Below are 72,089 nucleotides of genomic sequence, written 5' to 3'. Positions count from 1 at the left end.
ATGACATTTATTAACAAATAAAAAGAATAATGATATCAAACATTACAAGCACTCAAAGTGGTAAGGTATAGCCGTCCTAGAATATATGGCAATTCTTTTCATCTCTTCAACTTTACAACTTTCCTAGGGTTTGTGAGCAAAGTAGAAAAAACACCATATACAATCATGAAGATATTAGTGGACTCAAAGGGCAGTTCACATAAAATGAGAATAAGGTTTTGGTTCATAAGGTAAATATTAAAAATACCAGTAACAAACATAAGATAAAAGTGAAACAATCCAAGTAATTAGTAAGATAGCAAGACATTAATAGAACCTCAACGAACGGTATTATTTTAAAATAATGTTACGCCTGACATGTCATATTCAGATACGGTGAATGTTGTCGTTGGTAGAAACATGTCACACCCCAACCTAAGGCGGAATGCCGGGGCGCGAACTGATTGTCACAGCTCACAAGGTTACTATCATGCAATTGTAAAGCGACAATATCTAATTAATTTATTAATTGTCAACGAACATTTAAGTACAACAAAAATAGAGAAAATTACAATACAAAACCAAATATTCTTGTTTATGTTTAACATCCTAAGGTCATCTCTACGTGAGCTTCAGTTCGATAAGCAATCCAGTCTATAACCTGCAAATGCGTACAAAATATATATATTAGTCAACAACACATGTTGAGTGAGTAGAATCACCAGTTTTGACACAAACAAAATGATAATATATAATGAAAATAATAGAGTAAAAATAAGCAAAACTGTTATCTGTGAGTATAAACAATGAAAGTGTTAAGCAAGTAATGAGTGTCGGGGAAACCATTGCCAATGCGATCGGGCTCCGGCCACTACGACGGTCGTATGATCATACTATAATGAGATTATGTTGGACCTCTCCGAATGCGGTTCAAGTAAATAAGTAAGCAAATAGCAAGTAACAAACAGTCATTCAATTGATACACAACACAAATATCACAGTTTGCGTTTGAGAAATAATAAAGTAAATAGCTTGATATATGATACCCAAGTGTCCCCAAAACATTTGAAAACAAGTAAAATAGGGGAGTGATTACTCACCTGATCGGATGAACGAAAAATGAATGAGGATGATGAGAAAAGTAACCCTTCAGGATATACCGTCAAGGATTCTTAGTTAAAATAATATTAATATGAATTAATTAATAACGAGACAACGCGTAAAATGATTTAAAGTGTCGAAGTGATTTGAGTTATGTTTAGTGATTAGGACGTTAATAGTTGAACGACTGGTTCCTTACGGTTATATTGCGAATTCAATCTTTATTGTTATCATTTGCTTAAAGTAATTATCACAAAATACCATTAATGTTATATTTGATAAAATAAATAATTAAACAACTTAAATAAATAAATAAATTAGTTAATTCAATAAATATGGTTTAAGATATAATACATATAAGTAAGTAAATCAATTATAATAATAATGTTTAAATAAAAATATATTTTGAATCGTTAACGAAACTTTAATGATAAAGTTTTATTTAACAAGTTTAACATGCTTATTATATCATCGTTAAAAATATATATATACATATGACGAGTTTGTATAGACGTTCAACGTCAAGAAAACGTGAGCTAACAGTGTCGGGTTTTAAACAAGGTAATGATGATTTATCATAATATATATATGAATATATACATATATACATACGTAAACGAAACTTTTAAACGATTTGACAACAAAAATAACTTCAAGATGTCGGTTTTACTAAAATAATATTTATTTAATAATTAATATTAATTATAATTAATTAATTTAATAACCTAACCTTAAAACAAATAACAAAAGTAATAAATAAAAAAAAAACAAAACTGGGCTGGCCAGGGCTCGAACCTGTGTCCCTGGGCGGCTCAGTTCAAGAACACAACACCAAACCACTACCTGCGCTGGGAAGTTATTGGTGCTTAAACGCAAACAAAAATTAATATATATAGCATCCCTGGTTAACCCCCAATTTCATATAAACCCTAGAAATCAAATTGATTAACCTGCTTGATTTTGGTTCAATTAATCTTAGGGTTAGTGTCATATAGGTTAAGGCGACCATGTTGAATATATTGATTACCTGAAAAGTTTGCGAATTGATGGAGAACCAAGGTTGCAGAAGACGGCTCAATAGGACTCAAGGACGGCTCCTGAAGAAACACTAGGTGACCCCGAGTAGATTATGGATAATCTGGGAGTTAAGTAATGTTTCCCACGAGGGTTAGGTCCGGCAAAGAAGGATGTTCTTCAGATGACCTGCAAAACAGACACCGTGAGCTCGTCACTGAGAAGGGGGGGGGGGTTCCTCCTTGTGACCACCCTCCGGCGTGAGAATCAGACTAGATTGCTCTGAATATAAGTGTATATTGAGAGAAATAGCTAGTGAAGGTAAAATACCAGATGATCCTACCGTTCCAAGGTGTTGGAGTATTTATAGCCGAAGGTAGGTTTCCAAGCAGGTACAGCCGGCTGTATAATATTCCTGTTCTACCAACTACGGGCTACGCACGTGCCATGCTGGTTGGTGGGTAGGCAGCGGCTGATAGTAACCAGGCCGGCTGTGTACTATTCCTTTTCCACCAACTGCAGGCTATGTGCGTGCCACGACAAGGGTTGGTGAGTAGGCAGCGGCTAATAGTGACAAACAGTACTAGAGCATGCTCCTCGTACTGTTTGTCGGTGAGCTGTCACCCTGTGATTGGTTCATGGGTTGCTTTGGTCAGATCTTGTCTATATTGTCCATACCTTGGCAGGTATAGTACAAAAGATCTTCCAGAAGCATACGGACTTGCTCATTTGGGCGGGAGTATTCCCGCCTTGCTCATTCCTTCAGGTGACACTGAATTATTGAGTGCCTTGTGCGTGTAGCCTTGCTATTAGTGCGGGTAGCCTTCCCTGATGGCTTGTATCAGCAGCTGCGGGGACAGGCGGGGTACTTCACCATTGGGAGGCTTTCCCTGCGTGAACAGCTGGCGTACTGCGCGTAAGGTCTTCATCTCTGAGCATGGTGGGTCCTGCGGAACCAGTTGGTCCTTGCGCAAACGTCCCTCTTCAAGGTGAGTCTTGCGGGTCCAACTGGGCTCTGCTGGGACCTACCTCTTCAAGTCCCCCCAGTCCAATGTTCTTCTCATGAATTGTTAATAAGTGAGGTGAACTTTGGACTTAAGGGGTTTTGAAAAGGATTTAGTTTTAAGGTTGTCCGTGGGGATTCTTCCCGCGGTTTCCCTAATGTCACGCAGAAATTCCCGACTTTTCTGCTTGATCTTTGGGTATGATGCGGGTAGATGTGTAACCTCCTCGCAAGTCAGGAGCGTTGAGTTCCACTTGTGTAGATTCTCCATGAGGTTTTGGTAGTTTTGAACATAGTGATCAATTATGTTAAAACAACCAATTCCATCTTGGAGCTTTGTTGGTGCATTTTGTGACCGTCGCTATGCAATTCTGATCAGCGGAACGCCACAGGAGAAGTTAGCACAACTTCACCTAGGACAACTTCACCTTAGGCGAAGTTATCACAACTTCGCCATAGGCGAAGTTATGAACAACTTCGCCTACTGAAGCCCAGGCCTGAGAATGTTTTATATATATACGTGTGTCTTGTTTAGTTTTAGTAATCCAGAAATTAGTGTGTGTTTTGAGCAGTTTGTTTGTTTAGAGAGAGTAAGAGACAAGGAGAGTCGTGTGAGACGACCCGAGGTAGAGCTCACCTCGGGTCAGTCGTGTTTTCTGTTTATGTTCTGTATGTCTCGTAGTTAATTATTATATATAAGAATCTGAAGATTTTATTATCCCGTTCTTGTATTTGTTCGTGTATTTGTTCGTGTACATGTTTGTGTTCTTCATCTTTACACCAATTAACGAGTCTAGGAGGATTCCGCACTCCTAGACCTCGTGCGGATCTCGTATCGATCGGCGACGCCCCGGGGGGCCCACCAAGTGGTATCAGAGCCTTAGGCTCTTATGCTATGGTTCGAGATCTGCGTTTTGGTGTTTCTGGCACGTTTCTGTGCGTTTCTGGCCGAACAGCGCCGCAGGCGAAGTTATTGTTCATCAGGCGAAGTTGCCGTCACTGTTCGTAGGGTTTCAGTGAAGATATAAGGTATGGCGAAGTTATGGACAGGCGAAGTTATAGCCAGGCGAAGTTATGAACAGGCGAAGTTGACTTTAGGCGAAGTTGACTTCTCGGCGAAGTTAAAAAAAAAAAAAAAAGTATTTGGAGTTTTCGTCTGTATGGCCAGGTGTACACGATTATTGTGAGACCGAAGACGTTGTTCCGTCAACGAGTGAAACTTGTTATCTCTTGGTCTTACGTGTGAACAAATACGTGTCAACTCTGGATATGGAGTTGAGTTTGTGAATGGGATATTGATTGAAACTGGATATTGACACATATTTGGGTGTTTGTGGACAATGAAATTGTTGTTGTTCGAGGTTGACCAACTGAAGAAAGTCAAATTGAACTGAAGGTTTTTGTCATTACTGGATTGCGGTCAGAGCATATTATTTATGTTATTTTCAAGGCGTTCGAGAATTGGATCCTGAAACGTGATGCTTATTTATTAGAGTGAAAATTCTGGAACAAGTTGGATTTAATCGGGAACTAAAGTGTTTATGTTTTTGATCGTTATCCCTGGTGATTGAAGATGCTTCGGATTAATTAATGGTCATGTGTTAGATTCTGTCAAGGTGGTTTTGTGATGAAATTGATCACTTGATGTTGAGTAGTTGAAGATTAAACCTTATCGTATGCCGACGAGTTGGTGAAGTTGTGGAGGAAGCCCAACTTCACGTGTTGGTGAAGTCAGATGGACTCACGTGATTGGTTGAGATGATCTATTGGCACGAGGATGCATGCATTTCAAAGACCTCAATCATTATAGTCGGAGAAGCTTACACTGAAGGGGAGATCTGATATGGAAGACGCTGGGTGATTGGGTGATTTGTGAAGCTACAGGACAGTTTCAGACACGGCTGTTGATGAGCAAACAGAAGATCATCAGTTAAGAGGGAGTCTGTTGGTGCATGTTTTGTAACAGATGATCTTTTGTGTTTGTTAGAATTGAGAGCAACGGTCAAATGGGAGACTGTTGGTGCATTTTGTGACCGTCGCTATGCAATTCTGATCAGCGGAACGCCACAGGCGAAGTTAGCACAACTTCGCCTTAGGCGAAGTTAGGACAACTTCACCTTAGGCGAAGTTATCACAACTTCGCCATAGGCGAAGTTATGAACAACTTCGCCTACTGAAGCCCAGGCCCGAGAATGTTTTATATATATACGTGTGTCTTGTTTAGTTTTAGTAATCCAGAAATTAGTGTGTGTTTTGAGCAGTTTGTTTGTTTAGAGATAGTAAGAGACAAGGAGAGTCGTGTGAGACGACCCGAGGTAGAGCTCACCTCGGGTCAGTCGTGTTTTCTGTTTATGTTCTGTATGTCTCGTGGTTAATTATTATATATAAGAATCTGAAGATTTGATTATCCCGTTCTTGTATTTGTTCGTGTATTTGTTCGTGTACGTGTTTGTGTTCTTCATCTTTACACCAATTAACGAGTCTAGGAGGATTCCGCACTCCTAGACCTCGTGCGGATCTCGTATCGATCGGCGACGCCCCGGGGGGACCTACAAGCTTCAAACAATCTAGTTCTCGACGTTCCCGCTATGCGGGGATGTTATTCCCGTTTCCGCAAGCATGGCCCAGAAGATCCTTCTTGGTTTCAATTCCCTGCGGAGTGCTAGGTATGTGAAGGGTTTCGCCTTGACACTGTACCCGCACTCGTCTTATAGTTACTTTACTTCCAAGGTATTCCTGGCTTCAATTTCCTACGGGTGCTAAGTATGTGAAGGGTTTTGCCTTGACACTGTACCCGCACCCGTCTTACAGTTACTTGGTTGCTGAGGTATTCTTGGCTTCAATTCCTTGCAGGTGCTAAGTATGCGAAGGGTTTTGCCTTAACACTGTACTCGCACCTGTCTTATAGTTACTTGGTTGCCAAGGTAAGGGGTATAGTCCCGCTTACTTTTGAATCTTTTTGAATCTTTTTGAAATTCGAAAAGTTGGTGAAAGGATAAGAACAGTCCAAACTGTTGAAACGTCGTTCGACGGTTTCTTCTGACAGTTTCAGGACGTGCAGGAAGTTATGGCGACGTGACAGTACATGGTCATTCCAGACGCTTTTTCAGGCGCGTGGGCGCAATTTTTTGGGCTCGTGGGTGCGGATTTTACTGCGCGCGTCCCGTCAACAGCTGTTGCCAGCTTGCTTTTTCCACGTGTCATAGTTTCATTGCACCAGCTCTTTTCTCTCTCCTCCGCATTAAATTCATCGCATTCATTGCGATGAGTATATAAAGGGGGAGAGGGTCCTTGGTAATCCACACTTTCACTTCTCTCTTCTCCTTCTAAGCGATTTCCGGCGAATACTCTTTCTGTCGAGCATTCTGAAATCGTTCTTTACCTCCAAAACATGTCTATTCATGATCCAGAAGCTATCGTCGAGGAGTCTGACTTGTATGTCGAGAACCCGACGTCTACGTCCGATAAGGACGATAAGAGCACTGTTGGCGAATGCCAGTGTGCTCTTCCCATCGAGCTTTACCGGTATATCGTCCGGAAGTTCATGCTCGAGCCCTTCGAGCCTGAGTTTCCGGAGCCACACCAGACGGTGTACGATGCCCCCAAGGGCAAAATAGGGGTATATGCCGCATTCTTCGTCTATGGGAATCTTAGGTTCCCATTGACGAAGTTTGTATACCGTGTTCTGGATAGACACGGTGTGCACCTGACGGAGGTACACCCAATGGCGATCGCCAAGATCCGCCATTTTGAGTGGGTGTGCCTCATTCTTGGCGTGGATCCCCACGTCGACCGCCTGATGACCTTCTACTCCTGGAGGTGCATCCAAGGCTGGTACACCCTGGTCACCCGGATCAAGGGTTTGAAGATCTGCGCTACTGAGCGCAGTCTTCGGTCTTGGAAGCGGGAGTTCTTTTACATCTCTGCCCGTGTCGTCCCTATAGCGATGACATTTAAGAACGGGAGAGCTCTCCCCAGCCTTCACGCCTCCAACTACCAGGAGGCGGAATGGTTCTCCAAGATTTCCCGGATCCAGACTCCGGTTTACCGCTTTCCGGAGTCCGGGATGCTGATGCTCGGTATGAGCAGGGTGTGGAAGGATGCTGGGGCGGATGCGCCACAAATTCCCATCGTACTTGAATACGGTTTGAACTCTATCCCTTACGGTATGCTCCGTCTTTTTTGTTGATTTAAGGTTTTTTCTAACTGTTTTCTTTTTATTTCAGAGAGAAATGACTTGCAGTCCCTCCTGCATCCGCGGGAAGCTGACGGTCCCGCTCGGTTGGGTACTCGCGCTCTTGACGAGAACGAGTTGCCCATCCTTGCGCAGACTGCGGATCGGTTTGTGGAGGCCTACCCGCCAGGGCACGAAATACTGAGCGCCACGCGGCCAGGTAAAAGACTATTTAACCCTCGCCCTCTGAATGCTGAAACCTTTCCCGGAATTCCTCTAATCTTGTCATCTTCTGATGAGGAATCCGCAGATGGTCCTTTTCTTGCGCGGAAGAAGAAGGCTGCTGGCGGGAAGGGCAAGGCGAAGGTAGCCTCCACCGCCGACCAGGTGAACCGGTCTGAGTCGGAGACCGAGAGTGAAGAGGCGGCGGGGAACCCAGGTGGTGTTGAGACCACTGCTCCGGAGGTTGAAACGGCTGTCACCTCCGAGCAGCCCAGGACGACGACGGTGACCGGTACGAAGAGGCCGGCTCCATCGGGTTCGTCCCCGTCTGTTCGCACCTTCAAGCTCAAAAAGACCCATAAGTGTACATAACTTTAACTTCATATCTTTCCGCTATTATACTTATATATCTTGTCTTCGTGCAGGCGTGGATGCTACGGCATTCCAGAGTGGAGCGGGAGGAAGCAGCTCTGGACCTATGAAGGTAGGTTTGGTCAACCTACCCGAGGCGATGACCCAGGCGGCTACGCCTGCTTGCAGTACTGGTTCAGTTGCTCATCCCGTTGAGCCAACTGTTCCAGCTGTAACATTATCCCCGCCGGCCGTCAGTGCCATTTTCACAGAATCCATCACTGAGCCGGCGGTGATTTCTCTTGCGGGTTCTTCCGCAGCCGCGGCCACGGTTGTGAGTTCACCTCCGGTGAGTTCACCTCCGTTGGTTTCCACCGCGGCAGCCTCCACCATGCCTCCTCCGGCGCCTGCGACTACGGCCAGTCCTTCAGGTACGTTTGGGGTTGGGGCGTCTAGCCAATCCCTGCCTCCTTCCCGTCTCCTTGACCTTTTGGATGGATATCCCTTAGGTTCAGGTGATGGGTTTGGTGGCTATCGGCCTGTTGTCGACCCTACAGGTGCGTAGGGTTATTTTGGCCTATATCCCTTTCATCATTTTTCTCTTAACTGTTTTTTGTTTTATTGCAGTTCGTGATTCCAACGAGGTGTACGCTCCTCGGTGGAAGATCCGCCGGGGAACGACCCTCCGGACTGCTGAGGATTGCGTCGAATGGGCGCGTCACGCCGCCTAAGCGGTGCGCTGGGGGAGGCCATGGCCAGCTACCAGGAAGGTAGGCTGTCCAACGAGCTCCGAATCCTCCTCGCCCGGATGCAGCCGCGCGTCGAGCTACTTTGTCGTGAAAACGACAAGTTAAAGACGCCGCGTAGCCTTGAAGTGGCTCAGGCGCGGGCTATCCGGGAGGAGAATGCGAAGCTTGCCGCCGTTGCTGCGGAAAAGGAGAAGGCCTTCAAGGCCCTTGAGGTTGACGTTCAGGCTCGTCTCGAGGCCCATTCCAAGGCCGCCCAAGCTGTTAATGAACAGCTTCGGTTGGCTAAGGAAACTGCACGGAACGCAACCGAGAGGGCCACCAAGGCTGAAGCTGCTGCTGAGCCTCTACGCGTCGAGAATGAGGAACTTAAAGCCAAATTAGAGAGGCTCCAGCAGGCTCATGATTCCTTGGCCATGGAAGATGCCAAGAAGCTCCAAGAGATCTTGGACCAGAGGGGGGTGCTTGACCACACTGAGCGTAAGCTAAAGGGCGTCGAAGAGGCTGCAGCCAAAGATGTGTTGCTTGCCAACCTTACAAAGAACGAAGCCGAACGCACCCGTAATGAAGCTCAAGCTGCCCTCCAGGAGGCTCTGGTTACCAAGGAATGGCTTCTTCGAGAAGCGTTGTCGCAGGTATGCGCAGTTTCACAATTTCTTTACGCTTTTCCTTACACTTTGAAGAGTTTTTGATATACTTCTGTTTTTTAGGTTGTGCATCGGGTGTTCACGAACACATCATATGACGATGCGATGAGCGCAGCCCTCAACGCTTCTCATGAGGATGGGGAAAAGGCTGGCTTCCTGCTTGGTCTAGGGTTTGTTGAACAAGGCATTCCGCCTTCCAACTTCCCTCTTTACAATGTGGATACTGAAGCTGCGTATGACCAAGCAGTGAATCAGTATGCTGCCTTCCCGCATCCGGTGGTGGAGAAGGTAAACGAGATTGCTTCTGCTGATGATGGGCTAGCTATCCTCAAAGCTTTCCTTGAACCGCCACACTCTACTGATGGTGCGGGTCCAAGTGGGAGTGGTCCTGAAGCTTGATACTTTAGATCCCTTTCCACCATTAGAGTAGATTTTTGTTTGTAGACTTCTAATCTTGTATGCGGGTATGTACCCAGCAATTCTTGTAATGTTTGAATGTTGATGGAATAAAAATTATTTGTTAATGCCTTGCCTTGTTTATTTCGCTCATATTTTATTTTAACTTAGCAATTTCTTTAGTACTTAGATAAGTTAACTTTTCAACGTGGCAGATAATAAGTTAAAGTTTTGCTTCCTCTTTCGTGATTGTGCGGATAAGACCGTCACTTTCACTTAGTAGGATGGCTAAACTTTACCTATATCTGACCTGCGTGGAAGTTTTCCTCATCTTTTCTTTTGAAATTTTCTAAGTGTTTTGAATAAGTTAACCTTTCGACGCGCGGTTGCCAATAGGTCAATGTTCAGTTTCCTTTATCATGATTGTGCGGGTAGGACCGTCACTTTCATTTATTGGGATGACCAAACTTCACCTATAGCTGACCTGCGTGAAGGTTTTCCTTAGAAATTTTTACCGTTTTATGTGTTTATGCGGGTTTTGCCGCCTTCCACACGCAACGACTTACTTCTTCCCATATTTATGCGGTGAATACCGGCATATCAGCGTGGGAAGTTCATAAGTATAAAGGTAAGGATATCAACACAATGTGAAAGGAGAATCGTTTCCATTAGAAGTGGCTCTAGGCCTTTTCTTTACAAGTTTGGAATTGATCTACATGTAACATTTGCGTAATTGAGCTCCGTTCCATGTTCTTGGGATAGGAGTGCCATCGAGCCTTTCGAGCCGGTATGCGCCTTTTCCCAAAACTTCTTTGATAATGTACGGTCCTTCCCAGACCGGTGCCAATTTTCCTGGGCGCTCTTGGTTTGAAGCCTCGTTGTTACGCAATATGTAGTCTCCTACATTGAAGTTGCAGAGTTTTACCCGCGTGTTGTAGTACTTTTGCATTTGTCGCTTGTAGTTTTCTTCACGCGCTGCGGCTTAGTCTCTGCGTTCCTCGGTTAGCATAAGGTCTAACCATCTTTCCGCATCGTTGTCTTCTGGCTGAATCAAGACCCTTGGTGAGGGCAAACCAATTTCGACTGGGACCATGGCTTCAGTGCCATAAGTGAGGCTGAACGGGGTTTCTCCCGTACCGGCCTTTTTCAGCGTTCTGTTTGCCCAAAGGACGTGTGGAACTTCGTCTACCCAGCCGGATCTGTGTTTCAGGAGTCTTTTCTTTATGCCTTCGACGATGCTTTTATTTGCTCTTTCCACCTCACCGTTACCTTGCGGGTGTGCCACTGAGGTAAAGGTGTGGGTGATTTGAAGTTCTTCTAGCCACTTTTGTAGCTTCTTGTCAGCAAAGTTGGTGCCGTTATCACTCACCAAAGTCTGTGGAAGTCCAAAGCGACAAATAATAAATTCCCAAATAAATTTTTTAATATGTTTTGCGGTTGTTTGGGCTAAGGGTTTTGCTTCTATCCACTTGGTGAAGTAGTCGATGGCTACCACTTGGTGAAGGAGGCGCCGTTGTCAGCAAGAGTGCGGGAAGTTATGTAATGCCCCAGCTGGCTTTTGATGACGATAGGGCCTTCCTTGCTGGGTCCTCCTGGCACTCGCGGGAAGCGCACCTCAGCTTCCTTCCATTCGCATGGTTCTGTCGTTCGTCTTTTTCTTCCTCTGATGTTGCTATGAACAATGTGGATGCTGATGTCAACGGGCTTTCGTCCATTGCCTTTATACCGGTTATCATTCCTTCCTCCATTCTTGATTGATTCCACAAGGTGTGCAAGTCTTCTATCCTTGACGAATGTTTCAACAATATCCTTCAAGGATGTACACTCCTCTGTACTGTGACCCTTTGTCCCGTGGAAGTCACAGAATTTGCTCTGATCCGCATTAGGTCGTTGCCGGATCATTGGAGCTTTTGGCCATGGGAGTTTTTCGGTGGAAATATCTCCGTGATGCTTTTGGTGAGTGGCGTCCACCGGTGTTTTCGGCTTGAAGGGTGCGTGTTATCCCTTCCGCCAACAAGAGGGCGAGAGCTGGATGAGGTGTCAAAGCTTACCCTTGACTGCCAAATACCTAGCTTCCTCTTTTTGTTCTGCCGGGCGATCCGAACATTGTTTTCTCTGGTCCTCTGCGTGTAGAGATGTGTACTCTGGGGAAGATCCCTACCCAGTTGCTTCTCCGTCTCGGCAAAGCGCTTGGCCGCCGTCATGATGGCATCCCATGTGGATGGCATGCCGTCCTTACCCGTCAACGTGCGGATAAGCTCTGGGTATTCGGCGCCCTGGATGAAAGCGGCGCGAACAAGATCTTCACTTATGTTGCCCAGACTCAGCTTCTTGGAGTTGAAGCGAGTGATGAAGTCTAGTAAAGATTCATCTTCCTCTCTCACGCAGTTGAGGATCGTCCACTGCTCTTCAGTATATTTCCTCTGTTGACTGAAGTGTTGGCTGAACTTGTGTTGAAAGTCCGCCCAATCATAGATGTGGTGGACCGGTAAACGATCAAACCACGCCCTGGCTGCTCCAACCAGCGTCATCTGGAACATATAACACCACGTGGGTTCCGTCCAGTTACTGACGGTTGCCCCCGCTATGAATCTGTTCAAGTGATCGTCTGGGTCGGATAGACCATCATAAGTGCCGATGTTGGACATCTGTTTGGCACTTCTCGGGGCGATTGCTTCCGCAATGTCCCTTGCAAACTTGGATGTTCCCGCATTTGCAGCAGTTGGTCTAAAGGTTTTGGAGAAGTCGCGTGGGTTTCCCCCCGCGTTCCTTGGTTTGAAGGTTTCTCCGAAATTCCTTCTTGGTTGGAAGTCCGTTTCTTTACGCTTCCCTTTCGCTCTATGGCGAGGGTTCGCGTCAGTGTCGGATTCCTCCCGATCATCGTCCGAGTACTCGCACTCACTGTTCATGTTGAGCTGTTGTCGAGTGCTCCTGAATTCGTCAGCCTGTTGGAGTGAACGCAAGCGTTCATCCAACTCAGCTTGGAATTCCTTTTGACGTGCTTCGGCCCACGCCTTAACTTGATTGAGTGTTTGGCGAGGGAGCCTCGTCTGTTTCTCCAACTGGGCATCAGTGAACCCCAGTGAAATATTGTTTACTGCACTTGCCCCGGCTTGGGTAACCGGGGTAGTGTTCGTAAAATTTGTGTAACCGCCGGTGTTCCCCCAAGTAGCTGGGGTTGTGGTTACCGGGGTTTCTTGGTCACTTACTGGCCTTGGGACCGGAGTAACGTTAACCATTTTTTCAGAAGTTTTGAAAAAACTGAATTAGTTCTAGCTTTTATGCACGGATGGCGCCAATGAAGAAACACTAGGTGACCCCGAGTAGATTATGGATAATCTGGGAGTTAAGTAATGTTTCCCACGAGGTTAGGTCCGGCAAAGAAGGATGTTCTTCAGATGACCTGCAAAACAGACACCGTGAGCTCGTCACTGAGAAGGGGGGGATTCCTCCTTGTGACCACCCTCCGGCGTGAGAATCAGACTAGATTGCTCTGAATATAAGTGTATATTGAGAGAAATAGCTAGTGAAGGTAAAATACCAGATGATCCTACCGTTCCAAGGTGTTGGAGTATTTATAGCCGAAGGTAGGTTTCCAAGCATGTACAGCCGGCTGTATAATATTCCTGTTCTACCAACTACGGGCTACGCACGTGCCATGCTGTTTGGTGGGTAGGCAGCGGCTGATAGTAACCAGGCCGGCTGTGTACTATTCCTTTTCCACCAACTGCAGGCTATGTGCGTGCCACGACAAGGGTTGGTGAGTAGGCAGCGGCTAATAGTGACAAACAGTACTAGAGCATGCTCCTCGTACTGTTTGTCGGTGAGCTGTCACCCTGTGATTGGTTCATGGGCTGCTTTGGTCAGATCTTGTCTATTTTGTCCATACCTTGGCAGGTATAGTACAAAAGATCTTCCAGAAGCATACGGACTGGCTCAATTGGGCGGGAGTATTCCCGCCTTGCTCATTCCTTCAGGTGACACTGAATTATTGAGTGCCTTGTGCGTGTAGCCTTGCTATTAGTGCGGGTAGCCTTCCCTGATGGCTTGTATCCGCAGCTGCGGGGACAGGCGGGGTACTTCACCATTGGGAGGCTTTCCCTGCGTGAACAGCTGGCGTACTGCGCGTAAGGTCTTCATCTCTGAGCATGGTGGGTCCTGCGGAACCAGTTGGTCCTTGCGCAAACGTCCCTCTTCAAGGTGAGTCTTGCGGGTCCAACTGGGCTCTGCTGGGACCTACCTCTTCAGCTCCAGATCAGTATTAAGGTATTGATTTATTGAAGGTTTATGGTCGCAGGGTTGAATTGGGGATGCTTGCTCGTTTAATTGTATTATTACAAATGATTATACGTTTTTTGATTTAGGGTTTTTGGTTCGGCTATATGAAATACGAATTGCCGATTTGATTAGATCCAAATACCATAAATATAGTGTTAGTTAGGCCGAGATTAGGAAATATATCACAATCTTGATTCAAATTCCATATTGCTTCCGAGGATTTAGGTCCAAGCTTTCATATAGTGGAACCGGGTTTGCGAAATAGGAACTTGAATTCATGAAAACTTTTGACATAAGAAGAAATTTGTAATTCACACCAAACCATACTTTCATTTGTTTGAAATTTTTGCTGCAGACTTTAAAAAGCTGATTATAATGTTATAACTTTATTCTTTAATTTTTTTATAATTTAAATATTTTCTTATTTATTCCTTTTACTTTGAACAATATGCTTTTATGACAATTCAAACTTTTAAATCCAATTATGATCATTGATAACTTGATATTGCAAAATTGTTGGACCCAAATCATTTATTATTATTATTATTATTATTATTATTATTATTATTAATACCAGCATCATCTCCTCGTCATATTATCGTCATCTCCTCACCACCACCCCTACTGCTATTTCAATTTTGCCTTTAATCCTCGGTTTTGGGTCTGCCCGCCAGGTGTTCGATAAAATGTCTCAATGAGTTAATTGGTTTTTTTGGGTTTACGGAGGGGAGAGCAACTGTCGGTTGCTCTCCTTTCTCCTCTTAGTTCGGGTTTTTACTCCCAAAACTCAGCTCGAGTTTGTTTGTTGGCCTTTTTGTCGTGAGGGGTTATGACAAGGGCTCGGATTGTCAAAGGAGCCCCATCGGGGGAGGTGGGCACGGGAGGTGGACATGGTTGTCGGTTCGACATCATTTCTCGTTGTGGATTAATTGATGAGGGTGCTATGTCTAAGACCCTAGAAAATAGTGTGGGTTCGGTGGGTGTTTGGCCATGTCCTTTTAGGGGGTTCCATTGTTGCCCGGATGGATGGGCGGGGTCAAGGGGGATCTCTCGGTTAATGGCGCATATCAAACGACTTCATTTGTCGTCGGATGAGCGGAAAGGGACCCTACGGGACGCCATTTCCAGGGATTGTGATTTATTTATTTCGGTTGGGGAGGCTTTTAAGGCCTCGGACCAGTGGCTATGTGGGGTATGTATGCGTCCAAATGCTCTTAAACGGACGTGTCATCATGCTGATGGAGTCACCAAGTACAACGAGGGTGTGGGAGCTGTGGAGGAGTTTATTGTGGGGATTGATAAACCACATGTTATGAGGGATGTTGCTCCCTTGGGAGGGATAGTGGTGGATGAGGTTCTCATTGACCGCGTCTTCTCTCTTCCTATCACAACTGTTAAGAGCATCCCTCATAGTTGTCGTATGGCATTTGCTCAAGCGTTAACTGCGGCTCTGGGTAAGGTGGTTGCTATGCCAGACTCTGTTGAGGCATGGGTGAAACTTTTCTTGTAACCGCGGTGCACGCTGCGTGTTTTCAGACCTTCTAAACGTCAGGAGCGCAGGTCCGGTAATAGAAAGTCTTTGCAATGTCAGAGTATTCAACAAGCACTAGCAAGTTGGGGTGCTAAGGATGGTTTTGATGCGCTTATTTTATCCATTTTTGCTACACCTATAGGGGTGAACTCGAGTCATGGGGAGCCTCTCGCTAAGCACGATGATGTTGCGGTATGCGCCAATGTGAAACAATGTTTACGAAAAGTGGCGGACGGGCATTTTACTGCCGCCATTAAAGTATTATGCTCTTCAGGGGTTGCACCTTTCGGCAATGACACTTTGAAAGCGTTAGTGGCTAAGCATCCCAATTTGCCCCCGCCGGTTATGCCTGCTTCATTGCTTTCTGAGCCTCCTCTTGTTGTTGATGAGGATTGTGTTCTTGGATGCATTAAATCCTTTCCTTAAGGGACGTCATGCGGACGAGATGGATTGAGGGCACAACATATTTTGGATACATTTTGTGGAGAGGGGTCGCCGATCGCTGTTGGGTTACTAAAGGCTACTACTGCAATGGTTAATTTATGTTTGGGGGGGAGATGCCCAAGGGTTTTGGCAGAGTTCATTGCGTCGGCTCCTCTCACACCGTTGCTCAAACCGGACAATGGGATTAGACCCATTGCCGTAGGTGCCATTTGGAGAAGATTGATCTCTAAGGTGGCTATGAGGGGTGTGTGAAAGACATTACTTAATACCTGTGCGACTTTCAGTTTGGGGTTGGAGTCCCTAGTGGTGCAGAGGCCGTTCTTCATAGCGCGAACAGGTTTTTAAGTAAGTTCCATTCTGATGGGTCATTGGCTATGCTTACTATTGATTTTTGTAATGCCTTCAACTTGGTGGATAGGACTGCCCTTCTGAATGAGGTTCGGGCCCGATGTCCATCTATTTCCTTATGGGTGAACTTTTTATATGGGCAACCGGTCAGGCTATATGTGGGGGATGACCACATTTGGTCCACCACTGGGGTTTAGCAGGGGGACCCTTTGGGACCTCTTCTTTGCGCCTTAGTTCTGCACCCACTTATTCATCTAGTCCAGAGTTCCTGTAAGCTTCTCTTTCATGCTTGGTACCTAGATAATGGTACAATTATTGGGGACTCTAAAGAGGTTGCCAAAGCTTTAGATATTATCAGGTCGGAGGGTCCCCGCCTGGGCCTTGAACTTAATATTAAGAAAACCGAAGTATTTTGGCCGTCGTGCAATGGGGTTAAGGTGCAGGAGGGGGTGTTTCCCTGTGAGATTGGAAGACCGGTGCTAGGTGTGAAACTCCTCGGGGGAGCCGTTAGCCGGGATGCCGGGTTCATCAGTGAACTTGCTATGAAAAGGGCTTCGAGAGCTGTGGAGTTGATGAGCTATCTCCCGCATTTGCGGGACCCTCAATGCGAGCTCCTTTTGCTCCGCTCATGTATGGGAGTTGGAAAGTTGTTGTTTGGTCTCAGAACATGCCAACCTGTGTATGTAGGGGAAGCAGTTTCTGTGTTTGACAATGGCCTTCGGGGGGCGATTAAGGACATCGTGGTTTGTGGTGGTCCCTTCTTTGGAGATTTTCAATGGAGGTTGGCATCACTTCCGACTCGTTTTGGAGGTTTGGGTTTATGTTCAGCTTCAGACGTTTCAACTTATGCGTTTGTGGCCTCGAGGGCGCAATCTTGGGAATTACAAGACCACATTCTTCGAGGTTGTGGTATTGATGGGTTTGACTCCGATTATGGGAGTGCGATAGATCGGTTGCACAATTCACTTCCCGATTTTGACATTAGCGGTTTCTCAAATAAAGACACCGCCCCCCTAAAGCCCAACATGCTTTGGCGAGTGCCCTTTATAGTGGAATCATCAAGAGTTTGGAAATGAAGTTTGATTTATCCCCTCGTCAGAAAGCGGTGTTTGAGTGTCTTCGGGCTCCTCGGGCTCAAGATTTCTTAAGTGTTCTCCCTATTGAAGGATTGGGCCAACATATGTCGGCTTTGGAGTACCGGGCCATCCTGAAGTATCGGTTAATGATCCCTTTGTTTCCGGTAGATGAGCCGTGCCCGGTTTGCCGTAAGGTTTGTTTGGATTCTTTTGGCGAGCATGCGGTTCACTGCAAAGAGTTGCTGATGTGCGAAAATATATATATATATATATATATATATATATATATATATATAAATAAAACACAAGTCGCAACTAAGCTTTAAAAACCAAACAATCTATCCTAGTTCATACAAACGGCAAGTGTACCGGTCGCGTATAGCACAGATGAGGAAAGTCTGGATATCAAACTCGAAGACACGTGAAAACGTTTATAATCACTAAACTCTAACCAAGACTCACCAAAATAATACTTAAATGATTTTTAAGATAATTAACTACTTAGCCTAACTTACTTTAACTAAATTAATTAACTAAACTTAACTTAACTAAATGAAACTCTTGACGAAAGTTGGAAACTTTGACTGCAGTGATAAAAACGTCTACCTAGGTAAGAATCATATTAAAGGAGATGACAAGACAATGGATTGAAAAACTCTCACGACACCGGTTCTAAAGGATGACACAACTAAGGTTCGCTCAAGAAGGTCAGATCACCTCTCGGTCTCACTAACAAACTCTAACTTATCTTAGTTCATTTTATGAACAAACCCGGAAAACAAATTATTAACGTGTTCTAATGCCGACTCACCTCTCGGTCTCACCGACACACTAGCCTAATGGAAACGAATACTACGCAACCAAGGATAGAGGAACAATTCAACTTAACTTAAACTAGACCAACTAATCGCAAAAACACCCAAACCAACAAGAACAAAACCCGCTCTCGCGCGATCTTAATTCTAACAAGTAAAAGTAATGAGACAGGTATACTTCTTATCACCTCTCGGTCTCTAAGAAGGTGTTTCACAACTGATTTTATCTAATTAATTTACCCACTTATCCCTACGGTTGTACTTCCCGCAAATAAACCCTAAACACAAAGTAAAGAGCCTTAAACATGCAACAACTAATCAAAACCGATTCAATTAATTAAAGCACGAGGTTATTAGGTATAATCAAACAAAACACAGCCACTAAACACAATCTAATTTACTGTTAAATCAAACTTTACATTAACAATTTAAGCCATGATCATTAACAATCCATATTACTAGTCAAAACCTAACAATATTCATCAAACATGGGTAGAACAAACAAGATTAGCTACTCATTGATTTTGGACAGCAGCAATATATCAAATTAAACATCATATAACTCAACATAAACATAATAAAACTCATTCAATGATCAAGAACAATCAAACACAAGTCAATATCTAAGTTACTTGCAAAACAATCCAACAAAAAAATCAAGTTCAACTAGTTAGGGTTCTTGAACAAGAGATAAAGTTTATGAATGAATACTTATGATTTATGGCTGAGATTATGGGTTTAGATGATGCCTAGCAGCTGCACAAGACTCTCCTTGGTGTTCTTCTTCCTCTCCAGCCGTCACAACCACCAAACCCTAGCCGCCAAACTCTTTTTCTTTCTCTCTTTGCTGCTGCCGATCGCAAGTTGTGGGCAGAATTGGGGCTGCTGAATTTCGGGATTTAGGGCTGGTATATGGCAGAAAATTAAGTTAATTAACTTAATATAATATCATGTAAGGCTTCTAACTTGTGGGCTTGGGTCGGGTCTTGAGTTGTAGTTTTGAAACTTGACCAAAAAGGCCCCTAGAATCTTCCAACTTAACTCTCTTTTCACCATCTTTCAAAAACCTACAATGAACATTTAAACTTTGTAAATTATTGCACTTAACCCCTAATACTTTCATAAAATAAACAATTAAGCATAAAAACCATGATAAAATCATAAAGAAAGTAAGTGTGTTTTACAACACATCAAACATCCCCACACTTAAGACTTTTTCGTCCCTGAAAAAGATTTGACTGCAGTTGGATCAGAATCGGAAAATCATAGTCAAATCACACATATAGGTTAGATTTTAAAGCTCAGAAAAACGCAAAAACCGCGATCATCGATATTGTTGTCCACCTAAATCCATGCCTCAATCTTTACCGGGACAAATAAGATCCGACAATAATATTACTTAGTGGTTTACACAATTAAGACCCGCTTATTTTCAGCTTTTACCGGACCAGACCACCCCAACTTGACTTAAACCTCAAAGTTAGCAGATTTAAAACTTTGTTGCTCAATATTTATGAATAGTTAATACGATCAAGGGTATTGTTTATCCACCTAAGCTTAAGCATCAAAGTCTACCAAGAAGCCATTAGATACGATTAAGGTTCAATTTATTAATAGCTAGTGTTCCCCACAACATGACATACCCCCGTTATCAAGCAATACCCCAAATCCATCACCATAGGTGAGTATGCAAAATTTCATCTGTAGGGCTTACATGTAGCGTGTCCCTTGTGGTCCGTTTCTTAATGGTAATGAGACGCGAGCAAGGGGACCCCACATGGCTAACAGCGTGGATGATCAAGTCTGTAGTGTATTTGTACTTTTGTACTTTTTGTGATCATGTTTATAGACTTATAAGGGTTTGCTCTTTGGCTTTATTTTAAATATCCACAACCCCACTTAGGAATTGTGAATACCCAAATGAATAGATTGCATACAGACCCATGGTCTCCGGACCCGAAGCATCCCATTAATACAGGATTTAAGGTTATAAAACCATACGCCAATGAGGTGTAAAAACTAGCAGTTTAAGATTTATATCACAGGCTACACGGCATACTCTAACGTTAAACCTACCCAAGCATCATATGATAACGTATTCAAATTTTTAAAAACTCACGATACATCCACTTTTTCACACCAAAATTTGAGGCTTGAGTATGGCCCGACCTTTCATTGCTTATTTTCCACGGACAAAATGCTTTACCCACAAAAGATTTCCGTTTAACCGTTTTATCAAATTTGCCCTTTCATTTTCAAGGCTGAGCCTACCGACACATCCCAAGTTAAGTGCGTTTTCTTTTATTTATCTCATATTATTAGTAGTTTGAAAAACCGATTTCCGATAAATATCATCATCTCCCACTTTAATGCAAAAGAAACTAAAAACAAGGGACAATTTTGAATTTTTTTTAACATAAACAACGTACGAAAACGAAAAACAAGTGAAAACTTTTTATTTTTTTATTATTTTTTTTTCTACAACTAAGTAAAATAAATTCTCATCCCCACACTTAGAACGAAATCGTCCTCGATGAGAACAAGGAGAAGAAATAAAATAAAAATAAAATTTAAAGCATAAAATTAAAACTTGAAAGAACAGAAATTAAAATAGAGAACGGGTTACTCCCCTGGTTTAGATGCAGATTCTTCATCAGCTGTGTATGACTCGAACGAACGACCGTATAGCATTTCATTCGCGGCCGCAACCTCGGGTGAACCAGTTCCAAAACGCCATCAGAGCTAACATGCGCATAATAATACCTGTAAAAACTCAAACTCGCTCGCATGTAGCGGCGTACAAAACAGAAAACAAAAACATAAAAAATAAACATATTTTTGTGTTTTTGAATTTTTTTTATAAATATAAATAAGAATAAAACAAATAAAAACAGATAATAAAGAGAATCATAATACAAACTCTACAACTCGGGCTGTCTCCCGAGTGATGCATCCATCACGCCTATTCCTCGGTGAATGAGTCAAGGTAGAACACCTCGACTGTCTGATCAGTTATCGGCTCTCCTATGTAATGCTTCAATCTATGGCCATTCACCTTAAACTTCCCGCTTCGATCTTGTATCTCAATCGTACCATACGGGAAAACCTCGACTGTCTGATCAGTTATCGGCTCTCCTAGGAGTGTCCCCTCTTGTTGGGATTAGGGACACTGGATTTGTAGCAGGTCAGGCAGCATTGAAGGCGGCATCGAGCAAGGTTGCTAAACACGAGAGAGCTTGTTTGGAGAATCAACACGTGTTTATCCCCTTCGCCTTTGACACTTTTGGTTTCTTAGCTCCGGATGCCGTGGACCTTTTGAATAGGGTTCAGAAAGTTGTGTATAGTAACGTATCAGCCCATAAGAATCAAAACTTTGTTTTTAGTCGGATTGGGTTTGCTATCCAAAAGGGGATTGCGGCGCAGCTTGTTGCCCGCTTACCTGTCACTTCATTGTAAATCGTTTGGATATTTCTATGAAATAAATTGGGTAACCAGATAGAAATAACGGGTCTAAGAGTTGGGTTCGGGTCTGGGTGACGGGTTATAAGGATTCTAATATAATTATATATATAATTTACACTTTAGACCCTGGAGTATGAAGATTGAGACAATAAGAGGTAAAAGTTTAAGTTTGGGCGTTTTTTGCCAAAGTAAGAAAGTTATAATTATATATTATATAATCAAATAAATAACAACGTAATAATAGTTAATCTTCTCGATAAACGCGATATTTCGATTAAATAAAATAACCCGAACATGAAAGCGGGTCGGGTAACGGATATAAATATAAATTGGAAACCCGTGTTGTTACAAAACATGTTTTTCCTTGGTGTTCCCCGATAGCGATCTCAGCGTCAATCACATTACACTTGAACTTGAACGCTTTGCATATTAGCCTTGTTCCGTTAATTTTGATATTGGTCACTTGATAAAGTGTCAGTTTAATTTCTTATTTATATAATATGAATATAAACTAATGAGTTATTATTATAATTTGTATGTGTGTAAGAGTGGTTAATAGTCCACGAAGAGAACTTGGCCTGCAACAGTGTTATAACACATTTACTTGGAATTAATGTTCATAACTCCATACAGATTAGAAAGAATATATATTTGATCATTCCTAACCTAATCCACCCAAATGGCCCATCCATGTTCACCCATGGACAATCACAATTCGAGTTTTATTCACACACATGCTACATCATCAAAAATTAAAATTTACTGTGTCACCATATTCATGATACTCTTATCATATTTAGTTAGAAAAATAGTCAAATTTTATTATTGATATTTCTAAGACAATTTAGTTAGTGTAAAGTGATGTAATGATGTGATTTAGAAAATATGTGAAATTACCTCCATTGCCCATCACTCCTCCTTTATATATAATATAATATAATATAGATATGTGTTTAATAGTGGTTATAATTTCTTAGAATGAGGGTAAAAGTGTGTTTACTGTAGGGTAGAATGGGTGTGAAAGGATATATTCTTCATTAATTATGATTTAAGTATAGGTAATTCACATAGGGGGACTACCGGACTACTGAAGCGGTGGGTGGGACGTTGGTGAACTGAGAATATTTCAACCGGAAACCCTTAAAAAATGGAAAATAAATCATGAAAATCAAAAGGATAGTGAATATGACTAAGTACCGAGAAACCAGTATTCACATGGTAATTTTTTTGTTTCATAAGAAAGAGACATGGTAGACTTTTAAATAAAGCAAATCTACATATCTTTCTTTATATCTTTTGTAATTTACTATGGTCTAAAACTGCCAACTTGCAAGTGGTGACAAATTAGGTACTACTTCACATGAAGTACAAAGTGGTTGGTGCTGGTGATTTACCGGTAAGTTGAGACGCCTTGTCGGCGGTAAGTAAGGCGGCGAAGCCATTAATGCTATGTTTATCTAGTGAGCAATGTAAACCATCAATCCTCATGCAATTTATGATTAATATATATATATATAATACAAGTTTAAATTTTGGAGGTTTTTAATTGTTATTGTTTAATTAGGTACTCACCAGGCATAATGTTATTGTTTAATTAGGTACTCACCAGTGCATAATGTTAGGAGACCATGAGAGCAATCTAATGATCGCTCTCGTCAATATCCTCCCACCTTATTGTTGACAGCCGATGACGCTGACAGGGTTGTGCACTTGCACACCTTGAAATTTTTGGCGGTACGTATTTCATTTTCGTGTCTATATGGTTGTTGGGATAATATATAGGTTACCAACTTTGGCTAAAAAAACAAACAAGCTAGTATATATAAGCTAACAAAGTTAATAGAAACATAAGTAATAACATATTAAAACCATAGACCTTTGTTCGTTAAGGCTATAAATAATAATATTAATAACCCGGTGAATGAATTGGTGAAAGGTCTTTTCATATCAAATCCCTATTTTTTACTTTTCAAAATATTTTTATTAAATTTTCACAAACATAATAGTTATTTTCAAACTCATGTTAGTTGTTTGTTTAAACAGTTTTTATATAGTAATTTTGTCAACTTTGTTTTATTGTTCCATTAATCTCAATATTGGTAACATGGTCACTATTGTTTCTTTAAGAACTCTTTTTTGCTGTGAAGTCGTAATGATCACATACAGAAAGTAAATGTAACCATCATTTTGTTATTATGATTGTTTTACTGACAATGGCTAGGGTTTGATGACTAAATGCTTGTTGTTTGTCTGATGTATTGTGTGCATTCACAAAGGAAGGACACTCAAGGAATAAAAGAAAATACCATTTTTGGCTTGTTTACGTGAGCCATTAAGTTAATTAAATCTTTTCATACATATTGTATTATCCATAGATTTTACAAATTTCCAACACTACCAAAAGTGTGCTTACAAATTTCCAGCACTACCAAAAGTGTGCTTAGTTTAGTCCGAACTTTACACTATCATCTTTTTCCTTAGCCCAAATCGCCTCAACTTTTCCTTATTACATCCTTCTAACCTTGAGAAATAGTGTATAAAGGGTATGATAAGCGGAGAAAAGGGAGGTTGTTATTCATTGGTATGTATGTATGTATGTTTATGTAATAGAAACACAAGAATGCACTATATATAGGCTAACAAAATTAATAGAAACATAATGACACATGAGAGTTAAGAATGTTGATAGTCACCATAATAATGATAATAATAATCTATCTATAATAATAATAATAACACATGTAAACCATAACGTTTTGTTTTCTAAAGGATTGAAGAGTAATGTCTCAAAAATTGAAGCTTCGTGATGTTGTACTAAGAGCTTTAAGAGTTGATGATGGATACATTGACATACAAGATATTAAGTACTTCATTTACTAAATTCAGATAATACAATTATCTTAATATGTTGATTTTAAAATTTAATTAGGTACACGAATAATAAAATTTAATAATGAAAGGAAAACACATGAAATGTATAATCCCGCTTTAATTGGGTAAGCGTTTCTTTCAACAAAATAAAAGGAGGCATTATATATGAATGAAGTACAAATACCAATTTTACAAATTTCCAACACTACCAAAAGTGTTTTTACAAATTTCCAACACTACCAAAAGTGTGCTTAGTTGAGTACGAACTTTACACTAACATCTTTTTCCTTATCCCAAATCGCCTCAACTTTTCCTTATTACATCCTTCTAACCTTGAGAAATAGTGTATAGAGGGTATGATAAGTGGAGAAAATGGAGGTTGTTATTCTTTGGTATGTATGTATGTATGTTTATGTAATAGAAGCACAAGAATGCGCTATATATAGGCTAACAAAGTTAATAGAAACATAATGACACATGGGAGTTAAGAATGTGGATAGTCACCGTAATAATGATAGTAATAATCTATCTATAATAATAATAACACATGTAAACCATAACTTTTTGTTTTCTAAAGGATTGAAGAGTAATGTCTCAAAAATTAAAGCTTCATAATGTTGTACTAAGAGCTTTAAGAGTTGATGGATACATTGACAAATTACTTTTCTTGCCCTATTATGAAATGTCCGTTTTGTCATCGCCATCTAATTGTGAAATTACTATGGATGCCCATCACTCTTCCTTTATATATATATATATCACTTGCGCTTAATGTCATGATCAAGTCTAGTTTTATGAGCATTTAATCCAGGATTGTTTATGAGATTTCCTTGCATGTGAAACTAGTAAAAATGGGCCCTTGCATATAAGTTTTTTCACTTGCTAATACTAGGGGTGTGTTTTTTATCCGTATCCGAATAAGGAACCCGAACCGAAGTGGCCCAAGACCCGAATAACCCGATCCGAATTCACCCGAATCGATTAAACTCTTAACCCGAACCCGAGATAAAATATTCGGGTCGGTATTTGGGTTGAAATACCCTTATTCGGGTTGACCCGAATAACCCGAAGTATGATACACAATGTATGTGTCCTTATTTTTATAGGGTAGTTTAGCGGTGAAGTAACATTATGACCATATGTATTCTTGTTCGGCTCTTCTCAATACTCCAATTAATATTGGATCTATCACATTGGATCCCAATGTATTAATAACCATATAACATATTGAGAATGTATCTTAAAATCAAAAACTTAAATAGTATAGTATTTAAACCAATATGTATAGAGCATGTTTCTTTAATCTACACGAGTATTGATCCACATGCTACAACACTCCATATCGTCTAAACCATGCTTGCATGATAAATATCATGTTTTGCTAAATATTATAAGTTATTATTGAATATGGTTGTATATTACGGTTTTATAACGACTTAGAATATGGTTTGTTTGTTTTTTTTTGTTTGTTTTTTTTGATATTTAAAGGTGGATAATTTTTTTTAATTTGTTAAACCCGAAACCCGACCCGAATTAACCCGACTCGTTTAACCCGAAACCCGAACAAACCGAACTTATTTGGGTCGGTTCTTGGGTCAATTTGTTTTGAGCTCAAACCTGAACAACCCAACCCGAACAAACCGAAACCCGAATAAATAACCCGAAGAACACCCCTAGCTAATACGATGATAAATGATATGCCAATAAACAAAACAAATTATTGTAGCAAAATGATTTATTTCACATGGTTACATGAACTGTTAGCCTCTACTAGGACAATTAGAAGCAAGGTTGTAGATCAACTCATCATAATCCGTATGTTCTAATACTGTTTTTAATTGTTATCAATGCCATTACAATAAATTCGGGTCAAAGTGAAGATCCCTCCTTACTCCCTATTCTCTCTTAAATATTTATAAAGTTGTTTCTTGAGGGCATTATGGACCATAAGTAGTAATTCAGCATGCCTTCGTGATTATAATCTCACACGACATAGTATATATTCAACCTTGGCCTTCTGGTTTTGTTAGAAATTTCGAGTCTAGGAGTGACTTCTGTTATGTTTGGCACTTAGGCAATCGAGTAGGCGACTTATGTGAAATTTCAGTTGTGTAAATCAATTCCAAATTCAGACCAAAATGATTTCTTATATAAGAGTTTAATGGTTGGTAGTTATATATATATAACATATCAACATAACTCTCGTTATTACCATCGATTAATTATATAACCATCATAGCTACCGGCCTTAACTCCAGCTGAAAGATGAGACGAGACTCTTATTCTCCTCCCGCCGATTGCTGGTTATAAGTTATAACCTTCATAAGGTGCCACTGCCATATACCCTGATATTCAGTGAGCTTCACTCACTATCAAGCACAATAAATTATAACAGTTTTGATCAAGTGTGCACTCCGAATTTATTAAAATGTATCAATGTATATTCTAACTTACTTGACTTTAAGTGAACCCTTAATTACCAAAGATGACTCGACAACAATTAAGTCACTAACAATTTAGTAGAAATCCGTTGTTCTACAAATATATTTTAGATATGAGAGAGATTAACATTTCAATCATATCAAAGCTATAACTTTGTTTTCTATAATCCATAACATACAATGTTTTTTCACAGGTTCAAGGACATTTCCAGATTGGGATGAGATCGGTATGGTTACCATACCAAATTTTATGGTATGGGTATTTCAGTACGGTACCTGCTTTGGTACAAATGATTTTTTTTTTCAAATCTTCATTGAACTTGGTATCGATATCGGTACGAATAACAAATAAGCTGAACTGGTTTAGGTACCGACACGGTGCTGACATTCAACAAACTATAATACCAAAACCGGAATATAACAACTAGAACATAATACCAAAACAGTAAACCATAATACCAAAGTAAACTATAGTACAAAACAGATACCGAGTAGCGAAATACCATCTGCACCCGTACCTTTAAATATCGAACCGAATTCCTAAAATCTGGGTACCAGTACCGAATATGCGGGTACATGTATGAGTGACAATATTTGGGAAAAAAATCTCACCTATAGTTCTAGACACATTAGGACGGAACTTGATATACATAAATAGTTTTATTTGACAAAACATTAAAATTTATGTATTATAAAATTTTAAAATGTAATAAATAGTTTTAATTTGACATAATATGCTATTTTAGTTCACCTTTGGGGACATAATATGCTACTTTAGACTTTTTATTATGATATAGACTATATAGTGATTTTTGTACGTGATGAATATGTTGGAAATTGTAATCACTAAAATACTGAAATAGATAAAACTATGCTTTAGTTTTAGATATTACAAGTCGTTTTTGGGATATGTTTGAAATCAGGTTTCTTTACACAGAGATTCTCATCAATTATAAGATACATTTTCGTTTGGATTTATAAAAAAGTAATGAATACCAAGAGTAAAGAGTTAATGGAATTAATTGACAAGTAAGGTGAGAGGGGTCGGGTAGGTGAAGGTAGAGAATGGTTTGAACCATGTTTACTAGTTATAACCGATAGTTAATAATGTGGAAAGGGTTGTTTGATTTACGAGGTTCAGGAGGGGTCACAGTTGCATGCCAGGTCCAGGGCCATGTACGTACGTATGGGCAGGGCAGGGGGACGTGTTGAAAAATTAAGGTCTATAAATCTCTTGTTAAACAGTGCTTAAATTGTTTGATTTGATATTTATGATCTTTTGTGTGTTCAAAAAGCCTTATTTTTCTTTCTCATATATGACGTCACTTCTGCTTTCTATCACTATTTCATTCTCCTTTTCCTCTCATTTAAATAATAGTTTTTTCTTTAAAAAGTTTATTTAGTGGTCCGACAAATTTTAACTTGTAGTTATTAAATACATAGAATTATTTTGATTCACCTCTTATATTTTGTACCATTACGGTGTAAACCGTGACGTTTTAACGTATTGACAAGTTATAGGTTGTCAGGTTAAGCTGGCTAACTCAAACAATCCTTGCATTTTTTGTTCATGTAAATAAAACCAAATTTAAAATCGTGTAACTTAAACATGACTCGTTTACCTCAGCTATCTAAACGTATTAAACGGGTTGAGGGGTTGTTGGGTAATTATCAAGTTAAATAGTATTTAAATTTTGGGTAAATACGATTAAAAACCAACATACTTTCGGTTTTTTCTCACAAAAGTCACTCAACAATTTTTACACATGAAAGCATACACATGCTAATTTTGAACAACAAAATGACATAACTTATGAGAACACTCTTTTTTTCTTTGTGCAAAAAATTGACATACTATAAATGAGTTTAATTTAACAATGTAGTTTCTTATGTGGTAAAAATTGGCATAAGCTTCTAGGCATAATATTTATTGTTTCATAAGCAAAAGCCTAGATGAAAAAATATAAGAAAAAAATTAACATTAGTGGAATGGAGTGGAGTCCACGAAAATACATAATGGGATTTTGAAAACTCTAACTTAGGATAGGAACTTAAATGAGTATAACTTATAGGTTAAAAATTCAGTTAAATTCGTTTATAGTATAATGAAGGTTTTTTTAAACTTTGTTGGCGTAGTTTTATTGTGTATGAATAAATAGTTACTATATGTTATAAAACAGTTAAAAAATTCAAACATTTTTCAAGTTCTAGGGTCCGTTTCGGTCCGGTTTTATACGACTAGTTTTGTTTATAAACCGTAAACCAAACTATTTACTACGGTTTAAAACTTTTGAACCGACCAACTCAAATTTTTGAAAAAAACCACCGCAAAACCAACGTTTGAATGGTTTCAGGTTTTTATACCGAACCGTGAACACCATAATGCCACATAAGAAAAAAAATATGTTTTCTAAGTTACGTCATTTTTTTTTCAATATTGTGCATGAACTTTTATGTGAAAAAATTTGTTGAGAGACTTTTGTAAGAGAAAACAGAAAGTATGTTGATTTTTTATGGTATTTGTCTTTAAATTTTAATACTTTTAAGTTTTAAATACTAAAAAAATAATTAAAATTTTCACTATTAGATAAAATAGTCAAAATGCTGAATCTTAATGCATGATAAAATAATTTCATATGGCATAAAAATTTGTAAATAATTGCATATATGAAATTTGATGTTTTTCATAAAGATGCCAAAATGAAATGAGGATTCCAACTTCCAAACCAATAAACAGGCTTTGGACTAAGAGGTCATCGCCTGTTGGCAGGGTTAACCCAAAAACCCAAACCCATCCCCATTTTAGGGTTTGGATAAAGGTTGCAAGTAAAACAAAAGAAGAAATGCCAAAAGTAAACAAGACAAACGAAGTATGCCATTATCACTCCTTTTATCATTGTTTCAACCCATGTCTTTCCTATCTCCATCTTTTACAAAGTATTATGTCGTTGACTTGCATTACTTACTATTATAGTAATAACTAAGCTCCAAATTAAAATTAATTATTGCAAATTCTATTTCATATATTCCATAACCTTTTTATTTGCTAATCATTTAATAATAAATTAGCTTGTTTTTTTAATATAACCCAAACATAACATATAAATATTGCCACGCTCTCTTATTTTCTATAACACTTTACAATACGCTTAAACAATTATACACGCACATAATAAAGTAGACACTTATATTTACACCACACTTGTTGACAGGTTTTCCTCAAAAAGGAAAGAGAAATAGACTCTAGTCCTTTTGACTTCAACTTCTATGTCTCGGTTATATATGCACACCTTTTTTTTACCTGAAATTTTGTACTATTTCGTAGTCTCTCTAGTTTTTAATGTATTTAATTATAGTTTTAGTTTGATTTAAGATTTATATTTCTGTAATATGTTTTACATTCTCTTAGAAAAACCCTTATCTACTCTATAAGGAAATGATTATATTTATACGGTCTGATTTCTTAAACCCGGCCTCCTGAGTATATATATTTGTATACAATAAATATCTGATAACTGGGCATGCTTGGTTTTTTGCAATAAATTAAAGAATCAAGCATAGAATTGTAATAGAAATCATATTTGTCGTTCAAAAAACTTATAAAATGTATACAATATAATAATTAGCAAAACAATATATGTCATCCGTCTTTTTTTTTTTTGTATTTTAATTTTTTTAGTGACCAAGAAAAGATATTTTGAAACAGGGGTTTAAGGAAAGACTAACCCTAAATGCACCATATTACCATAATACAAAGAAGATCATTGTTTTAGATTTTACAACTTCATTTATTTTACGAACTTCTACGAATGCATTGGAAATGTGAAAAAACATTAAATCCAAGTTGGAGTTTGTTTAGTAATTTTCGAGGGGAATTAGGATTGTCCACTTTTGAATAGGGGTGAGCTAAATACACCATTTAAATTTCATTTTACACCGCTAATTATTAAATAATGATTGTGTTTAATTTTTTCTTTTTCTTTTTTTTTTCTTTATATTATTACTAATTACTAATTACTATTTCTTTATTAAACTAATTACAATTTTATTTTTATTTTTATTTTATATTTTATTATACTATTATTACTTATATATAAACAAGATATATAATTAAATAAATAAAAGACAAATAAATAAGATATACAATTAATCTATAACTTTATATACAGGAGGTTTCCATATCCAATCTTTATATAGTTGTTGACGTGATTGATATATTTGTTCCCACTCAGATGCGGCAGTTTGTCTGTTTAGTGTCCATAACTTTTGTGTGACACCCATTGGAAACTCGCCTTGCATTTTCACCGCTACATAATGATTTGAATGCACCAGTGCCATTGTAATGATTCTTTTTTCTGGGAACTGGTCAGGTCCTCTCCAAAGCGGAAATATTGTCGAGCTATTATTATTATCTTTACTAATGAAATGAAAAATGACGTTAAACCTGTTTGCAATCAAATACCCCGTCTCTGGCATAATCATCCAGTATTGTGTTGGTGCAAAACCTTCGACTCGATTGGTTGTGTTTTCTCCAAAGTTTAGATGTTGATCAATCCAGAGAGACACAAACATTTTCTTGTATTCCTTCAACCAATTTTTATTTACATAATCTGAAACACCTGAAATGAAATAAACTTGTATGAGAAATATAAAATAACATCGCAACATACATATACATATATATATATATATATATATATATATATATTAAATGTGGAAATATAGAAAACATACGTGGAAATTTTATCAGAATATCTTTAAGGTCCACGCATCATACTCATCCGAATATCTTCCTTCTAATTCGAATGGGCAATTAATCTTTTTTGTGCCGGACACCTTGCTTGATTCCTGAACTCTGTATTTTCCGCCACGATCACATATGAGTACAACCTTGAAGACGAAACCACAAGGTCTTTTATTCGACCTTTTTGTGACGACGACAACACCAAGTGAGTATCCCAACTTTTGTACCCATTCCACCAAATCTTCACGAGACCGGAACACCTACAAATTAATAATAATAATAATAATACTAGTATTAAAATATTAAAATAATAATAATACTAGTAATAAAAGATAAAAGTTAATAATATAACAACAATAAAAATAAAAGTTAATAATATAACAACAATAGATGGTGTCATAAACTATGTTTTTTAATGGATATTGTACCTGATTAGTAGCAAATTGTGGTGTAGTCATAATAATTTCATCATATCCCATTGAATCATTTTCATAAAAAGTCGACATCTATTCAAATAAAAAAAACATAATTATTAGAAACTCAAATATAAAAGAAATAAATGTGTGACATAAATAAAATAAAATAAGTAGACATAAAGATGGAGTGCCTGTTGTGTAAAACAAAAAACAAATCGAAAAAGGGACCCTACATATCTTTTGTGAGGGAAACCGATTTATGCAAAATATTGTAAAGTTAAATGCTGTATACAACTACTCCATATAAACACTTCTTATAACCCACCAAACACAATAACCCTAATATTTTCTTCCCAACCCAACCCCCAGAAAATACTATCTCTTCCTCCCATCCCAGCCGCCCCATTTTCCGGCCAAAACCGCCGGATATTTTTTCCGGCCAAAAACACTACTCTATAAAAACCTTTTTCCGGCCAAAACCGCCGGATTTGTGTTGGTTTGATTTGTATTTTGGATGGCCAGATTTGTATTTTTAGATCTGTGGTGGATGGTGGTGGATGGCGGTGGTGGATGGCGGTGGTGGATGGCGACGGACGGTAGGGGATGGTGGTTGCAGTGGTGGATGGCACTGGCAGGGGATGGTGGTGTGTGGTGGTGGATGGTGGCTTTGAATTAAATATTATTACCTTATTAACTTGTATTTGTTTACTGATTTGGAATATCAAGTTTTGATTAAGTTTTTGATTGAAGTATTCTTATTTATAATACGTAGATGTTCAAGTTTTAGTGATATGGAATTAATGTTAACTTTCTAACTGTATTTTTCTTTTCAATACAAATGTAGTTTTCTAAGGTTTGTATCTGATCAAGAGAGAAAGTGATTTGGAAAGTTAAATTGAAGTTTTCAAAGATAAAAAAGCTGATCATATCTTGTTTAACCAAAAAAAGAGGAAAGCTGACAATCTTATTTCTCTTTCTCTCTCCATTAAACTTTCCAAAGTTGACCCATTATGGTGCATATAGCAGGGCCCTTTGAATATTCTCTTTATGAATATGGTCAAAGATGTTCCAGTTTAAAAAACATTTTTCAATTCTTTTCAATAAAAAAATCTATAACTTGAAATTGGTACAACTACCAACTATCAACTAGACAAACTATAAATGAACAGGGAAAGAAGATCTCTCTTATTTTTATATATGATTGATTCCAAGTGACTTCTAGTTCTACTCTATGACCATAAATTAGCTACATTTAAATTAGATCTTACAGAAACAAAATTACCCAAGTATAATAGCTATGACACATACTTTTATTTTTAAAGCTTTTTCGGTTAAACTCAATGACGGGTTCGGTTGCCCTAAAACTCCAATTATACTTAATCACGTGTATTGATCGAGTAGTAAATAAACAAATTCTTCATTTTTTCCACAAAAATAATGTATATTTTCAAAGCTTTCGGGTCAAGCACCATATATACGGTCGGATTAAATTCTAATCAGGTTACAAACTTTAAATCACATTTAACCATGTGTATTGTGTGCATAGTAAATACGCTTGAATTTTCCAATTCATTCTTTTTAAGTTTTCAGGTCAACCCCCATATACTCTGGGCGTGTCAGATTCTAGTTAGCTTGCCATAACACCCCGAATCATACATATGTATTGTGTAGTAAATGCATTCTAAATATCCATTTCATCACAAAAGTATTGCTATAACATATACTTATCTTTTTTAAAGTTTTCGGGTCAATCTTCAAATATTGGATTAGGTTAAATTCTAGGTCTAGGTGTGTTGCCAAAAAAAAAATCCAATCATACTTAGCATGTACGTGCATTGTGTATTAATTAAATACAATCTAAATATCTAACGATCCATTTCGTCACAATTCCCCATGTTTGTTATTTGATAACCTAAAGATTTTTGTACTTACAAGTTACTAGCTAAGACTCTAACAGGGAGAGTGAGAGAGAAGGACAAACTGGACAGTGGACATCGGACGTGAGGACGTGAGGTTGCTTCGTGGTTCGTAGTGCAAGTGGAGTGGACCATATATAGCCCAACTAAAGTTATGGTAAAACTAAGTGTTTATATAGTTTACAATAGGCTCATAAATAATGGGCGGCCCATCTAAAAGGTTTAGTTATTTATTTATTTTTATTTTACTATTTTTTTTAACATCCGACTTTCATGAGACATGAGACATGAGACATGAGACATGAGACGAGAATCTCACCCTTTTTTTTGTTTTGTTTTTTAACGACCAATGTCCAACCACCCGAGTACAATCATTGGTAAAAGGCTAACCATGCCCGTCATTGAAGACAACGTTGGTGACTCGATCCGTCGCCAATTTCAACCTTTCAGGGGAAGCCCACCGCCCGAAGGCTCGCTATTGTAGACCCCTGGCTCATGCACGACATTTTGTCACGAACGAACTAGATACAATGATTGAAGACGAGAATCTCACCCTTTTTTGTTTTGTTTTTTTAACGATCAACAATGTCCAACCACCCAAGTACAATCATTGGTAAAAGGCCAACCACGCCCGTGATTGAAGACAACGCTGGTGACCCGATCCGTCACCAATTTCAACCTTTCAGGGGAAGCCCACCGCCCAAAGGCTTGCTATTGTAGACCCTTGGCTCATGCACGGCATTTTGTCACGAACGAACTAGATACAGTGACCTCATCTGGAGAAAGTCATTTTGTTGCGTGTGACACTTTTGTTTCATTTTAACTTTTTAAACAATTATAAAAATATACCTCTACTTCTAACTTACAAAACAAGCATTTTGTCCGTCATAAAAAAACATTTTATTAACGGTTGTAGTTTTCTTACTAATGTTTTTCTTTAAACACATACTCGTTCTCAATAACACATACAAACCAAAACCAAATGCCAATTTAGTATCGTATATGTACCTAGCTAGGTTTCGTATACTTTTGAAGCATCCTGAAACGTTTGTGATGATATATATTCTTCATTTTCCATAACAAATTAACAACACTTGATCTCTAATAGGCCATTGGATATTGTTTGTGTAGCGGTGTTGTAACATCCAAAAATGATTCTAGTATTAAAAAAAGAAAGTTGCGTTGAGTTATCGAGTGTTAATAATTAATTTATGCTAAATAAAGAAAAGATCATGGATTGGGATTAAATAAGATGGATTAAAGGGTAACGGGCTTTAGGTCCATGGGCCTTGTGGAATATAAATATCCTCCTAAACCACCATAAAACCCTAAACCTCATTTCATTTCATCTTAATCTCTACACACTCCAAACACACACACCATACGCGGCCGAGCGAGAGAGAGGTGAAATCTGAGCAAGAAAACGTGATTCAAGAGTTATACAAGATCCAAAGTTCATAAGCTAGCTAACCGAAACCAAAACGAAAACATAAAGATATGATTTCGATCTTAAAGTTCATATTTTAATAGACGGTTAGCCATGAAACTTGAAACTATAATAGATCGGCTCTAAACGAAACGTAAAGTAACGAACTTGATGCTAGGACGAATCCAATGAACCCATAAACAGATATGGTTCGTATAGGATAAACCGTAAATCTTGTATTGAACGTTTTTACCATAAAGGTCCAAACTTTACGTCATTCAGGGCTAAGTTTTACCCGAACAAGGCCATGGGAATGATCGCGGGACTTGTTAACGTCATATCCAAGAATTTCTCGATGAAACGAGGGTGATTCTGGTGATTACGAATGAACAGAGGCGAATGCTGAATAACTTCGCCTTCAAGCAAGTTCACCAGCCAAGTTCGCCCCTGACAACTTCGCCTGGCATAAGTTCGCTGTCATGGTTAACTTCGCCTAAGGCCAAGTTCGCCAAACTGTAACTTCGCCTGGTGATAAGTTCGCCCATGATAACTTCGCCTAAGGCTAAGTTCGCTAATGCTCAACTTCGCCTGGCATATGTTCGCCTAGGGTTAACTTCGCCGAACACTAACTTCGCCTATGCTTAAGTTCGCTAACGATAAGTTCGCTTAATGTTAAGTTCGCTTATTGTTAAGTTCGCTTAATGATAAGTTCGCTGGAGTTAGCAAATAAGAAAATAAATTAAAAACCTAATGAAAAATGTGTTAAGGCAGTTAATGTAAATAAAATTTTTCCAAGCTGACCAGGTAGCTCGACCCCAGCCAGGGGCTCTGCCCCTTGGACCCTGCTAGACCCTGCTGCCGCCCCTAGACCCCGCTGCCAGGGGCGCTGCCCTCGGACCCCCGTTCGTTGTGGGTTATATAAAGGTAGAAATACTACATGATTAGTAGTAGTTAATTGATACATGTAAATATTATACAGTTAGCCGTGCACAGCTCAAGAAGGGAATAACGATTAACGGAGAGCGTAACAGGATCCAGGTGAGTTTCTAGCCCCATTTATGTGTTATGTTTTCGGGGCTGTGTGCATACTCAATATGTTTGTTAATACGCTTATCCTAAGAGATAAGTGTATGCCTTATGTGAATAATGTGAAATGTATGAATGATTGCTTGATGGTACGTGAACGATCTTCGGATATTGCACATACTTTCAGGTTTGAACGCTATGTATAAGGTAAGTATGATATGTATGCTTATGTGTATGAACGTGATAAAGTTAATAAAAGAAGGAAAGGATGGTTGTATGGTTACGAAAAGGGTACCGAGCCCTAATAATACTCGAGGTATGATGTATGGTTGTATGGTAACGAAGAGGGAATCGAACCCTACTAATATTCGAGAACTAGGGAACCGAACCCTACTAATATTAGAGGAAAGAGGGTACCGAGCCCTAATAATACTCGAGGAAGGAGGGTACCGAGCCCTAATAATACTCGAGAAATGTAGGGCGTAATGCTATTTATAACGTAAGATATGAAAGCAAGTTAGTATAAAAGAAAGTAAGAAAGTATGAAAGCATGAAAGTATGAAAGTATGATTGAAAGAATATAAGTTTATGTGTATTGTATAATGTATGATTAACTAGAACTCACTCGTGTAGCTGACTTTTAGTATGCACGCAGGTGAGTAGGATGAGGCAGCTCGCTTGAGGGGACACGTGGCGTTGAATAAGAGACTGGCATCGGAAGGCTCAGGGCGTGTTATGTTTTAATTACTTAGTTTTCGAAAGACAAGTTGATTGTTTAAGACAAGTTTTGAATTGTTATGAAATGTTTTATTAAAGTTTTTATATTCCGCGAATGTTTTTAATTAACTCTGATATTAGAACTGCGTTTATGAGTAAATCCAACACGAAAGTAGGGCTACCGGTAACGGGGCCTTACAGGTGTTGCCTTTGTCTACACGTGTCTCAATGTTATAATATTTCATTTTATTCTTGTGTTCATATGTGAGTATGCAACCGTACTATTTCTACACGATCCTTTATTACTTTGCAAAACTAGTCATGTTATTTGACATTTTGACTCATAAACTTGGAAACAACATTGATAGCATACACAATCTTTTGACGATTTTTTAATGTTTTTTTGACTCGTCAAGATCATGCTATCAGTGTTGTTTCCAAGTTTATGAGTCAAAATGTCAAATAACATGACTAGTTTTTTAAGTTTATGCGGAAATCTACTAACACAAATTTTAGTCAAGCATATTTTTTGATATCTTTGTGGGATTAGTTGTTATGGTTTGACGATTCCATGCTTATGATAATGCAAACCCGAAAGGATGGTCGGCACTCTATCACTGGATATCCATGTTTCTTGGACAGTGTTGGAGCTCCAAGAAAACAACACACACTAAATAAACGCCTTAGCGTGCGCATACTTCTCGTAACTTCATTGGGCTATGTCTATGTATTTGCTTTATGAGTTACACCTATCCACTTACCTTTTTTGTGTGTGACAATACTAGGGCCACATAATTCGCATTTAATTTGGTGTTTAACCATACAAAAGATCTAAAGATTGATTTACACTTTGTCTGAGATATGGCCTAGCTTATCCCTTACGTTACCTTCCACTCGGTTTTACACACTTCGGTTCTAGCAGTTTCACGCGGATGTAAACATATATATTGCATAGGCATGTTAGAAATATTGATCATGGCAGCTGCTCAAATCAAAGTAGACTGACGTGAGGGTAGTTTTTATAAGTACGTAGATAAGTTTCTTAGTTATTTCTCTAAAAATAGGTTACGCTGTTTTGTTACTTATGTAATGAAAAGTCCCAAAAACAAGGTTCTCTAAATTATTGAAACAGAAACAATATAATTCCAATATATGTGGATATAAAGCTGTAACAAAATAAATTTTCAATTATTAAATAACTGAAAATTATAAAGTAGAGATCCGTTAAGATAAGGTTCGATCATGAAACCAATCCACCCTAGAGGGAAGATATACAGTCCACTTAAATTTAAGGTAAATCCAATATATAAAATTCGTCTTTATATTAAAATGTCATGATAGTTTAATTGATTGCATATATAAAAAAGACAAAAGACGATAATAACGATAAACCAATCTTTTGCGCTAGAAGTTCAAAACTCAACGTTGATGGCCTTGTATTTAACCATGCATTCTGAAAACGAGTGACAAAAACAATTCTTAGCCCACATGTTTAACTCATGAGGTTTGGTTCAAACCAACTGGCATAAGTGCCATATTAAGTTTGCACCTCTCAATTTCGATCCTTTTATGTGTTAGTCGTTTTCTTGAATAACTTGGCCGGTTAATAAACATATTGACCAAGGAAATTATCAACATAAACAATGAATTTTTGCCTTTCTAAAAGTAGGCGTATCCAAGAAAACCAACCAGCTAAGCAGACCAAGATTTCTTATAAAATAGTTAAATTTTGTGTTTTTTTATTCTAAAATAATCTCAAATAAATATAAAACTCAATAGGAGGATGATACCTCAACTTGTTCAACAAAGAAGAGCCGAAAAATACCATAGGCAGCTAAAGAGAAGTCACGACTCTCCTATAGTTGGGTAAGGAAACATGTGAGATGATGGTAGATGCCACACTAGTTTTTTGGGCTATTCCATGACAGCTAGAATGGTGTCTTTTCGGTTGAATGAGCTTATATGTTAACTTACGATTGGATCTTTCTGATTTGCTTATTTTTTAATTAAACGCAAAGTCACTAATACCAAGAACAAATTGGGTGAACATGATTATTTTGAGACTTTTTCCTAAATTTTATTTGGTATGATAAGCCTTGAAAGTACGGTTGTGTCCATTAAAAGCTTAATAAAAATATACATGTTAATGCGTGAGCTAAATTTAGCCTATCATTTTCAGCCGCCATCTAAAAAAGCATAGGTTAAAGTTTAGCTAAAGAATAAAAGAGCAGGCACTTTTTTTAACCGTCTTAATTACCTAATTAGCGGGCACTTTTTTTTTATTTTGGTAAGAACTAAAAGTTAATGTTCATTGTGTAAATTTTTGGGTCAATCATGTCCATTTTGGTCAATTTCCCTTAATACAATCTTATATCATTTTATCACACAATAGTTTTGAGTTACAAAATTACAATATTGAATTACTATAACAAACAATTCCACATGGTTAAAAAGAAAAAAAAAAACTATCAAAGGTGTTAAATTTAAAGAAAAACACAAACATGCTACACTCACTCGGCCCCTTCAGATCCAGGAAATTCTGGAAGATGACTAAGCATTCGAGAGCAGCTATAAACCGTGCAGATAGCTTGAACCGTTGACAAGAACAACAAAAACAAAGCAGCTAACAACGTTAAAATCTTCCAAGATGCAAACACATATCTCTTCAAGTACCTTGATGATTTCACTCTCCATGTTTGCTCATACATATTATTCACATCCGCAATCACTTTATCCATCTTCGCCACTTTCGTTAGTTTCACAGATTTACTCATTCCGTTCCATACATCCGCAACCTCTTTGTCACTTTTCAAACGGTTCACAACAATACCTCTTTCCCGCAAATACTTTGCATCTTCTTCCGTGTCAATTATCCCGTTCATTAACTCGGTGTAACGAGCCACCACCAACGGTCCTGCTGCAACACACGCTTCGTAGGCTACAAGGTTTCTTAAATAAACGTCGGTGTTCATGTCTAGTGAGACCACAGGGAGGTAAAGTGTACATGTTTTAGCGTCGAAACTAATATCGAAAATTCCACCATTAACTGGTGAGAATAGGATTCCGGCTTTGGCCATCTCGGTGACTGACGGGATTGTGATCTCTTCGATTGTTGGGGTTTTCGAATCGCCACTTTCGTCCTTGCACTCGGGACCTTCACCACGAAAGTTTTGAAGCATGTTCTCGATGGGTCCTTTCAAGAGTTTGAGTATTGGAATGTTGGATATGATTTTCCATGGAAATTTCATCATCAATGCAACCGGCCTTCCGAATATTATTTTCTTGAATATCCTTACCATACCCGCATTTGATTTGGTTAGGATTTTCCAGATAAAGTTCATGAACCGTCTAAGATCGCTAGGTTTTGCAAAAGACTTTTCTTCATCCCCTTCATGGGCTTCCTCTGTGATACCTGTTAGAGAGAATACATACATTAGTTAGGGTTGGTCCAATATTACCACAAAAACATTGTTGTGTCGAGAATGCAATTGTTGTTGGCCACCTTGGTTTTCTGACCTTGGAGGTTGTAGATTATCTTATCAGGGTTCATTGGATCGTACAAAGTAAGTTTTTTTAGTATTGATTTTGCTATTCCAAAGAGAGTTGTAACACAACACAATTTATTGTCTGTTTACATGTCACTTTATTATAAACGTTTGAGTTTAACAATGAACTTAGTCATTTATTGTAAAATAAATTTTTATTTGGATTTGGAAACACATAGAGGGATAAATATTTAAAGATATGAATATTGGTGGTGATATGACACTGTTTTAAGGTTTCCTTAAACAATAGAGTTTAATTTGGTATTTTAAAAATATGAGTGTATTATGATTTGGTAGCTAACTCTTTTCGAAGTTCTTGAGTAAGTTCTTACCATGGATGATCTAAGCATAATTAAAATAAATAACTTAATCAATTCAAATAATATATATTCTTTCTATCTGTGTTCATATATCGATTAGTTATTTCTAATAGTACCTTCATACTCAATCTCAACCGCCACCGAAATGCCAAGTTCTTTATCATTTGGCACGGTCATATGGTAGAGAAAATCAAGAAGATGATCACAGTCATCAATATCAACATCAGCCAAAGCTTGCTCCTGAAAAGGAGTAAGCTCTTGGTATAACCCCAGGAGCATCGACTTCAATTTCTCCGCGGGTGACTTAATATCCCTCTCCCTGTGCTGCTGATGCTCCAGCATCGTCTTGATCAAAAACAACGGGATCTGATTCTCCACCATCACCAAATCCCGAAGAATCGCCACATGCGACAACTTCTTCCCCGTAACATCCACCAAATGAGACATCGAGGACGTTATTCTCTTGAGCACCCGACCTTCTCGTTTATTAGAATACACGACTAGAAACTCGAGTAAAAACGCCATGTCAACCGCCATCATCCACATGAGTGCATCACCCGACATGTCTAGAAACTTGTGGTAACAAGCACGGATTCTAGCCTCCTCACGAATCTTCATTGTCTCGACAATACGTTCGAATCTAACGTTCATGAACGTTTGGAGTCTTCTGGCGGCTGCAAGCTTGTACCTTTGCATGTCGTAGACTTCCGCCCGCCAATGGTGAAATGGACCTAATGCGACTTGTTGTGGGATGTAGGATTTGGGGTCAGTGGCTAGAAGTACTTTCGGGACGGTGAAGATACAAACGGGGATTTTGCTTAGTTCTTCATCTTCTTGTTCATTGATCGATTTACGCACGCTTTCGACCCATTTGTCTTCGTTGATATCCACCTTGGAGTTCATGGCGATGGAGTTGAAGTTGAAGTTGAAGATAAGGATGGTGTTTCTCTAGCCATACATACATATACATGTATATATACACACTAGTAGAGTGATTGGTAAATAAAAACGTGATTGTTGTATTGGAAATCTTGATTAAAAAAAGAAAAGAAAAAAAAGTTAAATTATCGGGTATGGTGTTGCTCTAGCTCTAGCCATACATATTATTTGGTGGTAGTTATATATGTGTTACGGACACCTATTCACTAATTGGTGTCTTACGTGACATTAGTGAATTGAGAAACACCACCTCTCAAAATTTAATGGAATTTCTCCAACCATTCCACCAATTTCATCCTTTTTTTTAAAAAAATAGGGATGTGTTATTAATACATCCTCTCTCTCTTTAGAAAGGATGTACATAATACCTAAAATGTGTGTTAAAAGGGTATGCGAATATCAAAAAGGGTGTGTGAATAACCATTGACTTAAAATAACTTTGTATATTAAATACTTTTTGATTAACAATTTGGTGTCTTATTAAAACGATCTAATTAATCTAAACGAGTTTTTGTACCCGAACATTGCAGCGCGTGGGAACCATGAACGATTTTATGATGTTTTTATAAATACCAATAGTTAACAATAAAATTACAAACCAAAAAAAGCACACAAACACTAATTAGTGCCCCAATCTGATGTCTCTTGTCAAGAAGCATTAGTGCTCCCGGATTATTAGCTAAGGCGCTAAAATGTTTCCCTTGTTCCTTTGTGCTTTCCTTCTCGAGTAACCAAATGGCCTATCCACTTTTTAGAAGAATAGACAGTGAAGACAATTATCATGTTTTAACATTACAACAAAACAAACTAAATTGTTACTAGTTGGATAGGTTAATCCTGAAATCAAACAAAAAGAATCTTTCAATAACTGTGCAAAATGTTCACATTTTTAATACCACTGTGAAAAGAAATATGTTACCAGTTACATAAACTTATTTGAAGTTTTAATTATTACAAATTGAGTTTATTCAAATACGAACATGAAGATTGCACACAGGTCAGAATCTGCATAGTGGGCTACACAAAAATGTATACGCGTATACAAAACATGCTACTTTTAAGAGATTAAGTTCAAACTATTTTCTTCACTTCTACACAAGAGGTATAATTCAGTAGTAAAATTAAGACGTCTCATTTGTGAGCTAGTCAAACTTCAAGTCATATGTATGTAACCTGTCGATTTATAAGTAATTTAGATTGAAGTTATAATATGGAAAAGGTAAATAACATAATGGGGTTTTATTTTGTTGAGATTTGCGATTATACCATCAGAAAATAAATCAATTTGCCAATGTGCTGCAGTGATTGAGTGGAAAGCAGAGACTCGGTGTTTCGATTTTAACTGCACTCACCCACGTCTGCATGCACAATCTTTTTTTATTTTTGCATTTCCTTTATTAATGTCCACTTTTATGCAGTTAATTAGGTAATCGTTTTTAGCATTTCCTTTATTTCGTTTTTAGCAGGATTGGCTTTGCTGTTCAAAAGGGGGTTGCGGCGCAGCTTGTTGCCCGTTTGCCTGCCACTTTATTGTAATCGTTTTATAGTAAATTATATAAAACTTCGATTAGGTAGTGTGTTAGTGGGTTTATGTTAGATTGTAAGGCTATTTAAGCCCTTTGTGTTTTACTTTATAATTATCAATTAAAAATATGAATTGGTCTGAGTCTCTATCTATTTTCTAATCTGGATTCCCGTCTATTTTCTTTGGCCAACGATTAATTGTTGGAACAACAACATCATGCTCCCATCATTTCATGTTAGCAGCACATGGTGATGATGAGAGACTAGGAGAGTAGGCGATAACGTTCACTAGTTGAATCCTTGAATTGAACGAGCTTTATCTCACCGCATTGTCATGCATTTGGGCGAGGGTACTCCGACGTTTGCTTAGCCGCTTAGGTGAGGTTTTTTCGTGAATCGAAAGACGAGTGTTTCCTGATGTGGTGAATTTAGTCAGTGACTTATTTGAAGGATTTGTTGGCCGTTAAAAAAAACAAAAGGAAATTAATCGATTTAAGTGAATAGGACTAAATGGATATTTATTATTGTCTTGATCCCGTTTGTTTCGTTTATTAAGCAGCTTAAATGTAAATTAGAATTGAAGGGTGCTCATGTTGAAAGAACATATGGGCTCGGTTTCACTAAAAGTTATAAATAAAACACTTAAGCAGGATGGACTAAACTATAATTGGGCTTGAACTAATGGAGAGCAGCCCACACCAAAAGTCCATGGCACATACAACAAACGAGAATTAAGAACAACCAAAATTTATCATGATGTTAGATGCGCAGCTAAACCACCCGTGGTCTTCTCTGGATGTAGGGTTTGCAATATGAACAATTGTTTTTCTAGTTTTTCTGGATTATTGGGATTAGATTTGTAACCTCTTAAGTTACGTTCTATCTAATTGTGTTTTTTTTTATTAAAAGATTCGATTTGCTTGGCTTGCTCATATTATCCAATTGGTATTTGCTTGCATAAAACCTATTAAATTTTGTCTTTAAATTACCACTAGAATAATCATGCATGTAACCATCTTTAATAGTTTCCCACTAGATCAACTTGATAAGTAATGCTTCTAACAAACTTGAAAACTAGAGAGAATTACTTTTCTTATAATCGTTTATCAAGTTCTTTATTTTTCATAAATTCATATGAAATCATTTAAACTAAACTAACTATTTAAACTAAACTAAGTTTAGCATGTCCTTTTTAACTATCATCTAAAAAAAAGCATAGGCTAAATTTTGACCGACGAATAAAAGAACATGCTAAATTTTCAACGTTAGTCGATGCTTTTTTAATGGCAAAAAAGATATTATATGTAAAGTGTACGCTAAATTTTAATCATCTTTGCCTACACTTTTAATTATTTTGTTAAGAACCAAAAGTTAATATTCATTTTGGTAAAAATATTTTGTCAGCCTTTTCCGTTTTAATCAATTTCCCTTAATACAATCTTATATCATTTATATCACACAAAAGTTTTGAGTTACAAACTTACAACGTTAAAGTAATACAATTAACAAGCCCAATACCAAGTCCACATGGTTAAAAAGAAAAAAAAAGAACTATCAAAGTTGTTACATTAAAAGAAAAGCACACATACTACTCACTCAGCCCCTTCAGATCCAGGAATTTCAGGAAGCTGATGAAACACTCGAGCACAACTATAAACCGAGCAGAAAGCTTGAACCATTGTCAAGAACAACATAAACAAAGCAGCCAACAAGGTTAAAATCTTCCAAGATGCAAACACATATGTCTTCAAGTACTTCGATGATTTCACTCTCCACGTTTTCGAATACATCTTATTCACACCCTTAATCACTTTATCCATCTTCACCACTTTTGTTAGTTTAACAGATTTGTTCATTCCATTCCATACATCTGCAACCTCTTTGTCACTCTTCAAATGGTTCACAACTATACCTCTTTCCCGCAAATACTTTGCATCTTCTTCCGTGTCAATTATCCCATTCATTAACTCGGTGTAACGAGCCACCACCAATGGTCCCGCTGCAACACATGCTTCGTAGGCTACGAGGTTTCTTAAATAAACCTCGGTGTTCACATCTAGTTCGACCACAGGGAGGTAAAGTGTACATGTTTTGGCGTCGAAACTAATATCAGAAATTCCACCATTAACGGGTGAGAAAAGGATTCCGGCTTTGGCCATCTCGGTCACCGATGGGATTGTGATCTCTTCAATTTTTGGGGTTTTCGAATCGCCACTTTCGTCCTTGCACTCGGGACCTTCTCCACGAAAGTTTTCGAGCATGTTCTCGATGGGTTCTTTCAAGAGTTTGAGTATTGGAAGGTTGGATATGATCTTCCATGGAAATTTCACCACCAATGCCAAGGGCCTTCCGAATATTATTTTCTTGAACATATAAAGTTCATGAACCGTCTAAGATCGCTAGGTTTTGCAAAAGACTTTTCTTGATGACCATCACGGGCTTCCTCGGTGATACCTATATATTAGAGAATATATATTAGTTAGGAATGGTCCTGTATACCAAAAGAAGAAAAACGGAAAAAAATCATATCGTATTATTATACCAATTATGATTAGTATCATTATATAACTCTTATACTCTTAAATTATTTAAAAATTCAAAGAAACTCTTAATAAACAACGTTTTCTCATAAAAAAAATTGTATGTTAATATTATTTGAGTGTAGCTTTATCATTTTTTTTATATTTATATTTTGATTACAATTATACAAATTTGCTTTTACACATATGTAATTTTGTTATTACGTTACATTTGTAAACTTGCCATTTATATATATAAGTCAGAAACTTAGGTATTAAATATGAGAAAACTACACTCAAATAATGTTAATGTATAAGAAAAATTTAAAACATATTTAGATTTTAAGAATTCCTAAAAGTTCTAAAGTTTTTCTAGTTCTTAAATGAAACTAACCCATACCAATTATATATATTAATAGTTCAAATAAAAATAAGTAATTTCATTAGAATGGTAAGATTCAGTAGATTCTTGACATGTGGCATGACAACCTTTGGTGAGAATACAATTCTAAAAAAACTATGTCGGTTATAATGGTGAAAAAGTAATTCAAGGACTATGACGGTTTTTCATAATTACCAACCATTGATTGATATGATTTATTCTTAGTCTTCTTAGGAAACTACCTGTTTTTAGGATGAATTTCCCTTTTACACACACACGCACACATATATCTATAATATATATAAACGAAAACCCAAAAATCCTATGTGTCGCGATGTGGTCGCTCCCCCTTTTTTTTGGAGTCACCAGATTTGCTTGATTTTTAAATGGAGTCTTCTCATGCATTTGACCCGTGGGTATGAGTCTTACCAAACCCAGATATTCCTTAAACGGGTTATAACATCTCATTAAATTAAAAAGTATTCTCACCAAATTATTGATGTAAAAATCCTATAAAATAGGATATACTAAAAATTATTATATGATTTTTTTAAATATTATTTATAACTAAAAAAAATCTTATAATAAAAAAATAAGCGGGTCTTGGGTCTTATCAAACCTAGATAACTTTTAAACCGGGTTATAATATCTTAGTTATTTGTGAAACATTTTTATCATCAAACTCTAAGTATATTATAAATTTCATTACAATAAATAAAATAAACCCAAAAAAGTATATAAGTATTAAAAACGAGTAATGTAAAACCGCCCCCGTAATACGGGGGATAAAAACTAGTATATATATATATATATATGGATTAAGATAATGTGAGAACTATTTTAAAATTGAGAACTTTGAGAACAATTTTAGACCACAAAACACTCTTCTTAATAAAAAATAAAAAAAATTTATAAAAAAAACTCAAAAATAAAAAAAGTAAAAAAACCAAAAAAAATTATTTTTCATCCCGGTTTTATAAAAAAATATAAAAAATTGAAAAAAAAATATTGGTTTAACAAAATTATACACATGTGTATAATACTTATTTTTTTTAATTTTATACATGTTTTGTTATACACATATGCACAATTTAAGGTAAATGATAATTTACATATGTGTATATTACGTAACTAGCTAGAGATTAAATGAAATTATACATATGTGCATAATACGAAGGTTTTTTTTCTTTTTTTTATTAAACCGGCATGAAATATAAGAATTTTGGTTTTTTACTTTTTAAAACTTTTTTTATTTTGTTTTATGATATTTTTAAAGGTTTTTAGTGGTTCAAAATAGTTCTCAGTTTTCAAATGATTCTCTTAAAATCCTTACCCATATATATATATATATATATATATATATATATATATAGGATCATGAGAGAACTTTTTTGAAATTGAGAACAATGAGAACCATTTTGGATCACAAAAAACCCAAAAATAAAAAATATCATAAAATAAAATAAAACACAAAAATCAAAAAAGTAAAAAAACCTAAATTCTTATTTTATCATCTCGGATTCATAAAAAAAACAAACAAACTCGGTTTAGCTAATTATATACACATATGTATATTATATACATATATGTACATTTACATGTTTTTTTGTACACATGTATATAATTTAAGATAAATGATAATGTACATATGTGTATATTACGTAACTAAAGATTATATAAAATTATACATTTGTGTATAATACGACGTTTTTTTATTTATTTTATTTTATTTTTTTTAATGAAACCGTAATGAAATATAAGAATTTTGGTTTTTTTACTTTTTTAAAATTTTTATTATTTTTTGTTTTATGAATTTTTTAAATATGTTTTTAAAGATGTTTTTAGTGGTTCAAAATGGTTCTCAAAGTTCTCAATTTGCAAAGGATCTCTTAGGATCCTTACCCTATATATATATATATATAGGGGAGAGTTATCGTAAAAACAAGTAGTTTTCTAGGAAGACTATGAATAAATCATAGCCATTGGATCATATCAATCAATGGTTGAGATTTAAAATTACTAAAAACCGTCATAGTTTCCTAAAAATACTCTTTCACTCTTATAACCGATACAGTTTCCTAAAATTGTTCTTTCACCATAGGTTATTATGCCAAATGTCAAAATTTTATTGGTATTACCATTCCTAGGAAACTTCTTCTTTTTTATTTGAACCCTTTTCTATATATATAGGGAGAGGATCATGAGAGAACTCCATTTTATAGAGAGAACTAGAGAACTAATAATGAAGTATTTTTTAATTTAATTAAAAAAATATTTTTTAATTTTTTTTTCTTTCATCCTTCTTATATGTTGTTATTCTTCACCACAAAAAATATAAAAATAAAAAAAATTAATAAAAATTATAAAAAAAAATTAACGTTGTAATGCATATATGCATTACATCGACTTTTTTTTATAATGCATATGTGCAATAGTGTGCATTTTGATATTTGAAACAGTGTTGAATAGCATATATATAGTTGCTTGTATTATATATTTGTAATAGTGTTATATTATATATAAAAATTAAAAAAAATCGATGTAATGCATATGTGCATCAGTGTTGTATTGCATATATGCAATAATGTGTTGCATACAATTATTAGTGTCGTATTTGCATATATTCAATAGTGTGTATTAGATAATGTATTTGTGTTATATTATATGCAATAAAAACTATTTTATATATACAATACATATTAATGCACATACGCATTACATCGACGGTTTTTTTAACAACAATATCATCTTATTAGAAGGAGGAAAAAAAATCACAAGATATGTTTTTTAAAAATATAGTTAAAAATAATTCTTTAATAGTTCACTCTTAAAAAACAGTTCTTTCTAGATCCCACCCCTATATACATACATACATACATATATATATATATATATATATATATATATATATATATATATATATATATATATATATATATATATGCTTAGCTCTACAACAACACCCGCTCCCCACCTCTCTCTCTCTCATATATTTAATAAAGTAAAAAAAAAAAAAAGCTCCACCACAATTCCGTTCTTGGTGTTATATGTATGAGCATTTGCTCAAACAAAAAATGATGGTAGAGTCAATATATATGGTTTAAGAATGGCACAAATGAGCTTTGTCGTCGTTCTCTAAAGTCATGAAGGCTCCATTGGGGCTACTCTAGATGTGAGTCGAGAATGGAATGGTTGTAGGCCACATTGGTTTTTGATTATATTAATATGTATATATATATATATGGGAAGGTTCATATACATTTTAATCTTAACATGAAAACGTAGGAAATAATACCAATTTATAAAAAAAATGAGAACGTAAGAAACAATAACAACTACAATAGCAATATACATAAACAATGATTTGTAATAACAAAGAAAAAAACCTAAAAATTACAACAAAAAAATCAAAATCAAAAACAAAATAATAACAGCACATACTAACAAAAACTTGTAACAGCAAAATAAAAAATCTAATAATAACAACAATAAAATATAAAGCAGCAATGTAACATCCTGTTATCTGTAATTTGGAAAAATAAAATAAAATATTGAACTTCAAATTTTAAATATTTCTAAACAGACAATTAAGAGATGTTAGAGGTGAAATTAGTACTGCCTTTTTAAGGGTGAAACGTTTTAATAAGCTAAAATGATTAAATAACTAATTGACAATATATGTAACTATATGTATTTTGTATATATAGTTATATACAAATTATCGATTTTACATGCATACATTTTGATGCAAATTTTTAATTGGTGTTGAATCTAAAAAAATTCATTAATTGTAAAATTTAGTTGCATTAGTGCTCCCATTTTTAGTTCATTTAATATTTGTTGTAACACCAATTATCAAAAAAAATATTTTATATACACAACTATGAGGAGAGGATAAATATGGTTTCATATTAGTTGTCATAAGGCTGTAAAAAATATTAAAACTCATCAGATGACTCTGCATTCATGCCAGGTGTTTGAAACTTACGATTACCACCTATAATATATATATATATATATATATATATATACTCATAGCTCATAACTAAGCAAAAGAAGAATTTTAATGTACGAGAGAGTGGACTATTCGTGATGATCAGATTATAGTGATGATATATTAAGAGATAGTAGGCAACTAATAGCGTGACAGGTGGTTGGACGTAACAAATTGTCGACGGTAATTTGGACGTAGCAGATTGTCGATGATAATCAGCAACGTGAATTAGACTGTGGAATTGGTGTTTATACGGCTGCAAAAAGGGCGGTGGTTATTGGCCAATAGAACCTGAATATTAATGATGGGGCAAGCTCTATAGTAAACAACAGTGGAAATTAGATGGTGGACTTTTGTCACAAAAGATTAACGGAGAATGAACGCGGTGTTTGTGTATTTGAGTTACCGACATCGGAAGGAGATGAATGAAAGAGCGATTGGAAAAGGAGTTGCATATGGGATCCTCTAAAACGCCAGGGCCGGCTATAAGGGAGGGCCGGGTGGTCGACGGACCCCGGCCCGACATCCCGATAGGCCCGGATTTTTTTTTAAAAAAAAGTACATATATATTTTTATGAAAAACAGTATGTATATATAATGTTTAAACTTAATTACACAACTATTAGATTGGTTTAATGGTAAAGAGGTATGACTTTCAACCAAGAGGTTGTAGGTTCTAACCTCACTTGAGTCATTTTAACCATATTTTTATAAAAAAAATGTTCTTTACACAACCAAGTTATAAGGCTCAAAAAATTAAGGGTCATTTAAAAATTAAACTGTTTAAACCCAACAAGATATCCTTTTTTATTAAGGCCCAAAAAAAATTTTCGCCTTTGGCCCCAATATTTTTAACCGTTCTTGAAGCCGGGCCTGTAAAACGCCAGGTGAGTTCTTAAAACTCCTTTAACATCAATTTATTTGACATTAGTATAAGGGTGTTTGAGTATGTGGTAAGACTCGTAAAGATGTGTTCTTATTCACATGAGTAGCTACATATTAAATAAATGATGTTATGTTATTGTATGGTGAAAATAAATATGGCCACAATTGTAATGTGGTGAGGGGCTGAATCACCATTTGGTGTGATAAATATTGCCATGCGTATGAAATGGTGGGCGTTAAATCACTGTAAGTGATAGTTGTTGCCACGGAAATAATGTGGTGGGCGTTAAATCACTGTAAGTGATAGTTGTTGCCGCGGAAATAATGTGGCGGGAGTTAAATCACTTTATGTGATAGTTGTTGCCACGAAAATAACGTGGTGGGTGCTAAATCACTTGTGTGATACTTTGCCATGGAGATTAAGGGGTAAAGAATTAATCCACCTATGGGTGATAATTGTTAATTCACCTACTGGTGATACACATACATGTGACAAATGTTTATACATTCATACTAATGCATCTTTTTGATAAGTCATTCCCAGGCAAATAGCGTTATCAAATGAATTGCCATGACAAATATATGGTGGAATGGATAAATGTGTGACGTGGAGAACATTATAAATAGTTTATATATGAACTCATTTAGCATTGCTAATCGATGTTTAAATAATGTTCTGTAGGTAAAATCACTAGAGCGAGACAAAAAGGATCAGATTGAGCCTCAATACGTTGAAGGATCGAACATATGTTTATGACTCACTTTCGGATGTCAAAATTATGGGTTGTCAACTTACTCGACTTATCAAATATAAAATGTGAAATTTAAAGTTGGTTGTTATATCACATTATATCAACGTACGCTTTCGCAGCTGTTTAAAGAAAATCTTAAAGACTGTTTTACTTTTAATAAAATAATATAAAGAGGTGTTGTAAAAATACGGGTGTTACAAGCAAATACTTATAACGTCTCATATTCGAAAATTAGCAAATACGAACAAAAAATAACAACAAACACCTATAAAAATAAACCTAATAATAACAACAAATTCATTCTCACTGTTTTCATGTTAAGAATAAAATGTATTTGATCATGTTTCTCTCTCTCTATATATATATGTTTAAGTTCAAGAAAGAAATCAAATTATTGCAATATATGAGAGAAATGAATATGAGTCACTAGTTTTATTTTATGTTTTAAATATTTAAAAATAAATAAAAAAAAATATAAATGCAACAATAAATGCACTCTCTCTCTCACTCTCTCCAATTAATACAACTAATATAACCATAATAATCCATGACTTTATAGCCTAGTGGCATCTTGGTGGTGGGATAAGGCTTAGGGACCATAAGGTCCTGGGTTCGAATCCTACAAGGGGGTTTTCCCAAGATTTATTGGGTTTCCTCCTGAATTGGTGGTTAGGCGTTATTGCCTAGTGGAGATGGATATGATCGTGTGGTTCTGCTGGTGACACGATGATACTCCAGTGGTCCATGAGTGATCCTAATTTGTCGTTCAATATATATATATATATATATATATATATATATATATATATATATATATAAATATATATATATATATATATACATATATAACCATAATAAATATATTTAATTAATATATTAAACTAATATAACTATAATAATTAAAAAATAAAAACACTACTTTAGTTTTATTTTTTATTTACACATTTTTCATTTTATTCAACATAAATACAATTTACTCATATAATACTATTTCTTTATATTAAAAAAATAATTTTCACTCAATATATTAGTATATATCAACGTATTTAAGTTTAATAAATATACAACCTACACAAAGTTATATAACCTACAGTTGCTTTGAGCAATAAAAACGTAAAACATACAAAAGCATATAACTTACATATGTAATTCGACATCAAAATGATATAAACTACACAAAGATACACATACCCTACACATGCGTAGGTCATATTTTTTTTCGTATGTAAACTATATATTTTTTTCTTATTCTTAGAACAAGTGTAGGTTATATGTTTGTGTAGGTTGTATATTTTTTATTGACATTTAATGCAACCATGTGTAAGATAGTTTTTTGTATTATTCATCACAATGTAACTACGTGTTGATGGATATTGATATGTTGAATTTGAAGAAACTGGCTTTGAAAAGAAATTAATGTATGAATAAATTGTATTTGTGTAAGATAAAATTTTTGTGTGTAGATTATATGTTTTTTGTGTATAGGTTATATGTTTTCGTGTGCATGTGTATTTTATTGATGAAGAATTTTGTGTATAGGTTAAATGTTTTTCGTGTGTAGGTTATATGTTGTCTTATTCTTAGAACGTACAAGTGTAGATTATACGCTTTTGTGTAGGTTGTATGTTTTTTGTTGATATCTAATGCAAACATATGTAAAATTGATTTTTGGTATTATTCATCATAATGTAAGTATGTGTTGATGGATATTAATATATTGAGTTGGAAGAAATTAGTTTTGAATAGAAAGAAATTTTAATGTATGAATAAATTATATTTGTGTAGGATAAAAATTCAAGAAACAAAAGGTAATTTATAAAAATAAATGAGTTCTTAATATTTTCTAATTATAATAATTTAATTAGTTATATTAATTAAATAAATAAGTATTATGGTTTATTTGTTATATTAATTGAATAAAGAGAATAATTAATATTTTCTTTATTTAGCTTTAAACATTTAAAATTTAAAACAAAACTAGTGGTCTATATTAATTTCTTACATTTATTGCAATAATTTCATTTTTCTCTTGAACCATCCCATATATATATATATATATATATATATATATATATATATATATATATATATATATATATATATATATATATATATATATATATATAGGATTAGGTTCATTTGAAGTGTTTTTATTGCGAGAAATGCGATAAATGAATCTAACCAATCACATTTTTTCTTTTATTTCATTTATTTAATGATAAGGGTTTTCTAGTAAATATGCATTTTTCATATTTGGTAGGTCATAATGTATGGAGAAGTTACAAATAATTTGTTTTTATATTTTTTAAAACATAGTCAAATCAAGCTAAATTGAATTCTAGTTTTTTTTATGTTATAAAATTTAATTTTGTTGATTTATCAATATTATTTTTCTATCATCGTAATTTGAATTTTATACCTATATCCATATCATAGTTCTTGAATTCAATTGTATCGATAAATTTACACAGTACATAATGAACATACACATGAATAAAATTACACATACACAATTCAAAATACCACCTACGTAGTACATAGACGAACCTACACAGTACGTAAATGAACCTACACACGATAAAAATTACACATACATAATTCGAAGTGCCACCTACACATACCACCTACACAGTACATCTATGAACATACACAATACATAATTGAAATTACACATGATAAGAATTACACCATTTTAAGAATTATGATTGAGGATATTATAGTATTTGATTATAATTACATTAGTTTGATTAATAACATCAATTAGAAAATAACAATTATTGGTAACTTTCAATTAATTAGTAATAATAACAAATTAATGCTATTAATTACTTAAGTTTTAAGTTGAAAAGTCTACATTTTAAATACCAAACTACACTTCTTTATTAAAATATTGGTAGACTAGCATCTTCATAATTACAAGTTTGTCATAACTTTTCTAATCCATTGATTACACATAATCAATGGTCCAGATTGATTTCTTGCACTTCTCGCTGTAACTTGACTTCTCGCATGATCCATCCCCTATATATATATATATATATATATTGGGATAAGTATTTAAAGATACGAAAGATGGTGATGATATGACACTATTTTTAGATTTCCTCGAAAGAGTTTTGGAAGTTTTTAAAAATAGGTGTTTTAATAATTTGATAGCCAACTATGCATGTTTTTGGAAGTTTTTGATGATTTAAGGATAATTAAAATAATAAACTTAGTCAAATCAAATAATATGTATTCTATCTATGCATGTAACTATGTTCATATGTTAGTTCTTTCTAATAATACCCTCATACTCGATCTGAATCGCCTCAGAAATACCGAGTTCTTTGTTATTTGGCACGGTCATATGGTAGAGAAAATCAAGAAGATGATCACAGTCATCAATATCAACATCAGCCAAAGCTTGCTCCTGAAAAGGAGTAAGCTCTTGGTATAACCCCAGGAGCATCGACTTCAATATCTCCCCGGGAGTCTTATTATAACTCTCCTTTTGCTGATGCTCTAACATCGTCTTGATCAAAAACAACGGGATCTGATTCTCCATCATCACCAAATCCCGAAGAATCGCCACATGCGACAACTTCTTCCCCGTAACATCCACCAAATGAGACATCGAGGACGTCACTCTCTTGAATACCCGACCTTCTCGTTTATTAGAATACATTACAAGAAACTCGAGTAAAAACGCCATGTCAACCGCCATCATCCACACGAGTGCATCACCCGACATGTCTAGAAACTTGTGGTAACAAGCACGGATTCTAGCTTCGTCACGAATCTTCATTGTCTCGACAATACGTTCAAAGCTAACGTTCATGAACTTTTGGGTTCTTCGGGCGGCGGCAAGCTTGTACCTTTGCATGTCATAGACTTCTTCCCGCCAATGGTGGAATGGACCTAATGCAACTTGTTGTGGGATGTAGGATTTAGGGTCAGTGGCTAGAAGAACGTTTGGGACGGTAAAGATACAAACGGGAATTTTGTTTATTTCTTCATCTTCTTGTTCAACGATCGATTTACGCAAGCTTTCGACCCATTTGGGTTAAGAGGTTTTCAGACCCACTAAAAGCTCTTACTGGTTCAGATGTTATTAAGACGCTGAACCTCTTAATGCCAGAAAAAAAACAGCCCAACGTCTGATTACGTCTGACCGAATCAGACGTTTTCCTCTATTCAGATAAAAGAGGCAAAAATAAATAGGGCCTTAGTAATAAGACAGTGTAAAAAGAAAATAGGTTTCTAGAGTATGTATATGTGTACACATTATTTGGTGGTGATGTTGTGGAAGAGGTGATTCAAATGTCACAATGGTAATTAAAGGTTTGTTAATTATAAGCTTTTGGTTTTGTATGCATTTAAAAAAGAGCATGTGTAGATAAACAATGATTATCTTCCAACATCTTTTTGAATTTTGTTTTTATTACTTTAATTTCTGGCGTAAACTTTTACGATATATATACTTAATTTCGATGATTAACAAGGTTTTACTAGTTTAGTGATGAATTCTCATGTTAAAGAAAGGGAAAGAAAAAGAAGGTATCAAGACAAAAACTAATTGTGATTATAAGACATACAAATGTGAAATCATACTCACGATATGGATAAGAGAATTGTGAGAATCACTACTTCGATATAAACCTATCATTGTTAAATAAACCTTCCAAACTTGTTCTTACAGGAAGAAATAAATGAGATATTTCATTTAGAAACGAACACAAACTTTATTGTCTTTTAAATGTACGGTAAATGTTAAAATTGCATATAAGGAAATTTTATTATTTTTTAACAACTAAATGTTCACTTAATAAGGATTAAACCTTTAACCTCTTATTTTACACCTTTATCACTTATCATCCCATCAAAATATATGAGAAATGTATCAATAGTATTTTTTTTCGTAACATATGTTTTAAAAACATTTAATAAACATATATAGACAATATATTTTAGTAAAACTTTATATGTAGTTTGGATGAAATATTAGAGTATCTCCACGTTGGGCGTTCATAAACATCCATATCAATTGTCAAATCAGATTTCAAAATTCATCTTTAAAAACTTTTATTCTTCCTTAACACCAAGCCTATACAAAGCTGTTTAAAGAGAGGATGACCTACACCCTCGTCTATTTACAAGTCCAGCAACTATGTGTCTTCCATCTGTGTACTTATTTCAGACTCATGCGTTGGAGATGCATGCTCTTATAAATTATGAGAGAATAATAAGTTATATTTAAAATAAATTTTGAAGAAAGAAGAATATTGTATTTTTAATTTGGTGAGCTCTAGTAAGAGAAACCGAAGTTATAAACCCTAACCATTGTTCTTTTGAATAACCAAAGTTGTTTTGGTGAGCTCTAGTAAGAATATTGTATTTTTAATTTGGTGAGCTCTAGTAACTTTAAATAAGTTGATGTGGGAATGAAAACAATTAAATGGCTAAAAACTCAAAGATCAAGCAAAAGCTTCAACAAAATCCTAGCTAATAGGGTTCTTTAACTTTAGTAATCGTAATCGTCCAAATACTAACTAGAAAAAATATTACTTATCGGACTATTAAATAGAAAGGAAACGGATAATCATTGAAAAACAATGGAAAGGACAATGACTCCTAATTAAAATAAACAATAACTACTAAAAAATTAAGGAAAATTGGATTTTAATAATCCCAATTTAACGCAGTTGGCCGATGATAATCCCAACTTTGAAAATAGTTGTCATTGGTCCCAACTTTCATACCATTTGTTTTCATTGGACCTCCGTTAAAAAATTTTTAACGACGTTAAGTTTTTTCCAAATTTCAAACGGATATTTTAGGGCTTTTGATCGGAATGAGAATACGAGTCGATTGATGTAAAACTTACCTCTAAAAGGTGGTCCAAACGACCAAAGGATGCTTCAATTATGGTGTTTAAACTACTAATTAACAAAAATCAAGTTGTTTGAAGCATCATTTCGAGACAGCAATCGATTCGCATTCTCATTCCGATCAAAAGCCCTAAAACATCAATTTGAAATTTGAGAAAAAGTTAACGTCGTTAAAAGAATTTTAACGGAGGTCCAATGAAAACAAATAGTGTGAAAGTTGGGACCAGTGACAACTATTTTTAAAGTTGGGATTATTATTGGCCAACTGCATTAAGTTGGGATTATTAAAATCCAATTTTCCAAAAATTAACCATTAAAATATACGAAACTCCTCCGATCCAGGCACATCAATATTAAGTTTGGGATTTTCTAAGCACAATAGTTTAAAAAAATTTCTACATAAATTCATAGAAAGTAGATCACTAGTTGTCATCTTCTTATTTCCCTTCTCTTGGTTTTAATGTTAAGAAAAGCCAGCTAGATGGATTTTTAAGAATTGAGTTGTATATCATTGCCCATGTTCGATTGTGCTGCATTTTTGTGATAGCTTAATATAATTACGTATACTGGAAATCCCGACCCCCACATCTTCTACTCCATTCCATTCTTGACGCAAAAAAATTCCAATGATGGTTCGATTTGAAGGTTTAATGACCCAAATTAGACAAAAAAAATACATGAGTGACCTAATTAAAAAATTTTGAAGCTTGATTACTATTATGTAATATTTCTTCATTTACTAAGTTATATGTTTTCACATTATATTATTTAAATGTTTATTTTTTCTTTACCTATTTTCGCATTTTACGTGTTTGCTCTATTTGTTAAAAAGCATAAAATTCAAAACCAAAAACTAATGTCACATGATTTCACATTCCAAGAAAAATAACCCCTTATTTAAGGATCATATTTCATGACAGTCAATACGACATATATCCAACAAGAACACTTCAATACATATTGCTTCTTATGCTATTCTCCTTAACTCACTTCCCTTAGTGGTTGAGTAAATAAATGTATTTATGAGCCGGTTTTAGATGAATTTTGATGATTTATGCATCATCTTGTTCAACAGTCGATTTACGCTTGCTTTCAAGTCATTAATTTTCGTTAATGTCCACCTTCGAGAAACTGGGTGATGAGCTCATGGCAATGGAGTTGAATCTTGAAGATTGATTAGTGTCTCACAACGTGATATATGTATCGGCCGGGAATTTGATCACAAAAGAGAAGGGTTCTAGGGTACATATGTGGCCACATATTATTTGATGGTGACGTTATGCAAGACGTGTTTCAAATGTCACAAGGGTAATTAAAGGTTAACTTTCCTTTTTCTCTTTTTAATCTTTTTTTAACAGCAAACAACACAATTATTAAAAATTTACTCAAAATATACTTAAAGCCCACTTTAGTAGGAATACACATAGTTTTTTATTAGAATTTTCTTATCTTTTTTTTATTCGAATATAATATTCATGTTTTCTATCTTATACTCAGACCCGGTTTATCTTTATATAATGTAACTATGTTGAATAGAATTGATCAACCAATATTTACCATCTTACATGGTATCAGAGTCACTGTAGGCTCTCCATCACCTCCGCTCGACCAGATAGATACAAAACTCTATATATCATATACAATAGGGGTGTTCACGGTTCGGTTCGAAACCGTGAAACCGCCCAAACCGGTCATCGGTTCGGTTTCATGGTTGGTTTTTTTCTTAAGTTTCGGTCGGTCGGTTTCAAAAATTTCAAACCGTAGCGAAAGGTTTGGTTTACGGTTTATACCGAAAACCAACCGTATAAAACCGGACCGTAATGTATAAGTTAATTATATTTAAATTCTTAATATATCTAAGATTATATATGAATATATTTGTTAAATTAGAACTAGTAATGTATATAATATTTATTAACCGCATACTTGCAATGAATTAGAAAATGTGCTAAGCCAAACCGTTAACTTTTTGATGTATTTTGTTAACTTTTGATGTATTTTGGCATATTGACGTTTGGTCACATAGTTATTTTGATGCATGTTTCGAACAACTTGTGTTTAAACTTAGGCCATGAACATATTGTGTTTAAACATGTTTGATATTTGCAAATTATTGACAACTTTACTATAAATATATCATACCTTTGTTGAACAATTTGTATAAAAATCCGAAAGGCCCAAACCGTGAAACCAAACCGGAACCAAACCGTTAGTAACGGTTTGGTTCGGTTCGGTTAAAAAGTTCTACGGTTTGGTTATGGTTTCCGAAAACTAAAAACCGTTACTAACGGTTTGGTTCGCGGTTTGACCCAAAAAACGCGAAAACCAGACCGTGAACACCCCTAATATACAGAGGAGGCTCATGCATTGACGTAGCTTAGTTGGGGCCAGGGGTGGCGCCGGCTTTTTTTGCTCGGTGGTGTAAATTTATCATTATTCGCCCGAAAGTTTTTATACATAGTGTAAGTTTATCCGTTTCCAATCGAAATTTTGAACCCGGCCCCCTCTGTTTTTCACTCGTTAGGATAAATTTATCTTTTTTTTTCGGCCGAAAATTTTTATACATAGTGTAAATTTACCCGTTTCCGACCGAAATTATGATCCGGGCCCCTCCGTGTTTATGCTCGGCAGTATATATTTATCCTTTTTGGCCAAAAATTTTTATGCATATTGTACATTTACCCATAAACGATCGAAATTTTGAGTCTGCCCCCTCTAATTTATGAATTTTTTTATACATATTGAGCTCGGCCCCCTCGACATGTACGTCCAAGCATCGCCACTGGGCTCGTGGGACAACGAAAACAAGTTAGGGCTTTAGGCATACGCTTAATTAAGGCCCTCAAGTCTATAAAAACATTATATATAGATATTATAATGGGTGAAGTAAACTCAAAGTAATATGTTGGTGTGGTGGCAGACTTGGTTATTACTAAAGTATAAGTTATTAGTTCAAAACTTGTAATAAGCAATATTTATTTTATTAACAGTTGTCATGAAAGGACCTCAAAATCGTGTTTCAATTTAGACCTCCACATTCGTTGCGCCGGCACTGATCATATATCAATAGTTTTAATATATAATTAATTTAAATCCCAATAGACGAAATAAAATAAAAAAAATGATTTATCCCCTCTTTTTTAACCTTAAATATTACAAACCTTAACTTTAATCATTATCATGGACTCATGGTGCATAGTTTTATTACAAAAAGCAGAAAAGGTCATTATTGCTGGCTTCTTCACCCTTTTGTATGTGAGTTTATGGTCTTTTTTATAAATCGAAAGTGACAACCATTATATACGTGTATATACACATATACACACACGTTCCTTTAAAGGTCTGCATCCATTTAAAATACATAGATATTTCATTTGTTAATTGGACAAATTATCACAACCAGGCAGCCGGCAACACCATGACCATTCCATTTTCGGGATCTGGCTCTCACCACTCGCACATGTCACCGAAATATAATAATGTATTTAAAACATGTGGTTTAGTTTGTGATATTTTTGAATATTTTAAAGGTATTAACACTTCACTTGACGTCGACAAGCTGATAAGAGTTGCATAGAAACCATAAAAAAACTAGCTAGTAAATATGGTATGTACCAAAACGTTTCTAGCCTTAGTGGTTGATGTTATGGCTTGGTCAATGAAAGTCAACAACAGTGTTTTAAAGTCAAGGGACCAATATTGACATTTAAAGATAATTTGTTAAACGGGTTAAAAGGTTATATCCAAGTTTGAACAGCTTGTGAGACTTGGAGGAGTAAAAGTAACAAAAAGGTAGGGCTGTTAATCGGGAACCAGTTTAAGACACGATAAGACTTGTAAACCAAAAAAATGTGGTATTTGATTTTTTATTATTCTTTTTTTAATAACGAAAATTAGTATGACAGACTCCATCATTTTCCCTTATTGGTATTTGAAACTTAATACTGTTTTATAGTCATGACATATAAAGTAGTTAAACGAGTCATATTCATATTAAATACTTGTGTTAAGCGTGTCATTTCTAACCTGATAAACACGTTAAAACACGAACTGACGACCCTACAAAAAGGGGGGAAGATTCTAACAGCTCTGAGATGTTCGTTAAAGGGTGATGAATTAAGGTTTCATCATATCAGTTCAATTCGTTCTCGTTCATAATCATAATTTGTTATCTTTAGTTTGTTAGAATAATCTTTTAGTTTCTTGTAATAACCTTAATTATTGGGCTTTTTAATTTGGAATATTGGATTTTAATAATCCCTATTAAATGGTATTGGCCGATAATAATCCCATTCGTTTTATCGCCACTGGCGGTCACAAATTCAAAAAAGTTGGCCCCCAATGGTCCCCCGTTAAAAATGACTTAACGACGTTATAGTTTTTTCTGAATTTCAAACCAATGTTTTAGGGCTTTTGATCGTTAGGAGGGTATGAGTCGATTGGTGTAAACTTAGCTCGGAACAGTGATCCAAACAACTTGATTTTGGTTCATTGTAAGTCAAACACCCAAATTGAAGCATTGTTTCGTCATTTTGAAGCACTATTTCAAACTAAGTTTTACACCAATCGACTCGTATCCCTCCTAACGATCAAAAGCCCTAAAACATTGGTTTGAAATTCATAAAAAAACTATAACGTCGTTAAGTCATTTTTAACGGGGGACCATTGGGGGCCAACTTTTTTGAATTTGGGACCGCCAGTGGCGATAAAACGAATTGGGATTATTATCGGCTAATACCATTTATTAGGGATTATTTAAATCCAATATTCCTTTTAATTTTGGGTAATTTGTTTCCATTTGATTCAATGAGGTATTCGGTGTTCTTCGTAGCTGTTCCATTATCAGTTGAATAATTTTCGCTTAATTGATAACTATGGTATCACATGTGATGTAAAGATGTCCCTTCTCATGAGTTTGAGGTGGGTTCGAGTTATATTATAAAAGTGTAAACGTAGAAGTAGAATAATTAGTAGCCGTGAGTTAGTCGTTCTAAAAACAAAAAACAAAGTAAATATGATGTGATGAAAATCTTTGTTAGGAAACGGATTTTAACTCACATTTAGACACAAAAAATGCATAAGATATTGATGCCCGGGCCCTTGTATTTAAAATAAATTTTGCTTTAATTTAAGCGATCTAACAACTAACTTTACCTTGGCTAGATTAAAAATGAGTCAATTTTGAGTGTATTTTGTCAAGTGAGCTTCGAGACAAACTTTTTTTAACAGTCATACCACCAAATATGAGGATGAATAAATATTTTAGTGACTTATAAATAAGCAAGCCAGTATGCTTAATAAGGATCTTTAGTTGTATTTTACCTAAACTCCTGTGAACGCGCATAGGGTACAAAACTTGATTCTAATAACATAATATCTTTGAACTTGTGTATGACCACAACCTTTGAACATGAAAGACGAATCAAACCTATCGGTTTCTTTCAGTCTTTGGTCTGAATCAAAATGCACCACACGTAACTTATGCCAGTTAAGGGTGCAACAAGTTTGTCATTAATGACAAATTGATAACCATTTCTATTTGTTGGTAATGTTCGTCATAAAATTTAATCTTTTATTAAAATTGTTTATTGCAATTCATTTCATGCTTAATATGTTTAATAATGATTGAAGCGTTTACTTTTGATGTGACTATGAATCTAAGGGCTCAAATTAATATTACATGAAAGTGTCTGAAAAGAAAATTAAGAATATACCAAGTATTTTCTAGCAGATTCAACATACATTTTTTAAGTGAACTTCCAGCTTAATTGGTCATTTTCAAATGTACAATGAACTACTCCAGCATTTTTATCTTGGTAAATATACCCATCTTTAAAGTAGATACACAAAGTTTAAAATAGAGTATGAATTGGTAGGTCATTCTTATAACTTTAATCTTGAAACAAGATAAAAAAAAGAGTTGAAAAGGTTAATACACGTTTAATTAATTTAATTAATTAGTATGTTAATGTTTTAAAGTTATCAAATTTGATTTAACTAGTTGATATAATAGTATTAGATTATAATTGAAAGAAGTATTTGATTATGATATGATTAGTATAGTTTTAATGGTACAAATATAATTATAGATGGTTTAGGGTAATTGTAAATTGTGGTTTTTCGTTCTTAGTAATATTGAAAGCGTCCTAGTGAGTTACTTCAAAATTATTGGTGCTTTTATATTACTCAATCCAATTAATTCCAACAAAAGTTATATATGAATTCATTCAATTTGTGTATGATACAATTACTTACTGATTGTTGTTTGTCTTCATAGCTTGATCTTCTAGTTTCAATTTATGATTTGAGAGTTATATATAGATCTCGCGATCGATGTCTCGTGGCTTAGTGGAATTAAGTGTTTATTTCCATTAAAATGTAAGTTCATGTATTTTGGCATTAAGTGCATTTTACATTTTAAAAGTAGATTTTGGAGGTGTGTTCTTGTTAAAAAGTTATGCATAGATCTTACTTGTATAAGTCAATTTACAAAATAAATTGAGATCCACCTTAAAAGAAAGTTAAAAACATAAATACAATTAAGAGTCAAAACACATAAATACAGTTACATACACCGTTACAGACTAGTTCGATCAGTTTCCTTCAGATCCACCTTGGTTATCCGGAAGCTGATGAAACACTCGAGCACAACTATACACCGAACAGAACGACTGTAGCGCCGTCAACAACAACATAAACAAAGCCGCAAAAATCGTTAAAAGCTTCCAAGAACCAAACACATATGTGTTCATAAACGTCGAAACTTTCACCCTCCACGTTTTAGCATACCTCGCATTTACATCTTCAATCACTTTATCCCTCTTCGGCACTCTAGTCAACTTCACGGATTTACTCATCCCGTTCCATAAATCCGCAACTTCCTTATCGCTCTTCAAATGATTCAAAACTATCCCACGTTCCCTTAAATACTTCGCGTCCTCTTCCGTGTCTATTATCCCATTCATTAACTCAGTGTAACGAGCCAACACCAATGGTCCCGACGCAACACACGCTTCGTAAGCCACGAGGTTTCTTAAATAAACCTCGGTGTTCACCTCAAGATCAACCACGGGGAGGTAAAGTGTCGAGCTTACATTATCGAAACTCATGTCATTTATTCCACCATTAACCGGTGAGAAAACAATCCCGGCTTTGGCCAGTTCGGTCACAGATGGGATTGTGATTTCTTCTATTGTTGGCATTTTCGGCTCGTTAGTTTCGCCTTCTTGTTTGTCGTCTCCGTCACCGTTGAATCTCTCGATCATCCTCTCCATGGGTTGTTTGAGGAGTTTGAGTATTGGAAGATTGGATATTATTTTCCATGGTAGCTTCATTAACAAAGTCATTGGCCTTCCGAATAAGAATCTCTTGAAGAGTCTTACTAAACCAGCGTTTGATTTTGAGAGCATGTCCCAATGTAATTCATAACCTTGCGAACTTCACTTTCTTTAGCGAAAGTTTCTTCTTCTTCTTCTCCGTCCTTGACCTCGGTGATCTGTTCGTTCTCGATGTCGATCTCAGTCTGCTGTTAAAGATTAAAGATAATATGTTAGCTAGTGTTTTATATTATACTATCCTTGGAATACATTAGCTAGAGGTGGAAACGAGCCGAACAACTCACAAGCTACTCTAGATCAGATCAATAAAAGCATCAAAGCGAGCCAAGGCTTATCAAACAAAGATGAACTTAGACTCTCAGACAAAGCTTGTTAAGTTGTCAAGCCTAAGCTTGTAGTTGTAACTTGTATGAGAAGATCGTTTAGACTTTTCGATCGTTAACAAGTCTGGTGTATTTTCAAGGTTTAACTATTTTGGACTCATGTAGTAGTTTCATACCGCACAAAAAATCTGACTCGTTTAAAATATTGCACATGATCTTAAACGAAGCTCGGGGCTTTGATTTTTCTCGAAACAGTAAAAATAATCAGAAAATGTATGTACACTAATACATAAATATAATTATTTTGATTTCTTTACTCTTTTTCTTTCCAATATTATTTGAACATATAATTTGTTTTTTCTTAAACGACTTATTTTATTTTTTTTTTCAAATCCTAATTACTTAGGTTTGTTTTTTCTTTTTCTTTTACTGCTTAAATGATACAAATCTTTATTAAAAAATAGGGGTCATTTATTACATCATACAAAGTTTTATTTAAAACTATATATTTTATTTAAAATGAAGTAAACTTTGAATTTTTGATCATATAAACATATCAAAATAATTTATATTGAATACAAACTCAAGTTTCAATAAAATATCAAGTAAAACTATGTTTTTAAAGTTATAAAAAAACAAATATTATAAGTTATTAGATAAATATCAAATTATATAGTATAAATTGTATATCATAAAGAAAGAGAAGAAAAGAGTTGGCCTTTTTTAACTCGTCCGTTTAAGTGACTTTGGTTAATACAAAAAATTCTATAATAGACAATATTTCACTTAGTTTTCATCATTCTATACCTGCGTGATTCCGAGTTCTTTGTCGTTTGGCACGGTCATGTGGTAGAGAAAGTCAAGCAGGTGATCGCAATCGTCGATGTCAACATCCGGCAGCTGTTGCTCATGAAAAGGAGTAAGCTCCTGGTACACTCCCATTAGCATCATCTTTAATGTCTCATCAGCAGTCTTTAACTGACCAGTTGTTTTCTTAAACTGATGTGCCATCATCGTTCTGATTAAAAATAACGGGATCTGATTTTCCACCATCACCACATCACGAAGAATCGATGTATGAGACAACTTCTTCCCTGTTATTAGATAAAAGTATATTAAGAGTTTATTATAATATGTACTAAGTATGATTTATGATTAGGGTTTATTTGTAGTAATTATCATTTTGTTACTATATGTGTATATATATAGAGTACGTTAATCAATAATACATAATAACTTACGGAGTTTTCATTATTCTATACCTGTAACGTCAACCACATGAGACATCCCAGAGGTGACTTTGGTCAAACTCCGATCTTCCATGGAATACACTTGAATGAATTCAATTAAAAATGCCATATCAACAGCCATCATCCACACAAGGGCATCACTCGACATATCAAGAAACTTATGGTAACAAGCACGGATTCGTGCTTCGTCCTCTTTCTTCATAATCTCAACAATCCGTTCGAAGCTCATGTTCATTTGTTTCTGTGTTCTTCGTGCGGCTGCGAGCTTGTACCGTTGCATATCATAGACCTCCTCCCGCCAATGGTGAAACGGACCTAGTGCCACTTGTTGTGGGATGTAGGATTCAGGATCGGTGGCTAGAAGTACTTTAGGGACTGTGAATATAGATACGGGTACTTTTCCCAACACGTCATCGTCGTGTTCGGCTATGGATTTACGCATACTTTCGACCCATTCGTCTTCATCGATGCTCATTTTAGAGAAAGAGTGCGAATTGGTGTTGGAGAAGGATCTTGTAGCCATGATTCGTTAATGGTATCTTTGTGTTTTCTATGCTTAAAACTAGATTGAACTCTTATAGAGGGATAGGGTTGAATTTGGTGTTGATTACATATATTGTATTAACCACGTGAATGTTAATCATTCTTATAAGAAATAACAATATATGTTATCATGTAGCTACACATGACAGGACAAGTGTGACAGCGTGCAAATGAATTTATAATTCGATCTATTGATGGATGTGATATCTTCATATCTAATATTCTTTAAACCTAATATATTCTTAAATCCCTTATTTGTGATTCAGATTTCAAATAGGGTAGACCCCTACCTGAGACACCATGGAAAAATTACTTTCTATATGAATATAATTTAATTACGAACCACGTACACTAAGATCTTTTTACATCTAACACTAATGATTTTTTTATTTTATTTTTGTAATTTACCTACGTTAAGATACAATAATTTAAACGGTCTAATCTTTGTAAGATTAATAGTTGAGAAAACGAAATCCCTTGCATTTACAGTGGTTCTGTTACATATATTGAAGTTATCATTAGTTTTACAGTTTATTACGTGTTTGAAAATTTATTTGGCTGTCTTTTATTATGTGACATGTAACCTAATCCTGACTCACAGAACCCTTATGTCTAGTTGTAATTAGGCTAAGCGGGTCGTACATACGTTGTACTAAAATCATAAATTAGAAGGTTGACAAGTTAAACTTAAAAGTTATAAATCTAGAAGAAGAAATTACATATTTAATTAGATTAACTGACAAGTCGATCAACCAATTTAGTTTTGGTATAAATCAAACAAACTCGCTTATTAAATGGTTTATTATACGAGTTAACTAACAATTAACTTAATTGACTATGATTATTTTCATGTTATGTTTCTAATCATATATAATTAAGATGTAATTAACATTATTATTTCATGTTATGCTTCGAATCATTTAAGATATAACAGCTCGAACTGGTTGGTGGGCTTGCAGTAATGCAAAGCAATATGATGAAATTGGATAAATAATTTACGATTCTTGCTGGTGGAATCTTGTTAAATACTTAATCACTTCAAACAAATGCTCCATTGTTATTGTAATATTCAATTACTAAAATATCCAACCACTTGTATTTTTATAATCATATATAGCGTAATAGATTCTTCATAGAAAATACGTATCCATCACCAGTTCACAACGTGAATCATGTTATATTATTTTATTTAGTTGGATAATGGTTATTGCACACTTTCTTAATTTCAATCAAATATGTGAAACAAATAAACGAGTAGGTAAAACCTAAAAGTCATTGTTACTTATAATAGTTTTCAGTTGATCGACTTTATTGAACACTTTCTTAATTTCAATCTGAAATTACATGCCGGCCTAAAATTTGTTTATATTTAACATTTATCGCATCATAAAATAACCGATCACAAAACAGCCAGTTTGTAACAAAATTATACCGGTTGTAAAATTAGTGACTGAAATTTAGACTGGAGATTTTTGCAAAACAGTTTTAAGACTGATTTCTATGTTATTACCAAGCATTCACCACTTTATCTTTTTTTTTCGTTAAGGAAATAAACCGAAAGTCTCAAATAATAAAGTAGGTATTTCTCGCGTCTTTGCACCATAGCATCTATGACTGTCAGTTGTATTAGGTTAACGAATTAAACTAATTATAGACCTGAACATCAAATTACTTAACTTAGACCCAATTAAACAAATGTAATCAAACAAGAAATATGTAACTTGTTTTTTTTTATGGGTCTAACAGGTTTAACATGATGTGAACAAGTTGTAAATGTGTTTAATAGGTCGTAATATAGCCGTAGAGGGTTAAAGAGTTCATGGAGTTATAAACTACATACCTAAAATTTGTTCTATTTTAATAGAATGTGACAAGAACATACGTCTAGTTTGAATATAACCCGATCACGCCTCGATTCGTTAAACAAGTTAGACAATTTATTTTAAGCATGACATACTTATTATTGCTATTTAAGAATTAAGTTGATTAACCCAACATCTGGTGATTTTCAACGCTTACTACATTATTGTCACAATGGTGTAAACTAGTTTTATATGTTGGGATTGGATAATGGTATTTTATCATTGATGGTTGGCTCTTCATTAAATAAATACTTACCCACTTGCATATGTAATAAGTGCAACCACTTGCCATTTTTGTATAATGAGTTATTCTTTAAAAAATTAATACGTATCTGTCCACAACGTGAATCACGCAGTATTATAATGTATATTTAACATGTGAGGAACGAGCTATTTTTCTATAGGTGAAACTAAAGTGAAATGTTTTAGAGCGTAAGCAACGGGTCTGGGTCAGAAATACAAGTCTTTCACACAGATTTTGGAATTGAAAACCCGTGAGATCACCGTCCTATCTTCTCTACAATTCTACCTCATACCTTCTCCTACTTTACGTTGCATTGGGAATTCGTGAGAGTTAAAAGGTCCTAACTAATTTAAATGAAACTTTAATAATGGAACTTGAATTCGGGATATTTGAATCGGGTCTTTGTCGCAACAGAATTATGAGTACTCAACTTCAAATTTTGGGAATCTTGAACCGAATATTTCATGTACTTTCATATTATTTTTTTTAATTTTTTTGCTTGGTAACTTTTTCGTTAATTCGGTTTATTCAAATAGACCTGAATTCAAACTAAATTCAACTACACCTTTTCAAATCCGGTTTTCAGTTCTTATTGGAATTCAATATGATATAAGTTTTAAAATCATAATTCAAATAATCTATATAAACCGAAATTCACCCGTTAAATCCTCTAGTGAGGTTAACGCACTTAACGAGCCATATTAGGGTGGGAGGGGTGCTCCCGCACACTAGCACAAATTCTATATTGTCATGTCGTCTATACCCTAAAACCCCCAAGGCCAACACTCCTCTCAAAAACCCTAAAACCGTTTTTTTAAATAATAAAAATGATGGATGACTGAGTAGGTAAAGATTAAGGACACATTTGCACATTCTCTCTCATTTGCCCTAATAGGTGACCACAACCTGAATATCACCACCCCAACCACTACCCTAATAGAACATTCACAATCCATTCTTTAAACTTTGTCGGACGGTTTTAAATCATAGGAAATCATTGCTAGAAAAAGAGGATAGAGAAAATACTACTATTTATCATAATTTGGGAATACGGTGTTCACGTACACCATTTAATTTTTTTTAATATAATCTAAAAGTGGTTGTGAGTGAAGGAGAAAAAAATATAGTGATTTTTAATATAATTATAAGAATTAAGATGAGGATTAGCTTGTGAGTGCTATATACCCCGCCCACCTTTATTGATACTAGTATCTGAAAGTTCTTTAATTTTCTATAAATCTAGAATATTATGTCTGAATTACGCATACTCGATGGAAAAGTTTATGGCAATTTAGTATTGATAATTAAACGTACTTCAGTTGAATTTGACCCTTATTGTTTTGTTGCGAAGGACCTCAAGGATGAAACTCCACTTCCACGCCACAATTAATGGCACGGGTAAGTTATATCCGTTCACTCCACCAACCTATCCTTACGTTTGTTACATTCTGTTATCACCAGATTTCATGGCCGGCCGACAACACAACAACAAACTTGAACATTCTAGTGATTCATCTTCCCATCTTCAAAGTTGAGGGATTTGAGTACTACAGATTCAAATGAATTCTGAATTCTCTAAGACCTTTGGGAATTTGTATCTACCGAATACAATGAGGGTGATGGACACTGATGAAGACTTCAAAACAAGGAAAAGAAATATGCTAGATCTAATATTGATTTAGCGTATTGTCCTGTGACGTAGTCAGGATTTTTTTACTAATGAGTTTAATATTTTTCGATCATTGGATTAATTATTATCTGGCAATAAATTTTTTGGGTTGGGTCAAGTCAGGTCACAAAATAAAAATAAAACATCATAACAAAATTATATTGTCAACATTCAATAACATACGATAAAATTTGAAATAAATAAAAGTTCATATTATATAGTAAGTTATTTGAAATAACAAAAAAAACATATTTTAATTGGTCTGCTTTCTTTTAAAAAACGGCAATAAACCCAAAATGCAAAATTTTAATGTATAATTCTAAACGCATAACGATTTACACATAAACATATAATGATATAAAGTACATTCGAATAAGGGTAAAAATGTGGAAAACTAACCTTGATTTGTCATATTGTTATTTGGATGGATTTTGAATTGCCAAGTGATGTTTTGATGATTGATTGGTTGATTTCTAATCATTAAATATTTTCATTAATTGTTTGATTACTCGTATTGGATATTTGGATGGATTTATTGCCAAGTGATGTCGAGATATAGAGAGTGTGATCGTTTACAGAAGGCATCGTCACGGATGATGTAGATACATGTTTTTTAAAAAAAGAAAAAAACACTTGAAGTTGTAATGAGTACAAAATATACACATCACTTGAAGGTGCTATATTTTCACTTATAAATATAAATATAACTGTTATGTGACGAAAATGTGTTTGAAAATACTGAGATAACACGTATTTCGAAGTTATATTTAATTATATTCTTTTTGTTGTAAATTATAGTCGGGCCAAACATAATAATAGCATTATAAAAACTATTATTTTAACTTTTAGATAAAAAGATTGATTGTTATTTTAATACATATAAGTATGGACATGTTATATAAACTTATAAAGTCTGAACACGTGTAGTCGTGTATCATTTGTCGAGTTAGCAACTTATGAAACCAAGTTAATGAAAGGTAGTATAAA

At 35.5% G+C, this 72,089-nt stretch overlaps 1 protein-coding gene and 2 pseudogenes across 3 annotated transcripts; all 3 read right to left on the bottom strand.

Moving 5' to 3' along the window:
* Positions 1-39,580: 39,580 nt before the first annotated feature.
* On the bottom strand, positions 39,581-41,921 carry LOC143583990 (putative UPF0481 protein At3g02645). The gene is made up of 2 exons (XM_077066149.1): positions 41,126-41,921; positions 39,581-40,556 (listed from the first exon to the last, which is right to left on the bottom strand). The coding sequence occupies exons 1-2, from the start codon at positions 41,910-41,912 to the stop codon at positions 39,655-39,657; spliced, it is 1,689 nt and encodes a 562-aa protein (XP_076922264.1). The 5' UTR covers positions 41,913-41,921; the 3' UTR covers positions 39,581-39,654.
* Positions 41,922-44,797: 2,876 nt separating this feature from the next.
* Positions 44,798-56,049, bottom strand: LOC143583984 (putative UPF0481 protein At3g02645 pseudogene; annotated as a pseudogene). Its single transcript, XR_013144275.1, has 2 exons — positions 55,293-56,049; positions 44,798-45,926 (listed from the first exon to the last, which is right to left on the bottom strand). The product of XR_013144275.1 is annotated as a putative UPF0481 protein At3g02645 pseudogene (transcript).
* Positions 56,050-64,467: 8,418 nt separating this feature from the next.
* On the bottom strand, positions 64,468-67,307 carry LOC143583989 (putative UPF0481 protein At3g02645; annotated as a pseudogene). The gene is made up of 3 exons (XR_013144278.1): positions 66,797-67,307; positions 66,342-66,628; positions 64,468-65,396 (listed from the first exon to the last, which is right to left on the bottom strand). The product of XR_013144278.1 is annotated as a putative UPF0481 protein At3g02645 (transcript).
* Between the last annotated feature and the right edge of the window lie 4,782 nt (positions 67,308-72,089).

This window comes from Bidens hawaiensis, unplaced genomic scaffold (genome assembly GCF_021521415.1).
Source record: "Bidens hawaiensis isolate Kalapana, Puna unplaced genomic scaffold, B.hawaiensis_p1.1 tig00032749_1, whole genome shotgun sequence".
Lineage (NCBI taxonomy): Eukaryota > Viridiplantae > Streptophyta > Magnoliopsida > Asterales > Asteraceae > Bidens > Bidens hawaiensis.
The sequence above is the reverse complement of the archived record's forward strand: the minus strand, read 5'-3'. Positions and strand labels throughout refer to the sequence as shown.

What these genes read in the sequence shown, in the direction of transcription:
- LOC143583990 (XM_077066149.1), bottom strand. Translation starts at nt 41,912, where the DNA reads ATGAACTCCAAGGTGGATATCAACGAAGACAAATGGGTCGAAAGCGTG. An exon ending in GGTTGAGATTGAGTATGAAG is followed by an intron (nt 40,557 to 41,125) that starts GTACTATTAGAA and finishes TCTCTCTAACAG; the next exon opens with GTATCACAGAGGAAGCCCAT.